Source organism: Gorilla gorilla, chromosome 20, assembly GCF_029281585.2.
Source record: "Gorilla gorilla gorilla isolate KB3781 chromosome 20, NHGRI_mGorGor1-v2.1_pri, whole genome shotgun sequence".
Lineage (NCBI taxonomy): Eukaryota > Metazoa > Chordata > Mammalia > Primates > Hominidae > Gorilla > Gorilla gorilla.
The window spans coordinates 17,122,233-17,179,586 of record NC_073244.2 but is presented as its reverse complement, the minus strand read 5'-3'; the positions used below and the strand labels follow the sequence as shown (position 1 = coordinate 17,179,586).

Genomic DNA, 57,354 nt, shown 5'->3' with positions numbered 1-57,354 from the left:
GGGATCTTGCTATGTTACCCAGGCTGGTCTCAAACTCCTGGGCTCAAGCGATCCTCCCACTTCGGCCTCCCAAAGCGCTGGAATTATAGGCATGAGCGACAGCGCCCGGCCGGTTCTTTTATGTGACCTGAATTGGGAGCAGAGTCCTCTATTTGCATCTCTGACCCCCAAAGATCTGAAGACCTGAAGCAGAACAGGGCTTTCCATCTCAGCTCTAGTGACATTGGGCCAGGCCATTCTGTGTGTTGGGGGCTGTCCTGGGCGTAGTAGAACAGTTAGCGTCATCCCTGGCCTCCACCCACCAAATGCCAGCAGCTCCCCCTCAGCCTTAACAACAGGAAATGTCTCCAGCTGTTGCCAGTGTCCCTTCGGGGAGGAAGTCACACACACAAAGCCTCTCGCCTGCGTTGAAGCCTCAGGCAGGGAGCAGTTTGCAAGTCAGGTGTCAGCGCCAGGGTTGGCTAAGCGCTGCTGTCACCTTGGTGGTCATTCCTTTCCCGCACACGGGACAGGATGCCTCCACTGGCCGGTTCGCTGGGGCAACTGTGGGCACCGGGGCCCAGCCCACGCATGGCTGAGTGTCCTGGGGTGGGGGGATGGGCACGTCTCCCTCTCGTCCTGCAAACTGCAGCTCTGAGTGCCCTGGAGAGAAAGCAGGCATGGGGCAGGGGTGCCACTGTGACAAGGGTTCTGGGATCCCAGGCTTATCTGTACCCCTGACCCAGGGCCCATGCCCCCCCCCAACCCTGGGGTTGGCGCTCCCTCCCCACAGGAATGACCTGGCTTTGTTCCCGGAGGGGGCCAAGGAGCCATTGCCCTGCCCTGTCACTCCACATCCCCTCCACCCCAGCAACCTGGACCTCAGTTTCCCCAAGGAAGAGACGGTCCCATCAGGGGGCCTGTGCCGGGGCTCAGGGAGGCCCTGTGCCCACCGCCCACATCCCCATCCTCGTCCCCCCCAGGCAGGTCCAGGGTCCCCTCTATGGGGAGAGCGAGTGGGAGAGGAACGCGGCCTGGTGGGGGCCCAGCAGGCGGGTTCCGGGAGGTGCCTGATCTCCGGGGCTGGGAGAGGCCCCACTCCACATGCCTGGCCCCTGACTCACACTGCCCAGCACTGGCTGGATGCCCAGGACAGCCTGAGGCCGGTGGCCTCCAGCCCCGCCCCCGTCCCACCCCCGCCCCCGTTTGTTCTCCCTCTGAGAGCTGTGCCTTCAGCCACCGGCTCTTTCCTGAATGATGGAGGCTGGCCAGAGGCTTGCTGATGGCTCAGCCCAGTCCTGTTGAGGTGGGAGTAAGGTTTCAGGCACCAGGACACAGGGTTCCACACTAGTCCCTGTAGCACTGAGGCTCAGCCCCAGGACCATCCATTTTACAGATGGGGAAACTGAGGCACACAGGACAAGGACCACCCTGGAGTCTGAACTTCAGCAGTGAAGCCCCCAAGCCCTCCCTAGGGGCAGCGTGTGTATATCAGTAGCCCCTGGAGGATTATGCTGGCTTCTCAGATGGGAGCAGCCCCTTTGAGGAGTCCACCCTGTGTCCGAAGCCACCCAGGTGAGAAGAGGCCAAGCCAGGGTGGGCACCCACACCTGCACCTGCTCGAGCTCCAGAGGGCAGCAGTGGGGCAGCCTGAAGCTCTAGCCACTTAGTCATTATTGGCAAGAGGTGTGCAGGTCATGAATTCACACCATGGCCAGCCCCCTGCTCATAACTGGTGTTTCTGGGGACGGGAGCCCAGGGGCTATGGAGTCTCGAGGTTGAACCCTTCCTCGGGTCCTAGTGCTCACTGGGCGGCTTCTCCTGAGGACTAGACTTGGGTACCTTTCCCCAGGACTCCTCAGGCCCTGGCGGGGATAAAGTGCATCCTCAGGCCAGTAGTGGGGGCCACCTAGAGGGGCAGGCAGCTGGGAGCAGCTTGGGATGGCTGAGCATTTTTTTTTTTTTTTTTTTTTTTTTTTTTTAGAGACAGGGTCTCACTCTGTTGCCTAGGCTGGAGTGCAGTGGCGCGATCACAGCCTCACTGCAGCCTCGAATTCATCAGCTCAAACAGTCCTTCTGCCTCAGCCTCCTGAGTAGCTGGGGTCAAGTCTTTCATGCAACCCTCCTCCGGCCTGGCATTCAGTGCCCCTTCCCTGATAGTTCTGGACTAAGAGGTGGTCAAAGTTCTTCCCAGTTTACGGTTAAAAGAAACAGATCGCAGCCGGGCGCAGTGGCTCACCCCTGTAATCCCAGCACATTGGCAGGCTGAGGCAAGCAGATCACGAGGTCAGGAGTTCGAGACCAGCCTGGCCAAGATGGTGAAACCCCCGTCTCTACTAAAAATACAAAAATTAGCTGGGCACGGTGGTGGGCACCTGTAATCCCAGCTACTTGGGAGGCTGAGGCAGGAGAATCGCTTGAACCCGTGAGGCGGAGGTTGCAGTGAGCCGAGATCACGCCACTGCACTCTAGCCTGGGTGACAGAGCAAGACTCTGTCTCAAAAAAAAAAAAAAAAAAAAGAAAGAAAGAAAAGAAACAGATCGCAATGGGGCTTGCCTGTGCATGGGAAGTAAGTTTTCAAGGCTGGATTTGAACCCATGGTTGTCGGATCTGAAGTCTCAGTCTCCCTTCTAGGCTGGACAGGATGGGAGAGGCCAGGAAGACCAGTTTTGTGTCATTGGCATGACAGTGCTTGGGTTCCAGAGGGGACCCCCCTGAGGTCTGGGACTACAGCCTCCAGGCAACTCATCTAGGAATGTGGGCCACCCTGGTCCACTCTCATGGTGGCCCCACAACCTCCAGTGGCCTCCCTCTTTTTTTTTTTTTTTTTTTGAGATGGAGTCTTGCTCTGTCACCCAGGCTGGAGTGCAATGGTGCGATTGCGGCTCACTGCAACTTCTGCTTCCCGGGTTCAAGTGATTCTCTTCCCTCAGCCTCCTAAGTAGCTGGGACTACAGGCACCTGCCATCATGCCCCGCTAATTTTTGTATTTTTTTTTTTTTTTTTTTTTTGAGACGGAGTCTCACAGTCTCACCTGGGCTGGAGTGCAGTGGCACCATCTCGGCTCACTGCAAGCTGTGCCTCCCGGGTTTATGCCATTCTCCTGCCTCAGCCTCCTGAGTAGCTGGGACTACAGGCTCCTGCCACCATGCCCGGCTAATTTTTTGTATTTTTAATAGAGACGGGGTTTCACCGTATTAGCCAGGATGGTCTCGATCTCCTGACCTTGTGATCTGCCGCCTCAGCCTCCCAAAGTGCTGGGATTACAGGCATGAGCCACCACGCCCGGCTAATTTTTATATTTTTAGTAAAGACGGGATTTCGCCATGTTGGCCAGACTGGTCTGGAACTCCTGACCTCAGGTGATCCACCCACCTTGGCCTCCCAAAGTGCTGGGATTACAGCCACTGCACCTGGCTGGCCTCCCATATTTACTTAGAAATGTGGACTGGGCCAGGTGCCATGGCTCACGCCTGTAATCCCAGCACTTTGGGAGGCCAAGGCAGGAAGATTGCTTGAACCGAGGAGCTCAAGACCAGCCTGGACAACACAGTGAGACTCCTGTCTCTACAAAAAAAACTAAAAAATTAGCTAGGCATGGTGGCGTGCACTCGTAGTCCTGGCTACTTGGGAGGCTGAGGTGGGAGGATTGCCTCAACCCTGGGAGGTCAAGGCTGCAGTGAGCTAGGATTGCACCACTGCGCTCCAGCCTGGGTGACAAAGCAAGACCCTGTCTCAAAAAAAAAAAAAAGGAGGGGGGGGAGAAAGAAAGAAGGAAGGAAGGAAGGAAGGGGAAGGGAAGGGAAGGAAGGAAGGAAGGGGAAGGGAAGGGAAGGAAGGAAGGAAGGGGAAGGGAAGGGAAGGAAGGAAGGAAGGGGAAGGGAAGGGAAGGAAGGAAGGAAGGGGAAGGGAAGGAAGGAAGGAAGGAAGGGGAAGGGAAGGGAAGGAAGGAAGGAAGAAAGGAAGGAAGGAAAAGGAGAAAGAGGAGAGGGAGAGGAGAAGCTGGTGTGGTGGCTCACGCCTGTAATCCCAACGCTTCTGGAGGCCGAGGCGGGGCAGATTGCTTGAGGTCAGGAGTTCAAGACCAGCTCGGCCAACATGGTGAAACCCTATCTTTACTAAAAACACAAAAACTAGCCAGGCGTGGTGGTGCGTGCCTGTAATCCCAGCTACTCAGGAGGCTAAGAGAATCGTTTGAACCCAGGAGGTGGAGGTTGCCTTGAGCTGAGATTGCACCACTGCACTCCAGCCTGGGCGACAGAGCGAGACTCCGTCTCAAAAAAAAAAGAGAGAGAAAGGAAGAAAGAAGGAAGGGAGGGAGGGAGGGAGGAAGGAAGGAGAGAGAGAAAGGAAATGAAGGAAGAAAGAAAGAAAAGAAAAGAGAAATGAGTACTGTAAGCCTGTGGCCGGACAGACCCTCCTTCATGGAGCCACACCCCAGTGGAGGCCACTGTGTCAGTTTTTCTGCAGATGGGTGGCAGAGCCAGGGCTTTAATCCGAGCTGAGTGTGTTCAGAGCTTGTGCTCTTAATCCTGACCCACAAATGAACGCTGTGGGGTGGTGGGGGGTGACACTCTGTGGCTCTGTGGGAGGCCCAGGGAGGAGGTGTCATTTGTCCCAGACTTGAGCCCCCAGGGGATAAAGGTGTGGAGACTGTGAGCCAGGCAGGGGAAACAGCAAGGCTGGCATGGAGGAGACCAAGGGGGATGGCAGGAGGGCAGGGGTCCTTGATCACGCCAGGCCTGCAGTCCACAGGGCAATGTGGGGAGGATTTTCCGATTCCAAGACAAGCCCCAGCTCTGGGAGAAGGGAACCTGACATGGCCCCTTGACACAGTGGCCCCGCCTGTCTAGGTGGCTGATGTCACTATTTACTCCCAAGCTCCCCGCTCCCCATCCCAGGAACAGCCCCAGAGCAGCCCAGCCCAGGGGAGGGACGGCTCCGGATGGAGCAGAAAGTTGCCAGGAAACCCCAGCGGCCATGCTCAGTGGGGTGATGGGGACCAGGGACTCCCACTCAGAACCCTCCGTGGCTTTTTTATTCCTTCATCATCACGGAAAATCACTGCCTGCAAGGGAGGAGGGTGCTGACCCCAGACTGGGGAGCGGGGAGGGGATTAGGCCAGGGCCAGCTGCAGGGCAGGGCAGCCTGCACCCCTCTCCCCACCTCCCTCCGGCAGCCGCGGCCCAGCCCAGAGGCTCCAGGCTGACTCACTGCAGACAGCTGTGGTCTGGGATGCCTCGGGCTGCTGGAAGGGGAACGGCCTGGGGACAGGAGAAGGGGAGGGACAGCAGGGGACACTAGTCGTGGGTGTCAGACTTGCTGGGAGTGGGACAAATTCCTCCCACCTTCCACCCTGTCCTGGCCAGAGCTGTTGAGCCTGCGGAGACAGGACAGGACCACCAGCCTGCAGGGGTGGCGTTCCCCAAGCTGCAGGCTGCCCCCAGCCCTGCAGGACAAGTGGGTGGGTGGGTGCTGAGCCTATAGACCAGGGAGCCAGCAGCGCATTTTACCAGGGCCCCGTCGTGAGCCAGAGAACTGGAACTGGCGAGGATCAGAATCCAGCCACAGTGACCCGAGCCTCCTATTTCCCTCTGTAAAATGGGTGGCTGTCACCCTCCCTCCCTTTGGCGACCATCGGGGCAGAACGATGGATTGTCAGGAAACTCTGAATGTCTGCATGTCTGTGTCACCCTCAAAGCCCTGATACAAGCTCCCAATGCAGCAGCCAAGGCCGAATACCAGAACCTTCCATCACCTCTGGCCTCTCCTCTGGGCCATGCCCCACCCTTGCTGTGCTCCCAGTCCCCATCCCTGCCTGGGGATGCACCCCGGTCCTGCCCACCCTCCCGTCTCAGTCTCAGCATCCTTGAGCCGCCACCTCCCAGGCCCTCCCGTTTTCCTGGCCATCTGAGCCCGCTTATCCTGTTTGCCACTTGGTTGAGCACCAATTTCGTCAATCAAGCAATTATCGAGCGCCTGTGTGCAGGCTCCGGGACGCTTCCTGTGTGGGCTGCTCAGTTTTCCCTCCCAGGGGCGTTTTGGAAGCGTCCCAAAACAAAAGGCGGAAGGCAGGAAGGAAGTGCCACCCCGTGGACGCGGGAAAGATGACAGGCCCTGCCTTTGTCTCCGAGCGCCTGCGCAGCCCCATCCTGCCCCACTTCCAGAGCCCCTAGGGAGGGGGAGATTAGCTTTGTCTCCATTGTCAGGTGGGGAAACTGAGGCTCTGAGGTGCCTGTCACCCAGCGAGTCAGTGGCAGAGCCAGGTTATGAACCCAGACGGCCTGGTCAGTCTGCTCTTTTTGGATTTTTGTTGTGTTTTGTTTTGTTTTTTTGAGACAGAGTTTCCCAGGCTGTAGTGCAATGGTGCAATCTCGGCTCACCGCAACCTCTTCCTCCCAGGTTCAAGCAATTCTCCTACCTCAGCCTCCCGCGTAGCTGGGATTACAGGCATGCGCCGCCACACCCAGCTAATTTTGTATTTTTAGTAGAGATGGGGTTTCTCCATGTTGGTCAGGCTGGTCTCAAACCCCCAACCTCAGGTGATCCGCCCACCTTGGCCTCCCAAAGTGCTGGACTCAAGAGATCCTCCCACCTCAGCCTCCAAGTATCTGGGACTACAGGTGTGCGCCATCGCATCCAGCTGGTAATTTTAAAACTTTTGTTGTTGTTGTTGTCTGTTTTTTTGACGCAGTGTCTCGCTCTGTCAGGCTGGAGTGCAGTGGTGTGATCTTGGCTCAGTGCAACCTCAGCCTCCCGAGTTCAAGCGATTCTCCTGCCTCAGCCTCCCAAGTAGCTGGGATTACAGGCATGCGCCACCACACCCAACTAATTTTTGTATTTTTAGTAGAGGCGGGGTTTTGCCATTTTGGCTAGGCTGGTCTTGAACTCCTGACCTCAGGTGATCCGCCTGCCTTGGCCTCCCAGAGTGCTGGGATTATAGGCATGAGCCACTGCGCCCAGAAATTTAAAAACGTTTTTTAGAGATGGGGTCTTGCTATGTTGCCCAGACTGCTCTTGAACTCCTGGGCTCAAGCAATCCTCCTGCCTCAGCTTCCCAAGGTGCTGGGATTACAGGCATGAGCCACGTTTGTGGACCTAACCACCCCAGTGTCGTGTCACCCCTGGGCCAACCCTGTCCCTCCTTCGATCCACCCAGTAAAGCACCATTGCCTGGGCTTCATCAGCCTGTCCCTGTTGGGTTCAGCCCGTGGGAGGCACTGGTGGGAGATAGAGCCTGGAGCGGGGGACAGGCTGGGCTCTTCCCCGCCTCGCTCTGCTGGGGACCACGTCTGCAGCACTTCTTTCCCTCCTATGAGTTTCTGGCTCTCACCAGCTCCCAGGCTCCAGAAACCACGTCTTCCTCTCCTGGTTTTGTGGTGGTGGCGCTTTCTGCTGTTGCTTATTTCTGGGTTACCTCACTGTCCCCCTGTTTAATCTTGAACATTTTTTATGGTGCAATCTCGGCTCACTGCAACCTCCGCCTCCCAGGTTCAAGCGATTCTCCTGCTTCAGCCTCCCAAGTAGCTGGGATTACAGTCACCTGCCAGCATGCCCGGCTAATTTTTTTGTATTTTTAGTAGACAGGGTTTCACTATGTTGGGCAGGCTGCTCTCGAACTCCTGACCTTGTGATCCGCCCACCTCAGCCTCCCAAAGTGTTGGGATTACAGGCGTAAGCCACCGCACCCTGCTTTTTTTTTTTTTATTGACATGGTGTCTCGCTCTGCTGCCCAGCCTGGAGTGCAATGGCGCCGTCATAGCTCACTGCAGCCTCAAAATCTTATCCTTTTTAGTAGAGACATGGTTTCACCATGTTGGCCAGGCTAGTCTCAAACTCCTGACCTCAAGTGATCTGCCTTCCTTGGCCTCCATTTTTAGAATAGATACAAAAAATTGCTACATTTTAGAAGAATATTCTAGAAGAATATTAAACAGAGTATGGGGACAGAAAAGCAACTGGCAGGAAGGAAGTTTTCTTCAGGGCGAGTTTCTCTAACGAAGTAACATTTGGCTTGGTGCGGTGGCTCACACCTGTAATCCTAGCATTTTGGGAGGCCGAGGCGGTAGACGACTTGAGGTCAAGAGTTCGAGAATAGCCTGGCCAACATGGCAAAACCCCATCTCTACTGAAAATGTAAAAATTAGCCGGGTACGCGCCTGTGATCCCAGCAACACAGGAGGCTGAGGCAGGAGAATTGCTTGAACCCGGGAGGTGGAGGTTGCAGTGAGCCAAGATTGTGCCACTGTACTCCAGCCTGGGCAATAAAGCAAGACCTTGTCTCAAAAAAATAAATAAAATAAAATGATGTCAGGTCCTTAAGGACAGACAGGGAGATTTTCATTTCTTTTTTGTTTTTTTTTTGAGACGGAGTCTCGCTCTGTCACCCAGGCTGGAGTGCAGTGGCGCGATCTCAGCTCACTGCAAGCTCTGCCTCCCGGGTTCATGCCATTCTCCTGCCTCAGCCTCCCAAGTAGCTGGGACTACAGGCGCCCGCCACCATGCCTGGCTAATTTTTTGTATTTTTAGTAGAGACTGGGTTTCGCCACGTTGGCCAGGATGGTCTTGATCTCCTGAGCTCGTGATCTGCCTGCCTTGGCCTCCCAAAAAGTGCTGGGATTACAGGCATGAGCCACCGTACCAAGCCTTCATTTCTTTTTTTTTTTTTGTAGATGGAGTCTTGCTCTGTTGCCCAGGCTAGAGTGCAGTGGTGCGATCTCGGCTCACTGCAACCTCCAACTCCCAGGTTCACGCTATTCTCCTGCCTCAGCCTCCCAAGCAGCTGGGACTACAGGCGCCCGCCACCACGCCTGGCTAATTTTTTGTATTTTTAGTAGAGATGGGGTTTCACTGTGTTAGCCAGGATGGTCTCGATCTCCTGACCTCATGATCCGCCCGCCTCGGCCTCCCAAACTGCTAGGATTACAGGCGTGAGCCACCGCACCCGGCTTTCATTTCTTATATCCCCTGTAGTGTCCCACAAGCCTACGGCAGAGCGTGGTTCGCACTTAGCACTCAACAAATATTTGTCGAGTGAATGAATAGACGAGCAGGGGACTTGACAAAATCTCCAACTCAGAGAAGCGACAGCAGAGAACACAATCACCAGCTCAGCCATCACAGCACCTGCCAGGCACTGTGGCAGCCCACGGAGATTGCATCTTGCCCGGAGTTCTGGGAGTCTTCCCCTTCTGGGTCCTTCTCCTGGGGAGTCCAATCCACAAACAGATGACAGAAGGGAGCGAGGCCAGGCGCGGTGGCTCACACCTGTAATCCCAGCACTTTGGGAGACTGAGGCGGGCAGATTACCTGAGGTCAGAAGTTCAAGACCAGCCTGACCAACATGGTGAAACCCCGTCTCTACCAAAAATACAAAAATTAGCCAGGCTAGGCCAGGCGTGGTGGCTCACACCTCTAATCCCAGCACTTTGGGAGGCCGAGACAGGTGGATCACAAGGTCAGGAGATCAAGACCATCCTGGCTAACACGGTGAAACCCTGTCTCTACTAAAAATACAAAAAATTAGCCGGGCGTGGTGGCGGGTGCCTGTAGTCCCAGTTACTCAGGAGGCTGAGGCAGGAGAATGGCATGAACCCGGGAGACGGAGCTTGCAGTAGGCAGAGATCGCGCCACTGCACTCCAGCCTGGGCGACAGAGCAAGACTCCATCTAAAAAAACAAAAAAATTAGTGTTGGCCGTGCGCGGTGGCTCACGCCTGTAATCTCAGCACTTTGGGAGGCCGAAGCGGGTGGATCACAAGGTCAGGAGATCGAGACCATCCTGGCTAACATGGTGAAACCCCCGTCTGTACTAAAAGTACAAAAAAAAATTAGCCGGGCGTGGTGGCGGGCGCCTGTGGCCCCCAACTACTCAGGAGGCTGAGACAGGAGAATGGCATTAACCTGGGAGGTGGAGCTTGCAGTGAGCCGAGATCACACCACTGCACTCCAGCCTGGGTGACAGAGCAAGACTCTGTCTCAAAAAAAAAAAAAAAAAAATTGGCCAGGTGTGGTGGCACTCACCTGTAATCCTAGCTACTAGGGAGGCTAAGGCAGGAGAATTGCTTGAACCTGGGAGGCAGAGCTTGCAGTAAGCCGAGATCATGCCACTGCACTCCAGCCAGGGGTGACAGAGCCAGGCTCCATCTCAGGAAAAAAAAAAGAAAACAAAAAGAAGCGCGCGAACAGAAGAACGTGCATCGAGTTTAGACAAATTGGTTCATTTAAGAAATTTAATTGATCACAGTAAGACATTCAGGCTACAAAAACCTTCTATACAGTGGTTTAAAAAGTGACACCCATCTCCCAGAAGCCACTCATACATACACCGGGGACATCATTCTCCCAAAAAGCGTTGCACACAGTCCAGTTCGTGCAAATAATCATCTTTGTACATAAAGAAGAGGCATTTCAGAGGCAATAACCCCCTACACAGGGCCCCGAGAATAGTCACTGAACAAATACAGCAACCAGGGTTTGCAAAAATAAATAGATTTTATATATATGTGTATATATATATATATATAAGTGATAACAGTTTCAACCAATATACAAAGTGCAAACATAACAAACCCCACTATCTGTACAGGGACGCATTTACGTGCTCCAAAACCAGAAAGGCTTATCACGGTTCCCTGCAGTGGGGGGACACAGTGTTTTGTCCCTGGGGACAATCGCCAATCCCTTGTGATATCTTCACGCGGGAGTCTGACGGAGGCTGTCACTGTCTCTCCGGACATCAGTGCAACAGTAACACTTACGGCAATTTCAGAAAGAACCTGAAGTCCCGTCAAACGATCCAGACTGGAGGATTTATTTTTTTTTTTATAGTTGTATTTCTGAAACAGGGTCTTCATCTGTTGCCCAGGCTGGAGTGCAGTGGCTCGATCATGGCTCACTGCAACCTCCACCTCCTGGGCTCAGGCGATCCTCCTGCCTCAGCCTCCCAAGTAGCTGGGATCACAGGCACGTGCCACCATACCCAGCTGATTTTTAACTTTTTGATTTTTGTAGAGATGGGATCTCGCTTTGTTGCTCAGGCCTGGTCTCCAACTCCTGAACTCAAGTGATCCAGCTCAGCCTCCCAAAGTGCTGGGATTACAGGCGTGAGGCACCTGTGTCTGGCCAAATTCATTTTTTAAGAGATGGGGTCTTACTATGTTGCCCAGGCTGGAAAGCAGTGGCATAATCATAGCTCACGACAGCCTCAAATGCCTGAGCTCAAACCATCCTCCCACCTCAGCCTCGCCATGCCTGGCCAGAGGCCATGGGCTGCTGATGCACCGTGCATGGTTTTTTTTTTTTTTTTTTTGAGACGAGTTTCGCTCTTGTCATTGTCACCCAGGCTGGAGCTCAATAGCACAATCTCAGCTCACTGTAACCTCTGCCTCCTGGGTTCCTTAAGCGATTCTCCTGCCTCAGCCTCCCGAGTAGCTGGGATTACAGGCGCATGCCACCACACCCGGCTAACTTTTGTATTTTTAGTAAAGACAGAGTTTCACCATGTTGGCCAGGCTGGTCTCGAACTCCGGACCTCAGGTGATCCGCCCGCCTCGGCCTCCCAAAGTGCTGGGATTACAGGCGTGAGCCACTGCGCCCGGCCTCACCGTGCATGTTTTAAACGCATACCCATCAACGACAAGATCGGGGAAGTGAATGGCTTGGAGGCATTTGCATAGAAGTGGAAGCACTAGGTGGGCGGACATAAAGAAGACAATGGCAGTTCTCGATATTCACGATCACGGCTTTGAAGTCCCGGTCAACCTGCCCCTCTCTGTCCCTGGCATTCATTGACACAGGCTTTCCCTGGCCTGGGATCCCATTCCAACACACACGACAGAAAACAGTGCAAAATAATAACACAAATGCCGAATGTACACAGTGTACAACTCTGAACTGAGAAAGTGCAAGGAGACCACGGGAATGGAAGTGGGTAGGGGTCGGGAGGACGGGCACCAGGCTGGCGTCCTGACAGCCACACCTGGGTGCAGGCCACGTGTCCTCATGGCCAAGGTAACCGGGTGTCTCAGGCACTTAATAAATATTAAGGGTGACCGGTGACTCAGGCTCTGCCTCTGGGAAGTGGCATCATTTGGTGAATGAGTTTGGTCTCGGTGCCACCACGGATTCAGCCAGATCATTTCTGACGCCATGAATCCCTTTCCTGGCTTAAGGAAGGTACAAACCCACCTCGAAAGACACTGGGTGGGTCATGATTCGGGGGTGACAGGGCAAAGGCTAACCTGGCTGTCTAGCAAGGCTTGCATAGAAGAGGTAAACACGTTGACTCCTGAGTTTAGGGGTTCGGCTTAGAGATTGGTGGATGAGGCAGGGCCGGGGGGTCCCGTTGGTGCCATCTGCTGTTGTGTGTTGAAAGCCACTTGCTTCTCTGGGCCTGACATCCCCTGCCCTTTCATCTTCCATGTTTGAGGATTGTGTCACAGTGGAGAGAAACTCAAAACTTCCTGGAGAGAAATGGAGGTGTCATCCTGGTCCCCCCGGGCCTGTTTCTCTTCTCCTTAACAAGGAAAGGAAGAAACCAAAATCCCAACCCAAGCCATTGCATGGGCGCTGTCCGAAGCCTGTTCTGCCTCCCAGATGAATAAATATATAAAACAAAGCTCTGGCAGGCAATGCTTTGGTCTTCTCTGTCTTTGAATAAAACAAGGCCGGCGAGGTCTCAGGAAGGGTTCTGGGCAGGGACGGGACTCCAGGCAGATGTTCACGCCACGTCATCCTCCAGACTGACCATCTGTCTCTGCCAACAAATGGTAAACAGCGGAAACTATCAGTCCAGCATTCAGGAAACACGGCCGGAGACCACCTACTTCTCACCTCCTGGGCCTGGCAGCCTCCCCCAGCCTGATCCTCAAGCATGTTCCCCCATGAGCCGCCAGAGGGAGACGGTGAGTACCTGATTCAGTCACTTCCCACCGCTCTCAGGGCAAAAGCCAAAGTCCTCCCCAGTGGCCCACAAGGCTCAGCACAACCTGCCCGGTAGCCTCCTGCCTTTTTACCCCTCTCTCTGTTTGCTCCAGCTACAATGGCCTCAAACCCAACAGGCACGGTCCAGCCTCAGGGCCTTCGCACAGGCTGTTCTCCTAGTTCAGAGAAGCCTACCTACCCTAAACCCCTTGTCTAAAGATCAAGGCGGGCGCAGTGGCTCACGCCTGCAATCCCAGCATGTGGGGAGGCCAAGGCGGGTGGATCACTTGAGGTCAGGAGTTCGAGACCAGTCTGGGCAACATGGCGAAACCTCGTCTCTACTAAAAATACAAAAATTACCCGGGCATAGTGTTGTAATCCCAGCTACTCAAGGAGGCTGAGGCTGAGGCATAAGAATTGCTTGAACCCAGGAGGCAGAAGTTGCAATGAGCCAAGATCACAGCACTGCACTCCAACCTGGGTGACAGAGAGAGACTCTGTCTCAAAATAAAAAATAAAAGCAAAAAAATAAAACATCTCCTCTCCCTTCCTCCCTCCTGGCCCTCTGGAAACCCTTCTTTGAATTTTTTTTTTCTTTTTTAAGAGACAAGGGCTTGCTCTGTCACCCAGGCTGGAGTGCAGTGGCGCAATCACAACTCACTGCAGTCTCGATCTCCTACCTTAGCCTCAAGCAATCCTCCTGCCTTAGCCTCCCTAGTAGCTGGAACTAGGCGCTCATCACCACACTGGGCTAAATTTTTATTTTTTGCAGAGATGGGGTCTTGCTGTGCTGCCCAGGCTGGTCTTGAACTCTGAGCTCAGGTGATTCTCCTTCCTCAACCTCCCCAAGTTCTGGGATCACATGTGTGAACCACCATGCCGGGCCTCTGAACTCCTTTTTTTTTTTTTTTTGAGATGGAGTTTTGCTCTTGCCTCCCGGGCTGGAATGCGGTGGCGCGATCTCGGCTCACTGCAACCTCTGCCTCCTAGGTTCAAGCGCTTTTTCTACCTCGGCCTCCCGAGTAGCTGGGATTACAGGCGCCCACTACCACGCCTGGCTAATTTTTTGTATTTTTAATAGAGACGGGGTTTTGTCATGATGGCCAAGCTGGTCTCAAACTCCTGACTTCAGGTGATCCGCCAGCCTCGGCCTCCCAAAGTCCTGGGATTACAGGCAGGAGCCACCGCGCCCGGCCTCTGAACTCCTTTTGACTTTCTTTGCCCCGTCACCATCTGATGGAGCTCTCTATCTGCTTATCCAACATTCCTCTACACCACCAAGGCCATTGTCCGCTGACATTCTGAATGAGCACACAGAAGCATTCACCTACTACTGTCCTCGATCTGGAGGGCTGGGGAAGCCTCAGCCTGGTCCCTTGAGGATCATATGCCTCCAGCTGGGAGGGGGCCGCCATGGGCTCTGGCCTTCTAGAGAGGGTCACTCACCGAGGGGTAGCTGTAGCCGTCCTGGTTGCGGCAAATGTGGACCTCATCCTCTGTGGTCTTCTGATAGACGGGGTTGTCAAAGTTGATGCTGTTGATGTTCTTAAGCCGCCAGTTCTTCCACAGGAGGAAGGCCCCCAGGCAGAGGAAGACGAGGAGCACTGTAGGGAGAGGCACGCTGTGTCACACAGCTGCCCCCGAGACCAGAGACCCAGCTCCGTGGCTGGAGTGAAAACACGGGCATCGTACCATAACCTGGACTCTTGGTCTTTTATGTTTGTTTAGAGATCGCCTTGCGGCCTGGGCCTGGTGGCTCACGCCTGTAATCCCAGCACTTTGGGAGGCTGAGGCGGGCGGATCATGAGGTCAAGAGATCGAGACCAGCCTGGCCAACATGATGAAACCCAGTCAGTCTCTACTAAAAATACAAAAATTAGCTGGGCATGGTGGCGGGCGCCTGTAGTCCCAGCTACTCAGGAGGCTGAGGCAGGAGAATTGCTTGAACCCGGGAGGCAGAGGTTGCAGTGAGCCGAGGTTGAGCCACTGTACTCCAGCCTGGGCGACAGAGTGAGACTCCATCTCAAAAAACAAACAAACAAAAAAAAAAAAAAAGAAAAAACAAACAAACAGAAAAGAGGCAAATCTATGCATAAGAATTTTTTTCTTTCTTTTTTTTTTTTGAGACGGGGTCTTGCTCTGTCACCAGGCTGGAGTGCAGTGACATGATCTCAGTTCACTGCAACCTCGACCTCCCAGGTTCAAGCGATCCTCCTGCCTCAGGCCCTCAAGTAGCTGGTACCACAGGCACGTGCCACCTGCCCAGCTAATTTTTGTACCTTTTCTAGAAACAGGGTTTCGCCATGTTGCCCAGGTTGGTCTCGAACTCCTGAGCCCAAGCAGTCCACCCACCTCAGCCTCCCAAAGTGCTGGGATTACAGGCATAAGCCACCGCACCCAGCCTCATAAGTATAAGAAATATCTAACCTGAAGCCCACTGGGTGAGCCACGCCCCAGAAGTAGCTGACTTCTTCTAGATTTCTGTCCAGGATTAGCCACACACAGGGCTGTGACTTTTTAAGAAATAGGAAGTGGGGTACAGTGGCTTGCACCAGCTACTCAGGAGGCTGAGGTGGGAGGATCGCTTGAGCCCAGACATTGAGGCTGCAGCGAGGCATGATGGCGCCACTGCACTCCAGCCTGGGTGACAGAGCAAGACTCTGTCTCTCAAAAAAATTAAATTTCTCTTTTCTTAAAATTTAAGAAAAAAAGAAAAAAGAGATGTGATGGTAACCGAGTTAGGATGAGCATGGGTGAGGCAGGGAGAGCGCGCCTCTCCACACAGCCCCCTGCAAGGGAACCAATTCCCCAGAAGGCACTCAAATCTCGGCGAGGCTATTCCACAGGACCCAGCTCCACATCCTCCATCTGACCCCTTAGCTGTCTGATCTTGTCACTGGCAGCCCCAAGCCGGGAGAGGCCGTGGGGGTGATAAAGGACACCAGTGGGGCTGTTCCCCGTCCAGGAGAAAAGGTGAACAGGCCCAACCAGCCAGGCACATTGCAGGAGGCTGTGACCTGGGGGACGCTGGGGGACCGGCCCGCGCTTACCGATGGGGAGGACGATGGACAGAGCCCTCACGCCACTGGGCTTCTCATTTCCTCTGCCAGCAACGTCGCCCAGAGCTGCAGGAGAGAAGCAAGAGTGAGGCCCAGGTCTAAAGGAAGGCCACCAAGAAATGGAGCAGGCAGAGAACAGTGGTCACGGCAGGAAAAGCGCCCGGCACATCTCCCTGGACACTTGGAGAACTTCCCAAGTCTGCTAGAGGCCACACGGGCTTATTTGTGAGTTATCGAGGTTGCGGGACTCAATTCTGGTTTAAGAAGGTTCTTTTTGGGGGGGATAGAAACAGAGGTCTGGCTATGTTGCCCAGGCTTGTCTTGAACTCCTGGCCTCAAGAGATCCTCCTGCCTCAGCCTTCCAAAGTGCGGGGATTACAGAAATGAGCCACCGAGCCCAGCCTAAGAAGGTTCTTGAGCCTCACATTGATGAGTCTTTAGGGGAGGGCTGCAGAGGCTTTCATTCTAGGTGGTTGACAAGGTCGCAGGTGAAATTCTTGTCAACCTACTTCTGCATTTTATTAAAATGAGCATATTTTGGTCTGGGCGCGGTGGCTCACACCTGTAATCCCAACACTTTGGGAGGCTGAGGCGGGCAGATCACCTAAGGTCAGGAGTTCGAGACCAGCCTGATCAACATAGTGAAACCCTGTCTCTACTAAAAATACAAAATTAGCTGGGTGTGGTGGCATGCACCTGTAATCCCAGCTACTTGGGAGGCTGAGGGAGGAGAATCACTTGAACCCGGGAAATGGAGCTGTAGTGAGTCAAGATCGCGCCACTGCACGCCAGCCTGGGCAACAGAGTGAAACTCCCTCTCAAAAAAAAAAAAAAAGGCCAGGCCCAGTGGCTCAAACCTGTAATCCCAGCACTTTGGGAGGCTGAGGTGGGCAGGTTGCCTGAGGTCAGGAGTTCAAGACCAGCCTGGCCAACACTGTGAAACCCTGTCTCTACTAAAAATACAAAAATTAGCCAGGTGTGGCGGTGGGCACCTGTAATCCCAGCTACTCAGGAGGCTGAGGCAGGAGAATCGCCTGAACCTGGGAGGCAGAGGTTGCAGGGAGCTGAGATTGCACCACTGCACTCTAGCTGGGGCAACAGAGCAAGACTTCGTCTCAAAAAAAAAAAAAAAAAGAAAAGAAAAAGAGGGTATTTTGAAGGGGACAGGGGAGCCACCTTCGGACCCCACAATGCCCAGCATGCTCAGTCCTGAGGTTGAATGGCACAGAAGCTGATTGTCCTGCATCAACTGTCCCAGGCATTATGGGATGGGGTTAACCTTGGTACAGAACCATACAAGTGGACCTGGGCCATTCAACATAAGGGCCCTGGGCAAGGCAACATTTCAAGTCCACTAGAGCCAGGCATGGTGGCTCATGCCTGTAATCGCAGCACATTAGTAGACCAAGGCAGGAGGATCACTTGAGGCCAGGAATTTGAGACCAGTCTAGGCAATATAGCCAGATCCCCCTCGTCTCTACATAAATGAATGAATGAATGAATGGCTTCTTTGCCAAGTTTGAGGAGTCCTGGATGGGCCGGTCTGTGAAGCGATTAATTCTAGCAGTGCCCCACCTCCCCCAAGCAAGAAGGTTTCTCAGCCTCTCCCAGGCAGTTTCCATTTTATCCTGCTTGTAACTGAACAAAGGTTTCAGCTACTCTGGAAAAAAAAAAAAAGAAAAAAAAAAAAAAAAAAAAAGAATGGTCTGAAATTTGCCGATGTGCCATTTTTTTTTTTTGCTTGTTTGCTAAAAGTCTAGGAGCACTATTTCCCAGCAGCTCAAAGCAGTTTGGGCGCCCTCTGGTGGACAAACGAATGACATCCTGACCCACGCCTGGGTCTCATCACATCCAGGGAGGACAGTGAGGCCAAGTCAGACACTCACCACCCCAGCCCCCAAACTAAAGGGGAAGCCAAAAAGCTTAGGAATCTGATAATATTCCTTTTCTTTGCGGAGGGGAATGGAGTTTCACTCTTGTCCTCCAGGCTGGAGTGCAATGGCGCAATCTCAGCTCACTGCAACCTCCGCCTCCTGGATTCAAGCGATTCTCGTGCTTCAGCCTCCTGAGTAGCTGGGATTACAGGCACCCGCCATCACGCCTGGCTAATTTTTGTATTTTTAGTAGAGACGGGGTTTCACCATGTTGGCCAGGCTGGTCTCAAACTCCTGACCTCAGGTGATCCCCCCACCTCAGCTTCCCAAAGTGCTGGGATTACAGGAGTGAGCCACTGTGCCCTGCCCAGGAATCCAATAATATTCTAATGCATTATTTTTATTTTTAGAGATGGGGGTCTCGCTATGTTGCCCAGGCTGGACTTCAACTCTTGGGCTCAAGCAAGTCTCCCGCCTCAGCCTCTGGGAGTAGCTAGGACTGCAGGCGTGCACCTCCACACCAGCCTTTAATATGTTATTTTTTAAAATTTAAATTAATGAAAAACCACCCAATGAACAAAATATCAAAATTTTCAAGGATAGGCTGTGATCTTACACCTGCAAGATTCGGCCTCACTGGTCCACTGGCTCCAATAAAACTTTATTTACAAAAGTAAGTAGCCAGGCCTTGGCTGTAGTGTGATGATTTGAAAAAAAAAAAAAAAAAACAATTTTTTTGGAGATAGAGTTTTGCTCTGTCACTCAGGCTGGAGTCCAGTGGCATGATCTTGGCTCACTGCAACTTCTGCCTCCCAGGTTCAAGCAATTCTCCACCCTCAGCATCCCAAGTAGCTGGGATTACAGGCACCCACCACTATGCCCAGGTAATTTTTGTATTTTTTTAGTAGACAGGGGGTTTCACCATGTTGGCCAGGCTAGTCTCGAACTCCTGACCTCAAGTGATCTGCCCACCTTTGCCTCCCAAGGTGTTGCGAATACAGGCATGAGCCACCAGGCCTGGCCAAAAAATTTTTTAAATTGCATTAATCTCAGCACTTTGGGAGGCCAAGCTGGGCAGATCGCTTGAGCCCTGGAGTTAGAGAGAAGTCTGGGCCACAAGGTGAAACCCTGTCTCTACAAAAAAATTCAAAAATTAGCTGGGTGTGGTGGCTCATACCTGTAGTCCCAGCTACCTGGGAGACTGAAGCAGGAAGATCACCTGAGCCCAGGGAGGTTGAGGCTGCAGTGAGCCATGACGGCACTCTATCACTCCAGTCTGGGGTACACAGTGAGACTGTGTCCCAAAAAAATAAAAATAAAAAAGTTTTGACTGGGCATGGTGGCTCACGCCTGCAATCCCCAGCACTTTGGGAGGCTGCCGATCCTCGGGCAGATCACGAGGTCAGGAGTTCGAGACCAGCCTGCCCAACATAGTGAAACCCCATCTCTACTAAAAATACAAAAATATTAGCTGGGTATGGTGGTGGGTGCCTGTAATCCCAGCTACTCGGGAAGCTGAAGCAGGAGAATCGCTTGGACCTGGGAGGCGGAGGTTGCAGTGAGCCAAGATGGCGACACTGCACTCCAGCCCGGGTGACAGTGAGAGACTCCGTTTCAAAGAAAAAAAAATTTTTTTTAAATATATTGCATTGCCATGTTGAATAGTTGGGTTTTAAAAGAAAAAAAATTAGTTTATTTATTATTTATTTTGTAGTAGAGATAGGGTCTTGCTATGTTGCCCAGGCTGGACTTGAACTCCTGGGCTCAAGCCATTCTCCCACCTTGGCCTCCCAAAGTGCTGAGATTACACAGGTGTGAGCCACCAAAGAATAAATTGTAGGCCAGGTGCGGTGGCTCATGCCTATAATCCCAGCACTTTGGCGGGGCCAAGGCAGGCAGATGACTTGAGGTCAGAAGTTTGAGACCAGCCTGGCCAACACTGTGAAACCCCATCTCTACTAAAAATGCAAAAATTAGCCAGGCATGGTGGCGGATGCCTGTAATCCCAGCTACTCTACATGGGAGGCTGAGGCAGAAGAATCGCTTGAACCTGGGAAGCGGAGGTTACAGTGAGCCGAGACTGCGTCACTGCAGTACAGCATGGGCGAGAGCGAGACTCTGTCTCAAAAAAAAGCCCATGCGTGGTGGCTCACACCTGTAATCCCAGCACTTTGGGAGGCTCAGGCGGGTGGATCACCTGAGGTTGGGAGTTCACGACCAGCCTGACCAACAGAGAAGCCCCTTCTGTACTAAAAATACAAAATTAGCCGGGCGTGGTGGCGCATGCCTGTAATCCCAGCTACTCGGGAGGCTGAGGCAGGAGAATCACTTGAACCCAGGAGCCAGAGGTTGTGGTGAGCCTAGATCGTGCCACTGCACTCCAGCCTGGGCAACAAGAGCAAAACTCCGTCTCAAAAAAAAAAAAAATTGTAAAATTGTGTTAAAACGTTACTGGATTCCTTAGCCTTTTGGAGCCTCTGTAAAAAGCTGAGTACTGAGGAATCCCTCCCTCTCCTTGCCTTAGTCCTGGCCTTTTTGGGCAGATGCCTGAAGCTGAGGCAACGAATGTGCCTTGATAAAATTTTGGGACCCAGACGGTGTGTGGCTGACTTTGGGAACCAGGAGCCTGAAGGACCTGGCCCCTCATATGATTTGGCCCATTTAATCCTTGCAAAGAGGGCAAGGACTGTTATTAGACCCACTTTACAGATAGGGAAACTGAGGGCCCAGAGACACATGGCCCAAGTGAGAGAAGGTCAGCAAGGGAGTGAGGACGACACCTGGACTCCATCTCGTGACCAAAATGTTTGTGGCCACTGAAGGGACCCGTCTCCAGGTGAAGAGGGGCCCAGGGAGGGCCCAGTCTTTACCTTGGTGAGACGTTGTCACTATCTCCACCGTGGTGAGCCCAGGGGTGGCCCCAGGCAGCCGGGAGGTGTCGGGAACAGGCCGGGTGGTTGTGTGCTGTGTCCTTACGGCTGTGGAGCTGACCTTTAGCCTGACGGTGGATGTCTCCTGGGTGGCCACTGCAGCCTCAGCCTCTGAAAGAATAAATAAACGTCTTCTGAGTGCCACGTGCCTGCAGGCCCTTCTCATAGGTGTGCGCCTAATGACGAAAGTCTCAAATGACCTTGGGAGGCCAAGGCAGGAGGGTCTCTTGAGTGAGTCCAGGAGTTTAAGACTAGCCTGGTCAACATGGCAAAATCCCATCTCTATATACAAAAAAAAAAAAAATTAGCCAGGTGTGGTGGTGCATGCCTGTACTCCCAGCTACTCAGGAGGCTGAGGGGGGAGGATCGCTTGAGCCCAGGAGGTAGAGGCTGCAGCAAGCTATGATCCCATCACTGGGATAACAGACAGACAGGATGGCCTGGATGACAGAGTAAGACCCTGTCTCAAAAAAAAGAAACCAAAAAATAATTATTAATAAAATTTTTAAAAAGTCCAAAATCAGGCCGGGCGAGGTGGCTCACACCGGGCGAGGTGGCTCATACCTTTAATCCCAGCACTTTGGGAGGCCAAGGCAGGTGAATCGCCTGAGGTTAGGAGTTCAAGACCAGCCTGGCTAACATGGTGAAACCCCGTCTCTACTAAAAATACAAAAAAATTAGCCGAGTGTGGTGGCGGGCCCCTGTAGTCTCAGCTACTTGGGAGGCTGAGGCTGGAGAATGGCGTGAGCCTGGGAAGTGGAGCTTGCAGTGAGCTGAGATCATGGCACTGCACTCCAGCCTGGGCGACAGAGCAAGACTCCGTCTCAAAAAAAAAAAAAAAAAAAGAAATAACTAAAAAAGGCCAGACACGGCCAGGCGCGGTGGCTCAAGTCTGTAATCCCAGAACTTTGGGAGGCCGAGGCGGGTGGATCACCTGAGGTCAGGAGTTTGAGACCAGCCTGACCAACATGGAGAAACCCCGTCTCTACTAAAAGTACAAAATTACCCAGGCGTGGTGGCACATGCCTGTAATCCCAGCTGCTCAGGAGGCTGAGGCAGGAGAATTGCTTGAACCCAGGAGGCAGAGGTTGCAGTGAGCCGAGATCACACCATTGCACTCCAGCCTGGGCAACAAGAGCGAAACTCCATCTCAAAAAAAAAAAAAAAAAGGCCAGGTGCAGTGGCTCACGCCCGTAATCCCAACACTTTGGGAGCCCAAGGCAGGCGGATCACGAGGTCAGGAGATCGAGACCATCCTGGCTAACATAGTGAAACCCCATCTCTACTAAAAAATACAAAAAATTAGCTGGGCGTAGTGGGACGTGCCTATAGTCCCAGCTACTGGGAAGGCTGAGGCAGAAGAAGCGCTTGAACCCAGGAGGCGGAGGTTGCAGTGAGCCAAGATCATGCCACTGCACTCCAGCCTGGGCAACAGAGCAAGACTCTGTCTCAAAAAAAAAAAAAAAAAAAAAGAGTACTGAAAATAAACACTATGAATATCTAGTTTGTGATCATACTGTTTCTTTTTCTTTTTTCTTTTTTTGTTTTTTTCAGACAGGGTTTCACTTTCTCCCCCAGGCTGGAGTGAAGTGGTGTGATTATAGCTCTCTGTAGCCTTGACCTCCTGGGCTCAAGCAGTCCTCACACCTCAGCCTCCCGAGTAGCTGGGACCACAGGTGTGAGCCACCACGTCTGGGTCATATTGTTATTTGTTGTTGTTCAAAAGGGAGATTCAATTCGCTTGAGTTGAGGCTCAACTGGCCTCAACTGAGACTTTCTCAGAGGATGAGAAAAGTCAACAAAGGGGGATGGGCGCGGTGGCTCATGCCTGTAATCGTGGCACTTCGGGAGGCAGAGGTGGGAGGATCACCTGAGGTCAGGAGTTCAAGACCAGCCTGGCCACCATGGAGAAACCCTGTCTGTACTAAAAATACAAAAATTAGCCAGGCGTGGTGGCGCATGCTTGTAATCCCAGCTACTTGGGAGGCTGAGGCAGGAGAATTGCTTGAACCCAGTGGGAGAGGTAGCAGTGAGCCAAGATGGCACCACCGCATTCCAGCCTGGGTGACAGCAAATCTCAAAAAAAAAAATAAAGAAAGAAAAAGAAAAGTCAACAAAGGGGACCATTTCCTCCCTCAGGGCTCCTGTCAGAAATCAGATCACCTCTTCAGGGGGCCAGGAAAGAGGAAACCCCTCTTTCCATCATCAAAGAGGAACTGGGTAAATGTCAAGCCCGGTGCTGATGTGTCCATCCAAGAAAAGTATGGTTATCCCGACTCATGAGTCCTTACAACGACCTTGAGGTACCCATTTGACAGATGAGCAGAGAGAGGCTCAGGAGGGGGCAGTTGGAGGACACAGGACGCAGAAACAAGGCGTGTGCCGCACCTGTGAGGCAGCTCCTCATGTCCCTGGCCAGCAGCATGCCGTCCGGGCAGGCGCAGGTAAACTTGGGCGAGTGGGGGTTGATCTGCGGGGCGGGGAGGCACAGATACTGGCAGCCGCCATTGCTCAGGATGGTCCTCTCACACCAGTTCACTCCTGGGGCAGAAGAAGCGGAGTCAGGGCAGGAACGAGATCATCAGCTAGACCAGAAGATTCCAGAAATTTCCAGAACATTCCAGAGTTTCCACAAGGAGGTTTCAAGGCGGGGGGGTGGGGCTGACCCACCCTTACCTCTTGGCTGGGTGAGGTTGTGGAAGAGGACCATATCCTCTGGGGACAGCAGGTTTTCGGCCAACAAGTTGACATCGGAACCTGTGAGGCGGTTGGCACTGAAAATGGCTTCGTTGATGATATCTGTCCAAAATACTTTGTCCTAAACAGGCAGCAAGGAAGATGACAAATCCCGTTAAACACTGGGATGAGACACAGGCCACCCTCTCTCCACAACTAGTTTTTTTGTTTGTTTGTTTGTTTGTTTGTTTGTTTCAGACAGAGTTTCACTCTTGTTGCCCAGGCTGGAGTACAGTGGCCCAATCTCGGCTCACTGCAACGTCCACCTCCTGGGTTCAAACGATTCTCTTGCTTCAGCCTCCCGAGTAGCTGGGATTACAGGCGTGTGCCAACATACCTGACTAATTTTTTCTATTTTTAGTAGAGATGGGCTTTCACCATGTTGGCCAGGCTGGATTTGAACTCCTGACCTCAGGCCATCCACCTACCTCGGTCTCCCAAAGTGCTGGGATTACAGGTGTGAGCCACCATGCCTGACCCACAGCTAGTTTTTTTTTTTTTGGTTTTTTTTTTTTGAGACGAAGTCTCACTCTGTCGTCCAGGCTGGAGTGCAGTGGCACGATCTCAGCTCACTGCAATCTTAGCCTCCCAGGTTCAAGCGATTCTCCTGCTTCAGCCTCTCAAGTAGCTGGGACTACAGGCATGTGCCACCATGCCTGGCTAATTTTTGTATTTTTTAGTAGAGATGGGGTTTCACCATGTTGGCCTGGCTGGTCTCGAACTGCTGACCTCATGATCCACCTCCCTCTGACCTCCCAAAGTGCTGGGATTACAGGCATGAACCACCACACCTGGCCCACAACTAGTTTTTAATTGTGGTGAAATACACATAACATAAAATGTACCATCTCGACTATTTGTGAATGCACAGTTCGGTGGCCTTAAGCAGATTCATGCTGTTGTGCAAGTATCACCATCACCACCATCCATTTCCAGAACTTTTTTTTTGTTGTTTTTTGAGACAGAGTCCCACTCTGTCGCCCAGGCTGGAGTGCAGTGGCATGATCTTGGCTCACTGCAGCCTCCACCTCCTGGGGTCAGGCAATTCTCATGCCTTGGTCTCGAGAACCCAGGATTACAGGTGCCTGCCACCACACCTGGCTACTTTTTGTTTTTTTTTTGTTTTTTTTTTTTTTTTTTTTGAGACAGAGTCTCAACTCTGTCACCCAGGCTGGAGTGCAGTGGCGCGATCTCGGCTCACTGCAAGCTCCGCCTCCCAGGTTCACGCCATTCTCCCGCCTCAGCCTCCCGAGTAGCTGGGACTACAGGCGCCTGCCACCACGCCCAGCTAATTTTGTTTTTGTATTTTTAGTAGAGACGGGGTTTCACTGTGTTAGCCAGGATGGTCTCGATCTCCTGACCTCGTGATCCGCCCGCCTCGGCCTCCCAAAGTGCTGGGATTACAGGCGTGAACCACCGCGCCTGGCCTACTTTTTGTATTTTTTGTAGAGACAGAGTTTTGTCATGTTGGCCAGGCTGGTCTCGGTCTCACACTCCTGGACTCAAGCGATCCTCCTGCCTCAGCCTCCCAAAGTTCTGGGATTATAGGCATAAACTGCCATATCCAGTTTAAATCTCTTTTCTTTATAAATTACCTGGCCTCAGCTATTTCCTTTACTGCAATGCAAATGGACGAACACACTTGGGGGGACTCCACTTTTGGCTGTTGGTAATCATGCCAGGAACGTGGGCTTATAAAATAGTGCCATTTCCTTAGAGCAGGGTTTCCCCACGATGGCTCTATCTAGGGCCTGCTACTTCCCTGTTCTGGGTGTTCAGCAGCGTCACCAGCCTCTACCCACTAAATGCCAGCAGTCTTCCCCATTGACTTGTGACAACCAAAAAATCTCTAGAAATTGCCAAATGTCCCCTGAGAGCCAAGATCACATGTGACAGAGGATCACTGCCTTTCACGACTCTCAGTAAAAAGAATACAAACCGCCGGGCACGGTGGCTCACGCCTGTAATCCCAGCACTTTGGGAGGCAGAGGTGGGCGAATGACCTGAGGTCAGGAGTTCGAGACCAGCCTGGCCAACATGGAGAAACCCCATCTCTACTAAAAATACAAAATCAGCCGGGCGTGGTGGCACATGCTTGTAATCCCAGCTACTAAGGAGGCTGAGGCAGGAAAATCGTTTGAACCCAGGAGGCAGAGGTTGTGGTGAGGCGATATCGTGCCATTGCACTCCATCCTGGGCAACAAAGGTGAAATTCTGTCTCGAAAAAACGAAAAAAAAAGAAAACAAACCAGCTGCAGTGGCTCATGCCTGTAATCCCAGCACTTTGGGAGACTGAAGTGGGAGGATCACTTGAGGCCGGGAGTTCAAGACAACCCTGGTCAACATACTGAGACCACATCTCTAAAAAAAAAATACAAAAATCAGCCAGGTATGATGGCACACATGCCTGTAATCTCAACTACTCAGGAGGCTGAGGCAGGAGAATCGCTTGAACCTGGGAGGCAGAGGTTGCAGTGAGCCAAGATTGTACCACTGCACTCCAGCCAGGGTGACAGAACGAGACTGTCTCAAAAAAAAAAAAAAAATACAAAAATGTGCTGGGCATGGTGGTGTGCACCTGTAGTTCCAGCTACTTGGGAGGCTGAGGTGGGAGGATCACTTGAGCCCAGGAGGTTAAGGCTGCAGTGAGCTATGATCCTGCACTCCTGCCTGGGGACAGAGTGAGATCCTGTCTCTTAAAAAAAAAAAAAAAGAAGAAGAAGAAGAAGGAAAGAAAACAGAAATAGCTGGGCGCGGTGGCTCAAGTCTGTAATCCCAGCACTTTGGGAGGCCGAGGCAGGCAGATCACCTGAGGTCGGGAGTTTGAGACCAGCCTGACCAACATGGAGAAACTCTGTCTCTACTAAAAATACAAAATTAGCCGGGCATGGTGGTGGTGCATGTCTGTAATCCCAGCTACTGGGGAGCCTGAGACAGGAGAATTGCTTGAACCTGGGAGGTGGAGGTTGTGGTGAGCCGAGATCATGCCATGGCACTCCAGCCTGGGAAACAAGAGCAAAACTCCGTCTCAAAAAAAAAAAAAAAAAGAAAAGAAAATAGAAATAACTCAGGTCTGAGACCTCCTCCTAGTCACGACAAGTTTTCTGCGTTCATCTTGGCTTGAGTGATCTACACAGTCTGTGTCTATCCGCCACCTAAGTGCTTGCATCTCGTATGTAAGCCACACCTCAAAGACGGCCAAGGAGAAGGGGTGGGCCAGCCTCTTTTCGTCCTCCAAGACGGTCTTCCGGTTGCCCCCGTTGACATCGATGCTTGAGATGGAGTGAAGTTTGGAGTCAACCCAGTAGAGGCGGCCACTGAGGAGATCTAGAACACACAAGCGGATAAGGAGAGGTCACGTGCTGATGCCAGTCCCAGAGGGGCCTGAGGGCCTGGCCACGCTGCTCCGGGCAGGAAGACCCCCCGCCAGGGACCTGGCAGAGAAGCACCTGGAGAGGCAGCTCCAACCACATGTGAGCCTGAACCCCTCCCCTGTGACGCCGTCTCCAATGGGCAGGTAGGGGAGTTGCAGGTCAGAAAAACTTCAAGGAGGCTGGGTACGGTGGCCCACGTCTGTAATCCCAGCAGTTTGGAAGGCTGAGGCGGGAGGATCGCTTGCACCCTGGAGTTTGAGACCAGCCAGGCCAACATAACAAGACTTTGTCTCTTCCCAAAAATAAAATAAAATTAGTCTGCCGTGGTGGCACGTGTCTGTAATCTCAGCTACTCAGGAGGGTGAGGCAGGAGGATCACTTGAGCCTGGGAGGTGGAGGCTGCAGTGAACTACGATTGCACCAGTGCACTCCAGCCTGGGTGACAGACCAAGACCTCATCTCAAAAAAAGAAAAAACAAAGAAAAGAAAGAGGGAAACCTTCAGGGAGCAGCTTGGGCTTGTCTCAGAGCCACCTGGCAACCCCCGTCTGTCCTCCAGCCTGTGCCCGGGCCTGGCTGGGACGGCTGTCCTGCGAACATACCTAGGGTGATGCCATTGGGCCACTGAATGTTTTCAGTCACCAGCGAGTAGATGTCCACACCATTCAGGCCCCCTTTCTTGATCTTGGCGGGAGTTCCCCAGTCAGTCCAGTACATGAAGCTGGTGGGAGGACAGAGAATAGCTGTGAGGCTGGAGGGCGGGGGAGGATCCCAGCCAATGCGTGCAACGAATTCTGGAAGAAAGAGCCAGGCTCAGGCTTGGGAAATAGTCCTGCTGGAAACCCCAAACTCCAAATGTGGTTTGTTTGGGGTTTTTTTTTTTTTTTTTTTTTTGAGACAGAGTCTGTCTCTGTCGCCCAGGCTGGAGTGCAGTGGCACGATCTCGGCTTGCTGCAACCTCCACCTTCCAGGCTCAAGCGATTCTCCTGCCTCAGCCTCTGGAGTAGCTGGGATTACAGGCGCCCACCACCACACCTGGCTACATTTTTGTATTTTTAGTAGAGACGGGGTTTCACCATGCTGGCCAGGCCTGGGAGGCTGAAATCAAGAGGATTGCTTGAGCCCAGGAAGTTGAGGCTACAGTGAGCTATGATCACACCACTGCACTCCAGCCTGGGTGGCAGACTGAGACGCCATCTCGAAAGAAAAAGGAAGAAACACAAGAACACAAGCCACGCGCAATGGTTCGCGCGTGTAATCCCAGCACTTTGGGAGACCAAGGCAAGAGGATTGCTTGAGGCTAGGAGGTCAAGACCAGCCTGGGCAACATAGTGAGACCTCATCTCTACTAAAAATAAAATAAATTAGCTGAGCACAGTGGTGTGCACCTGTAGTTCCAGCTACTTGGGAGGCTGAAGTGGGAGAATCAACTGAGCCCAAGAGTGTGAGGCTGCAGTGAACTCTGATTGCGCCACTGCACTCCAGCCTCAGTGACAGAGCGACACCCTGTCTCAAAACAAACAAATATGAGACCAGAACACACACACACAACACACACATTTGTATCTGAGTGGAGACAGTCTGGGAGTCTCTTTCCCTCTGGCCTGGCAGTTATGTGGCCAAACACACTGGGCCACATGTACCCCACCCATTGTTCTGTGGCAACAGCGAGCATTGTCTTGTTTAAAAGAGATCCAGGGTTGGGTTGGGCACAGTGGCTCATGCCTGTAATCCCCGCTCTTTGGGAGGCTGAGGCAGGCAGATTACTTGAGGCTAAGAGTTCGAGACCAGCCTAGCCAACATGGTGAAACCCAGTCTCTACTAAAAATACAAAAAATTAGTCGGGCCTGGTGGTGCATGCTTGTAATCCCAATTAGTTGGGAGGCTGAGGCAGGAGAATCACTTGAACCTGGGAGGCAGAGGCTGCAGTGAGCCGAGATCACGCCACTGCAATCTAGCCTGGGCGACAGAGCGAGACTCCGTCTCAAAAAATAAAAAATAAAAAGGGGGCAGGGCGCAGTGGCTCACGCTTGTAATCCCAGCACTTAGGGAGGCCGAGGCGGGTGGATCACAGGGTCAGGAGATTGAGACCATCCTGGCTAACACGGTGAAACTCCGTCTCTACTAAAAATGCAAAAAATTAGCCGGGTGTGGTGGCGGGCGCCTGTAGTCCCAGCTACTCGGGAGGCTGAGGAAGGAGAATGGCGTGAACCTGTGAGGCGGAGCTTGCAGTGAGCCGTGATCACGCCACTGCACTCCAGCCTGGGCGACAGAGCGAGACTCCGTCTCAAATAAATAAATAAATAAATAAAAATAAAAAGGGACGCTGGCCATAGCGGGCCCACCTTCACCCGCAGGCAGGTTCTGTTCCATCTGAATGATGCTCTCTTCCCTGCTTTTCCCTTCCAGACACCAAGTGTGCCTTCTCCAGTGTTCTCTGCCGGAAACCCAACATTCACCTCCTGATTGTAGCTGCAAGGACAGTGTGCGTCCCGGGTTGTCAGCACCACACTGAAACTGTGAAATGCCACCTCTCATGTGCTTAGGTAGCAGATGTCGCCTGACAGGTACAGAGTACACCGGGCAGGCGGCAGGGGCGATGCTTCCTGCCAGGGGACACAGGTCAGAGTGTCTTGACCCAGGAGCTGCTGAGTCAGCCACGGGCTTGGAAGATACCATCCTGGTGTCTAACCACTAACTAGTTTTTTTTTTTTTTTTTTTGAGACGGAGTCTCGCTCTGTCACCCAGGCTGGAGTGCAGTGGGGCTGTCTTGGCTCACTGCAACCTCCACCTCCCGGGTTCAAGTGATTCTCCTGCCTCAGCCTCCTGAGCAGCTGGGATTACAGGTGCTTGCCACCACACCCGGCTAATTTTTGTATTTTTAGTAGAGACGAGGTTTCACCATGTTGGTCAGGCTGGTCTTGATGATCCACCCGCCTTGGCCTCCCAAAGTGCTGGGATTACAGGTGCTTTGAGCCACCAAGCCCAGCCCACTAACCAGTTCCTGAAGCCCCTTCCTGCTCCCTCCATTCCCTCTGCAACCCTCAGCGTGGTGGATACGCACCCATGAACAGGATCCACCACGATGGCCCTTGGCTTGGAGCCGTTCTCCCTGAATAACGTTTTCCTCTTCACACCCTTGGTATCCGCAACGGAGACGGTGCCCAGGACAGAGTCGGTCCAGTAGATGTTGCTGTGGATCCAGTCCACAGCCAGCCCGTCGGGGGCCTGGATGTCCCTGCTGATGACGGTGTCGTAGGAAGAGACGCCATGGGCTCTGTCAAGCTGGGTGCTGAGGCAGGAGGAGAGAAGGGCATCAGCGCCAGGAGCCCTCATCTCACCTGCAGGCCAAGGCTGCGGGCAGGGGCGACGCTCACCTGCAGATCATTCTCTGGGACAGGTCAGACCAGTAGATTCTATTGCTGGCCACCTCCGTGTCCAGAGCGACCACGTTCCTCAGGTTGGGGATGAGGCTGGTGTACTCGCTCCGGTCCAGCGTCATCTTCCTGACCTCGTGCCGGTTGGTGAAGAAGAGGTAGGCAATGGAGCCTGGGGACCCGGGGAGTGAGGTCAGGGGGTCAGAGGGGACCCATCGATGGAACCAAGAGTGCCTCCCCATCCCCTTGTGTCACCCTGCAGGGTGCAGCTGAGCCAGAGGAGGCACCCAGAAAAAGAGGGTGGAAAAGACCTCCCAACGGGAACAGGCACAGTGGCGCCCACCTGTAATCCCAGCACTTTGGGAGGCTGAGGGAGGAGGATCACTTGAGGCTAGGAGCGTAAGGCTAGCCTGGGCAAGACAATAAGAACTTATTGCCACAAAAAAAAAAAAAAAAAAAAAAAACCAGGTGGCTCAAGCCTGTAATCCCAGCACTTTGGGAGGCTGAGGCGGGAGAATCAGTTTATGTCAGGAGTTCGAGACCAGCCTCACCAACATGGTGAAATCCCGTCTCTACTAAACATACAAAAACTAGCCAGGTTTGGTAGCAGGAACCTGTAATCCCAGCTACTCAGAAGGGTGAGGCAGGAGAATTGCTGGAACCTGGGAGGTGGAGGTTTCAGTAAGCCAAGATCGCATCACCGCACTCCAGCCTGGGTGACAGAATGAGACTCTGTCTCAAAAAAAAAAAAAAAAAAAAATTAACCAGGCATGGTGGCACATGCCAGTACTCCCAGCTACTCCAGAGGCTTAGGCGGGACGATCACATGAACCCAGGAGGTCAAGGCTGCAGCGAGCTATGATGGAGGCTGCACTGCACTACAGGCTGGAAGATAGAGCAGCACCCTGTCTCTAAAAAATAATAATAGCCAGGTGTGGTGTCTGTAATCCCAGCACTTTGGGAGGCCAAGGCAGGAGGATCACTTGGGTTCAGGAGTTCAAGACTAGCCTGGCCAACATGGTGAAACCCTGTTTTTACTAAAAATATGAAAATTAGCGGCTGGGTGCAGTGGCTCACGCCTGTAATCCAAGCACTTTGGAAGGCCAAGGCGGGCGGATCACGAGGTCAGGAGATCGAGACCATCCTGGCTAACACAGTGAAACCCCGTCTCTACTAAAAATACGAAAAAATTGGCCTGGTGCAGTGGCGGGCTCCTGTAGTCCCAGCTACTGGGGAGGCTGAGGCAGGAGAATGGCGTGAACCCGGGAGGTGGAGCTTGCAGTGAGCCGAGATCCTGCCACTGCACTCCAGCCTGGGCAACAGAGCGAGACTCCGTCTCGAAAAAAAAAAAAAAGAAAAAAGAAAATTAGCCAGGCATAGTGGCATGCACCTGAGGTCCCGGCTACTCCGGAGGCTGAGGTGGGAGCATCAACCAATCCTCCTGCCCTCAAGCAATCCCCCCGCCTCAGCCTTCTGAGTAGCTGGGACCACAGGTGTGTGGCACCATGCCCAGCTAATTTTTTTTCTTTAACCCCTTGAAGTCACTCCCCAGGTTGTCCCTGAAAGGAAAGCCGGTTCCTGTTCCACCAGTAGGGCTGAGGGTTCCGTTAACTGGATATTCCCAAAAACTAGGACATATGCAGGCATCCCCCTGGCAAGCCCAAATCCTAACAGGGCGGCAGACTCCCCTGCCAGAGCCCTCAGCAGCAAACAGCCTCCGGTCAGGGGATATGAGTCTGTGCAAAGTTCAGATGATGAAACTCCCCACCACTGCTGCCTGCAAGGGGTGAGGCCGCCCCCACCCGCCGCCTTCCCGTGCTCACCCACAGCCTTGCAGGCCTTCGTGTGGGGGTCCAGCTGGAAGCCTTCCTCACACTGGCACTTGTAGCCACCCTCCAGGTTCACGCAGAGCTGGCTGCAGGTGTCGGGATCCTGACACTCATCGATATCTGGAAGAGAGAGAAAGAGGCTTGGTGGGGAGGCTCTTCCCCAATGGCTAGAGACGGAGCGATGGGGCCCAGGCCAAAACCCACACCTTCGAAGGCAGCCAGGAGACAGCCCAGCCTCTCGGGAGATGTAATCAAGGAAACAGCCAGGTGTCATCCCCAGTCATCACCTGACCTCATCATTCACCACGGGAACCCAACCAAGAGTGTGAAGCTGTGTCAGCTGAAATTTCTTTTTTTTTTTTCTTTTCTTTTTTTTTTGGATGGAGTTTCACTCTTGTTGCCCAGGCTGGAGTGCAATGGCACGATCTTGGCTCACCACAACCTCCACCTCCCAGGTTCAAGTGATTCTCCTGCCTCAGCCTCCTGAGTAGCTGGGATTACAGGCATGCACCACCAAGCCCGGCTAATTTTGTATTTTGTTTTTTTTTAATTGATCATTCTTGGGTGTTTCTCGCAGAGGGGGATTTGGCAGGGTCATAGGACAGTAGTGGAGGGAAGGTCAGCAGACAAACAAGTGAACAAAGGTCTCTGGTTTTCCTAGGCAGAGTGATTGTGTCCCTGGGTACTTGAGATTAGGGAGTGGTGATGACTCTTAACAAGCATGCTGCCTTCAAGCATCTGTTTAACAAAGCACATCTTGCACCGCCCTTAATCCATTTAACCCTGAGTGGACACAGCACATGTTTCAGAGAGCACAGGGTTGGGGGTAAGGTCATAGATCAACAGGATCCCAAGGCAGAAGAATTTTTCTTAGTACAGAACAAAATGAAAAGTCTCCCATGTCTACTTCTTTCTACACAGACACAGCAACCTTCCGATTTCTCAATCTTTTCCCCACCTTGCCCCCTTTTCTATTCCACAAAACCGCCATTGTCATCATGGCCCGTTCTCAATGAGCTGTTAGGTACACCTCCTAGACGGGGTGGTGGCCGGGCAGAGGGGCTCCTCACTTCCCAGTGGGGGCGGCCGGGCAGAGGCGCCCCTCACCTCCCGGACGGGGCGGCTGGCCGGGCAGGGGGCTGACCCCCCCACCTCCCTCCCAGACGGGGCGGCTGGCCGGGCGGGGGGCTGACCCCCCACCTAATTTTGTATTTTTAGTAGAGACGGGGTTTCTCCATGTTGGTCAGGCTGGTCTGGAACTCCCAACCTCAGGTGATCTGCCCGCCTCGGCGTCCCAAGGTGTTGGGATTACAGGGATTATGCACCCGGCCTGAAATTTCTTAATTACTAATCCCCAGAGGCAAGAAACTCTGGCCAGCCAATGATAGTTTTCCATGCAGGTGGAATCTCATGAAACCCTCCTAACTGCTTTCAAGCCCGCTTAACAGATGGGGAAACTGAGGCATGAGGGGTTTGGTTGCCATGTCAGGAAGCGCAGAGGGGGCCCAGGGCTCAGTCCCACCCGGGAATCACCTTCGCATCTTCGCTGGGCCACCAGCTGGAAGCCGTCGGGGCACAGGCACTCGTAGCCGATCTTAAGGTCGTTGCAGACGTGGGAACAGCCGCCGTTGTTGTCCAAGCATTCGTTGGTCCCTGCGTAGGGCCAGGGGATGCAGACTGGTCACTCTCGGGCCCCCACCCATCCCTTTGCCGCCAACCTTGGCTCACTACAACCTCCACCTCCCGGGTTCAAGTGATTCTCCTGCCTCAGCCTCCCAAGTATCTGGGACTACAGGCATGCGCCACCATGCCCAGCTAATTTTTTTGTATTTTTAGGAGAGACGGAGTTTCACTCTTGTTGCCCAGGCTGGAGTGTAATGGCACAATCTCAGCTCAATGCGACCTCTGCCTCCTGGGTTCAAGCGATTCTCCTGCCTCAGCCTCCCGAGTAGCTGGGATTACAGGCACCCACAACCATGACAGGCTAATTTTTTGTATTTTTACTAGAGATGGGGTTTCACCATGTCGGCCGGGCTGGTCTTGAACTCCTGACCTCAGGTGATGCGCCCGCCTCGGTCTCCCAAAGTTTTGGGATTACAGGCGTGTGCCACCGCACTTGGCTCAGTGAAATAAGCCAGTCAAAAAAGGAAAATGCTGTCTGATTCCACTCACAGGAGGTCCCTAGAACCATCACATTCATAGGGACAGAAAGTATAATGGTGGGTGCCAGGAGTTGGGGAGGGGATGGAGAGTGAGTGTTTCATGGGGACAGAGCTTCAGTTTGGGAAGATAAAAGAGTTCTAGGGCCGGGCGCAGTGGCTCATGCCTGTATTCCCAGCACTTTGGGAGGCTGAGGTGGAAGGATCACTTGAGGTCAGGAGTTCGAGACCAGCCCGGCCAACATGATGAAACCCAGTCAGTCTCTACTGAAAATACAAAAATTAGCTGGGCGTGGTAGGACGGGCACCTGTAATCCCAGCTACTGAGGGGGCTGAGGCAGGAGAATTGCTTGAACCTGGTAGGTGGAGGTTGCAGTGAACCGAGATCGCACCACTGCACTCCAGCCCGTGCGACGAGTGAGACTCTGTCTCAAAAAGAATAAAAAAAAAAAAAAAAGAGTTTGGAGATGGTGGTTGTGATGTTGTACAACAGTGTGAATTTGCTAATGGCACAGAACTGTGCACTTAATAAGGTTTGAGAAGGTAAATTTTATGTTACATGTTTTTTACTGCAGTTTATGTATATATATAAAACAAGTTATATATATACATAAAACAAGTTATATATAGATATATAGATATAAAACAACAAAAGTCCGGGCGCTGTAGCTCATGCCTGTAATCCCAGAACTTTGGGAGACCAAGGCAGGTAGATAGCTTGAGCCCAGGAGTTCAAGACCAGCATGGGCAAACATTTTTTTGTTTGAGACGGACTCTCACTCTGTCGCTCAGGCTGGAGTGCAGTGGTGCAACCTCGGCTCACTACAACCTCCACCTCCTGCATTCAAGCGATTCTCCTGCCTCAGCCTCCTGAGCAGCTGGGACTACAGACGCGCGCCTCCATGCCTGGCTAATTTTTTGTATTTTTAGTAGAGACGGGGTTTCACTGTGTTGGCCAGGATGGTCTCGATCTCCTGACCTCGTGATCCTCCCGCCTTGACCTCCCAAAGTGCTGGGATTACAGCCGTGAACCATCCTGCCAGGCCTAAAAATGGCTTTTACATATTTAAATACTTGAGAAGAAAAATAAAAATAAAAAGGGAAATCATTTTCATGACACAAAACAGTTATATGAAATTCCAATTTTTGTGTCCATAAATAACATTTTCTGGGCCCACAGCCACGTGTATTGGTTTGCGTTCTGTGCGTGGTTGTGTTCACCCAACAGCCATGTTGAGAAACTGCACCAGAGACCGTATGGCCCACAGTGTCCGAAATACTTACTTTTTTTTAGAGATAGGGTCTCTTGCTCTGTTGCCCAGATTGAAGTGTGGTGGTGTGATCACAGCTCACTACAGTCTCCAACTCCTGGGCCCAAGCGATCCTCCTTCCTCAGCCTCCTGATTAGCTGAGACTACAGGAGTGTACCACCGTGCCCAAGCCCACTCTGGTATATGACAGAGAAAACTTGCCACTGCCTTCTCTATACTGTTCAGTTATCCTAATATGGTCTTTCAGTATCCACCACAGAGGGTTGGGAAAAAAAAAAAAAACCCTCACCAGGACGAGGTGGCTCACACCTGTAATCCCAGCACTTCAGGAGGCAGGCAGATCACTCGAGGTCAGGAGTTCGAGGCCAGCCTGGCCAACATGGTGTAACCCCATCTCTACTAAAAATACAAAAATTAGCCCAGCAAGGTGGCATTCAGCTGTAATCCCAGCTACTCAGGAGGCTGAGGCAGAAGAATCGCTTGAACCTGGGAGCTGGAGGTTGCAGTGAGCCAAGATCATGCCACTGCACTCCAGCCTGGGCGACAGAGCAAGACTCTGTTTCAAAATAACAACAACAACAAACCTCAAGATAGAAGCAGGCATCTAAGGAAAAGAATTCATGTATTTCAGAATTCGCTTCTTTTTTTTTTTTTTTTTTTTTTGAGACAGAGTCTCACTCTGTCACCCAGGCTGGAGTGCAATGGTGTGATCCCGGCTCACTGCAACCTCCGCCTCCCGGGTTCAAGCAATTCTCCTGCCTCAGCCTCCTGAGTAGCTGGGATCACAGGTGCCTGCCACCACACCCGGCTAATTTTTTGTAGTTTTAGTAGAGATGGGGTTTCACCGTATTAGCCAGGATGGTCTCAATCTCCTGCCCTCGTGATCTGCCTGCCTCGGCTTCCCAAAGTGCTGGGATTACAGGCGTGAGCCCTCGCGCCCAGCATCGCTTAATTTTTTAATTTTTTTTCATGGGGTGGGTCACGCCTGTAATCCCAGCACTTTGGGAGGCCGAGGTGGGTGGATCATGAGGTCAGGAGTTCAACACCAGCCTGGCCAACATAGTGAAACCCCATCTCTACTAAACATACAAAAAATTACCCGGGCTTGGTGGTGGGCGCCTGTAATCCCAGCTACTCGGGAGGCTGAGGCAGGAGAATCACTTGAACCTGGGAGGCGGAGGTTGCAGTGAGCCGAGATCGCGCCATTGCGCTCCAGCCTGGGCGACCCTGCGAGACTGTCTCAAAATGAAAAAAGGAGCCCTTTGCACAGGGTGGGCAGAGTGGAGTTCCCAAAACCCTACAGCACTCATGTCTCAGTCCCTTTCCTGGCTCCCCACAAACTCTGCAAGCCACCTGCACCGAGACTCACCGCACTCCTTGATGGGTTCATCTGACCAGTCCCGGCAGTCTCTAGCCATGTTGCAGACTTTGTCCAGGGTGATGCATTCGCCGCTGTGACACTTGAACTTGTTGGGTCCCTCGCAGAGTGTCACTGTGAGAGCCAGAGAGACAAAGGAGGAAGGTCAGGTGTGTCTGAGCCGCAGTTTGCTTGGCACTCATTCATATAATAGTTTATTCACATAAGAACGCATGCAAATGGATTCATTAAGAAAACGCGTCGGGCACGGTGGTTTGTGCCTGTAATCCCAGCACTTTGGGAGGCCAAGGCAGGCAGATCGCTTGAGCCGAGGAGTTCGAGACCAGCCTGGGCAATATGGCAAAACCGCATCTCTACTAAAAATACAAAAAAATTAGGCCTGGCACGGTGGCTCACACCTGTAATCCCAGCACTTTGGGAGGCCGAGGCGGGCGGATCACCTGAGACCAGGAGTTCAAGACCAGCCTGGCCAACATGGAGAAACCCTGTCTCTAATAAAAATACAAAAAATTAGCCAGGCGTGGTGGTATACGCCTTTAATCTCAGCTACTCGGGAGGCTGAGGCAGGAGAATCACTGGACATCAGAGGCAGAGGCTGCTGTGAGCTGTGATTGCGCCACAGCACTCCAGCCTGGGTGTCAGAGCGAGACTCCGTCTCAAAACAAAAGGAAGTGAGGCTCTGGGAAGTCGAGTCACTTGCCCACAGACGCACAGCTGGTGCAGAGCTGACCAGGGAAGCGCCCTCTGGCTTCACAAATCATTTGCAAGCAGCAAGGCACAGAGAATGGGGGATGGAAAACCAGATGACCAGCGCTCACCATTAACGCAGCCAACTTCATCACTCATGTCCTTGCAGTCATATTCCCGGTCACACTGCCGGCTGCCATGGATGCAGTTTCCATCAGAGCACTGGAATTCGTCAGGGCGACAGGTGGCCACAGCTGGAAAACAGGACAGAGTGTGTTGATTTTCTCAAGAAGAGACAACCAGAGAAAAAGAAGCAGGGCCTTTTGCCGGGTGCAGCGGCTCATGCCTGGAATCCCAGCACTTTGGGAGGCCAAGGCAGGAGGATTGCTTGAGCCCAGGAGTTCAAGACCAGCCTGTGTCTGTACAAAAAAATTGGCCAGGCTTGGTGGTACAGCCTGTGGTTCCAACTGCTTGAGAGGCTGAAGTGAGAGGATCGCTTGAGCCAAGGAGATCAAGGCCGCAGTGAGCCATAATCGTGCCACTTTACTTCAACCTGGGTGACAGCAAAACCCTGTCTCAAAAAAACAAAAAAAGGCTGGGTGCCGCAGTGCACGCCTGTAATCCCAGCACTTTGGGAGGCCGAGGCGGGTGGATCACCTGAGGTCAAGAGTTCATGACCAGCCTGACTAACATGGTGAAACCCCATCTCTACTAAATGGAAAAAAAAATAGCCGGAGGTGGTGGCACATGCCTGTAATCCGAGCTACTTGGGAGGCTGAGGCAGGATAACGGCTTGAACCCAGGAAGTAGAGGTTGCAGTGAGCTGATCGCGCCACTGCACTCCAGCCTAGTGACAGAGCGAGACTCTGTCTCAAAAAAAACAAAAACAAAAAACAAACAACAAAAAACAACCAGCACCTTCCAAACAGTGATTTCCCAATAAGCTAACAGGAACAGCTAACAGGCCAGCCTGGGGCCTCATGGTGGCCATATGGATGCAGGAAATTTAGAGATGAAAAAAATCACAGAGTGAGACTCCATCTCAAAAACAAAAAAAAAGAAAGAAAAGAAAAAAAAAGAAACAAACATGAAATGGGAATACTTTCTTGGCATGTTGTTCGAAATCCACTTCAGCACCTAAATCACTGCATGTCCCACACCTGGGGGAGCCCAGGGACAGGTGATAGGATGCCTCGCTCCCACCCCGGCCCCGCCCCCGGCCCGGCCCATACCGCAGTTTTCCTCGTCAGATTTGTCCTTGCAGTCGGGGCCACCATCACAGCGCCAGCTGGAGTGGATGCACTCGCCACTTAGGCAGTGGAACTCGAAGGCCGAGCAGGGGCTACTGTCCCCTTGGAACACGTAAAGACCCCTACAGTGCTGCGGCCACTCATCCGAGCCATCTTCGCAGTCGGGGTCGTTGTCGCAGGCCCACAGCTGGGGGATGCAGGTGGAGCTGTTGCACTGGAAGCTGGCGGGGCCACAGGTGAGCACCGGGCAGGAGGCCTCGTCTGAGCCGTCCAAGCAGTCCCGGTCTGAGTCACAGACGAACTGCCGAGAGATGCACTTCCCATCGTGGCAGCGAAACTCGTCCTGGGAGCACGTCCTGGGGGCTGCAGGGATGGATGGGCCGAGACCACCATCACCGTGAAGTCTCCCAACACCAGCCCATTCTATAGCCGGGGACGCTGCCGCAGTGAGGCCAGGCCCCTGGAAAGGCGGGCTGGGGAGCAGTCAGGGGCCATGGACTCTGAACCACTGCCCGCTCGGTGCCTCAGTTTCCTCATCTGTACACATTTCCCAGCACTGCTATGAGCACTGGTGCGTTAATAGATGTAAAGCTGTTAAACTGAGACCTGCAAGATGGTAGCACAATTTATAGAATTGCTGTCCTTATTTTGGGTTGAGTATCCCTTCTCTAAAATGCTTGGGACCAGAAGTGTTTTGGATTTTGAATTTTTTTGGATTGTGGAATATTTTCAGAGTTGGAATATTTTTCTGATTTTGGAATGTTTCAAATTTGGAATATCCTTAATGTTGTGGGTGAGCATTGACTATCTGGACCAGTGGTGTGGGGGTAAGAATTTATCAAGACAGTTGTAGGTGCAGCCGGCCTCAGTGGCTCATGGCCGTAATCCCAGCGCTTTGGGAGGCTGAGGTGGGAGGATCACTTGAGGTCAGGAGTTCAAGACCACCTTGGCCAACATGGTGAAACCCCGTCTCTACTAAAAATACAAAAATTAGCCTGCGTGCTGGTGCACGCCTGTAATCCCAGCTACTCGGGAAGCTGAGGCAGGAGAATCGCTTGAACCCAGTAGGTAGAGGTTGCAGTGAGCTGAGATTGCACCACTGAACTCCAGCCTGGGCAACAGAGTGAGACTCCATCTCAAAAAAGAAAGAAAGAAATTTAAAAAAAGGTAGTTGTAAGTACAGAAAGACAGATTTATGCCAGAAAGTAGGTAGGAAAATACCTTGCAAGAAAGCAACGAGCAGGTCAGCAAGAGAGGAGCTGACTGCCAGAAGACAAAGGCTTGCTGGGAATTTTTTTTTTTTTTTTTTTTGAGACGAAGTCTCACTCTTGTCCCCCAGGCTGGAGTGCGATGGCACGATCTCAGCTCACTGCAACTTCCACCTCCCGGGTTCAAGTGATTCTCCTGCCTCAGCCTTCCAAGTAGCTGGGATTACAGGCACCTGCCACCACGCCTGGCTAATTTTTTTGTATTTTTAATAGAGACGGGGTTTCACCATGTTGGCCAGGCTGGTCTCAAACTCCTGACCTCAGGTGATCCGCCCGCCTCAGTCTCCCAAAATGCTGGGATTACAGGTGTGAGCCACTGCACCTGGCTGCTTGCTGGAGATTTTATAGAATGGTGCTTGTGCTGTGCGCTGAAGAGGGCTTTGTGCAGTACTTATAATGCCAAGGTTGCAGTGAGCTAACTTGCAATTTTCTATCAGCCGAGGTGTCTGATGATAGCTGGGCGCAGGAAGATAAGGAGTTATTTACACAGGAGGGCTGTGTGTTCTGGACCATGGAGAAAGGCAGAGTTACATAGTTTGTCGGCCTTCTTCTTCTTCTTTTTTTTTGAGACAGAATTTCGCTCTTGTCCCCCAGGCTGGAGTGCAATGGCGTGATATTGGCTCACTGCAACCTCCGCCTCCCAGGTTCAAGTGATTCTCCTGTCTCAGCCTCCCGAGTAGCTGGGATTACAGGCAGACGCCACCACACCTGGCTAGTTTTTGTATTTTTAGTAGAGATGGGGTTTCACTGTGTTGGCCAGGCTGCTCTCGAACTCCTGACCTCAAGTGATCCACCCGCCTCAGCCTCTCAAAAGACTGGGATTACAGGGGTGAGCCACCATGCCCAACCCTATCTGCCTTCTTTTATTGCTTTCCTTTTGTTCGGCCAGCCTGGTTTTTTTCCTAATTAGGACTCCATACTCAGTGGTAAAAATCCGAAATCCAGAATGCTCCAATAAGCATTTCCTTCTAAAGGTCAGTGCTCAAGACGTTTCAGAATTTCGGATGCTCAAGACTTTGAATTTCGGGGTTTTGGATTTGGATGTGCCACTCGTATTAAGACAGCCAAGAAGACACCCAGCTTCAAAGTCCATTTCCCTTCGGGATTCTTGGCCTTGCTCCTTGGCAGAACTTTCTGGCTTTTTCCCCTTCATGTTACGTGGGTCATTGAGGCTTGGCTAGCAAGTGTCACTATGTGTTCAGCCTCACGGGGCGGGGATCACAGGATCACGGGGATCACGACCAGCGGGAATCACAGCGGCTTGCCAGTGTGTGTGCCAGGTGGCTAGCCCTCAGCAGGGACGGCCTCCCTGACTGTGCGTGACAAACCCGAAGAGGTAGCACCATCCCCACTTTGTAATGCCTCCTGGTCAAGGGGGAATTTGAAGGGCGGAAGAGGCTTGGTATGAGCCCCCAAGAGATGGAGCCCAGGTCGGGGCAGCTGCCTTGCAGCTCGAGCAGGACCCCGTAGAGACAAAGTCAGACCACTCCCCAGGACTCAGATAGGCTCAATAGCAAAGGCAGGGCCACACTTACGACAGCCTTGCTCGTCTGAGCCGTTGTCGCAGTCCACTTGGCCATCGCACCTCCAGAACTGAGGAATGCAGCGGTTGACACGGCCCCCACAGCTGAAGTCCTCGGATTTGCAGGTGACAGACACTACAGAAGAGGCAGGATTGAACTGTCACTCAAAGGAAAGACCCACTGAGGCCGAGCACAGTGGCTCATGCCTGTAATCCCAGCACTTTGGGAGGCCAAGGCGGGTGGATCACCTGAGGTCAGGGGTTCAAGACCAGCCTGGCCAATATAGTGAAACCCTGTCTCTACTAAAAATACAAAAATTAGTTGGGTGTGGTGGCAGGCGCCTGTAGTCCCAGCTACTCGGGAGGCAGAGGCAGGAGAATCACTTTAACCTCGGAGGAGGAGGTTGCGGTGAGCCGAGATCCTGCAATTGCACTCCAGCCTGGGCGGCAGAGTGAGAATCCGTCACACACACACACACAAAAAAGACCCACTGGCCTTGCCAATCCTGTCTTTGCAAAGGAAAACCCCAGAACTTTGAAGAGAATGTCAATCCCACTTTTTTTTTTTTTTGAGACAGAGTCTTGCTCTGTTGCCCAGGCTGGAGTGCAGTGGCGTGATCTCAGCTCACTGCAACCTCCGCCTCCCGGGTTCACGCCATTCTCCTGCCTCAGCCTCCTGAGTAGCTGGGACTACAGGTGCCCGCCACCACGCCTGGCTAATTTTTTGTATTTTTTTAGTAGAGACGGGGTTTCACCGTGTTAGCCAGGATGGTCTCGATCTCCTGACCTCGTGATCCGCCTGCCTCGGCCTCTGAAAGTGCTGGGATTACAGGTGTGAGCCACCGCGCCCGACCTAATCCCACTTTTTTTTTTTTTTAGCAGAGATAGAAGTTTCATCATGTTGAGCAGGCTGGTCTCAAACTCATGGCCTCAAGTGATCCGCCTACCTCAGCCTCTCAAAGTGCTGGGATTCTAGGCATGAGCCACTATGCCTGGTCTCCCATTTTTAAAAAATATATATATACATACATATGGGGTGGGCTCAGTGGCTCACGCCTGTAATCCCAACACTTTGGGAGGCCAAAGCTGGCGGATCACGAGGTCAGGAGATTGAGACCATCCTGGCTAACATGGTGAAACCCCGTCTCTACTAAAAATACAAAAAATTAGCTGGGCGTGGTAGTGGGCGCCTGTAGTCCCAGCTACTCGGGAGGCTGAGGCAGGAGAATGGCATGAACCCAGGAGGCACAGCTTGCAGTGAGCTGAGATCGCGCCACTGCACTCCAGCCTGGGCAACAGAGCAAGACTCCGTCTCAAAAAAAAAAAAAAGAAAAGAAAAGAAAAGAAAAAGAAAAAAAAACAAATATTTATTTATTATTTATTTTTTAGAGATGAGGTCTAGCTATGTCACCCAGGTGGCCCTCAAACTCCTGGGCTTTATAAAGCAATCTTTCTGCCTTTCTGCCTCAGCCTCCCAAGTAGCTGGGACTACAGACACAAGCCATTGTGCCCGGCCAAGCCTACCCCTTTATGGGTCAAAACAGAGGGCATTTAAATGGAGCTTGTTAAAAATTGGACATTAGGCTGAGTGCGGTGGCTCACACCTGTAATCCCAATACTTTGGGAGTTCGAGGCAAGAGAATTGCTTGAGCCCAAGAGGTCAAGGCTGCAGTGAAGTATGATTGTGCCACTGGACTCCAGCCTGGGTAACAGAATTAGACTCCATCTCTTAAAAAAAAAAAAAAAATAGGCCAGGCATGGTGGCTCATGCCTGTAATCCCAGCACTTTGGGAGGCAGAGGCAGGTGGATCACGAGGTCAGGAGATCGAGACCATCCCGGCTAACATGGTGAAACCCCATCTCTACTAAAGATACAAAAAATTAGCCAGATGTGGTGGCGGGTGCCTGTAGTCCCAGCTACTCGGGAGGCTGAGGCAGGAGGATGGCGTGAACCTGGGAGGCGGAGGTTGCAGTGAGCTGAGATCACGCCACTGCACTCCAGCCTGGGTGACAGAACGAGACTCCGTCTCAAAAAAAAAAAAAAAAAAAAAGACATTAGGTTATGCAAAGTTTTGGAACAAGATAGAGGTGGTGGCCACACAGCATTGCAGATGTGTTAATGCCACTGAGCTGGTTAATTTCATGTTATGTGAAATTCACATCAATTGAAAAAACAATAGAGCCATTTAATGGCTTTAAGGAAAGCTCCAATAATTCATTCTCTCCCCACCTCCTAATTCATGATTGAATACATCAAAATCCACTGGCCACTTTTCCAGCCGCCATCATCAAAAAGGGGTTAAGAATCGTGTCACAGGCCAGGCGTGGTGCCTGTAATCCCAGCACTTTGGGAGGCCGAGGCCAGCGGATCACTTGAGACCAGAAATTCAAGACCAGCCTGGCCAACATGGCGAGACCCTGTCTCTATTACAAAAAAAAAAAAAAAAAATCCATATCATGCCCAAAGAGGACTCACAGCACGTCTCCTGGGACTCATCAGAGCCATCCTGGCACTCAGCGCTGCCATCACAGACCCACTTGTAGGAGATGCATTTCCCGTCTTGGCACTGGAACTCGTTTCTTTCACATCTGTCGCCCACTGAGAGAGAGGAAAAGGAGAAAGGGTCTGCTCAATGCCAGAATCAGAAACTGACCACGTTTCCTGTGTCTGTTTCCTGCCAACTAAAGAATTAGCCAGAAATGTCATCCGATCAGGAACAGTCTGATTCCCAGGGAATTAAGCAAGCACAACAAATGAAATTTTATGAACCCCAAAATTCAGTGGAGGACACAAAGAAGAAACCCAAGAGAGACACTTGTCAACAAAGGCTAATGTTGTTGATTCCAAAATATGGACTCTCTGGGGTATGGGAAAAAAAATATTAGAACTTCCATGCACATTAATAAAGAAAGGAAGAGTATTTAGCATATTAAAAACCTGTACTACGGCTGGGCGCGGTGGCTCATGCCTATAATCCCAGCACTTTGGGAGGCCGAGGTGGGCAGATCACCTGAGGTCAGGAGTTCGAGACCAGCCTGGCCAACATGGTGAAACCCCGTCTCTACTAAAAATACAAAATTAGCTGGGCGTGGTGGCACATGCCTGTAATCCCAGCTACTCAGGTGGCTGAGGCAAGAGAATCACTTGAACCTGGGAGGCGGAGGTTGTGGTGAGCCGAGATCATGCCATTGCACTCCAGCCTGGGCAACAAGAACAAAACTCCGTCTCAAAAAAAAACCTGTACTGCCCAGGCACGTTGGCTCATGACTGTAATCCTAGCACTTTGGGAGGCAGAGGTGGGTGGACTGCTTGAGCCCAGGAGTATGAGATCAGCCTGGACAACATAGTGAGACGCTTTATCTATTATACAAACAAAACCTGTGTTGTTCTATCCACCTGACCATTAAAAAAACAAAAACAAAAAACATGTACTGTAAAGAGTCATGAAGAAAACTCACAGACACAGCATAATCATTAAGGTGGAAGAAAACTTGAGTTTTCTTCAGTAGGTAGGGAAGAAATACTTAGATAAAGAATTATGAGAAATTATAAATGTAGAGGTCAGAGAACACAAATTTAGCAGTGAAGATAATCATGTATCTGAAGATCAGATCAAAATAAATGGGAGAGAAACATTAACAAAAGATATAATAAGAGAAAACTTTCCCTTAGAAAACCAAGACTTAGATTATTACATTAAAATGAGAACAAAATAACTGTTTGGAAAATTTCCCAAAATATATTTACACCTTGGAAAAGAGATCAAAGTCTTATTGAATGTATTTAGTTTTCTTCTATTTTCTTTTTTTTTTTGAGACAGGGTCTCACTTTAGAGCGATCAGTGGAGCGATCATGGCCCACTGCAGCCTCAAACTCTGAGGCTCAAGCAATCTTCCCATCTCAACCCCCTAAGTAGTTGGGACTAAAAGCACTCACCACCATGCCAGGCTAATTTTTCTACTTTTTGTAGAGATGGGGTCTTACTATGTTACCTAGGCTGGTCTTGAACTCTTGGGCTCAAGCAATCCTCCCACCTCAGCCTCCCAAAGTGTTGTGATTATAGGCATATGCCACCACACTTGGCCTGCATTTAGTTTTATATATTAAATTTGGATTTAGAATACATTTTTTTTTCTTTTTTTGAGACATAGCTTCGCTCTGTTACCCAAACTGGAGTGCAGTGGCAGGATCATGGCTTACTGCAACCTGGATTGAACCTCGTGGGCTCAAGTGATCCTCCTCCTGCCTCAGCCCCCCAAATAAATGGGACTACAGGCACATGCCACCATGCCCAGCTAATGTTGGAATTTTTTGTAGAGACAAGGTCTCACTATGTTGCCTAGGCTGGTCTCAAACTCCTAAAGTGATCCTCCCTCCTCAGCCTCCCAATATGCTGGGTTACAGGCATGAGCCACCACACTGGGCCCTCTAATGCCTTTATATGAAAGATTCTGGTTCTGTGAACTAGAATCAAAGCAACTTTTATAAATCAAAGTATAAACTTTGATTCCCTATGTAAACTAAGGCAATAAAAGCAATAACAAATTATTATTATTATTATTATTTTCAGACAGAGTCTCACTCTGTCACCTAGGCTGGAGTGCAGTGGTGCAATCTTGGCTCACTGCAACCTCTGCTTCCCAGGTTCAAGCAATTCTCCTGCCTCAGCCTCCCAAGTAGCTGGGGATCACCAGCAACTGCCACCATGCCTGGGTAATTTCTTGTATTTTAGTAGAGATGGAGTTTCACTATATTGGCCAGGCTGGCCTTGAACTCCTGACCAAAGTGCTGGGATTATAGGCTGGAGCCACCGTGCCCGGCTGCAATAACAAATTATGATTGCTTATCTCAGCATGCACTATGCACTTATTATTACTATAATAAGGTAACAATACCAAGAAGAAAAAAAAATCTGCCTTTTTTAAAATTTTATTTTATTTTATTTTTGACACAGAGTCTCACTCTGTCGCCCAGGCTGGAGTGCAATGGCACAATCTCAACTCACTGCAAACCTCCACCTCTGGGTTCAAGTGATTCTCCTGCCTTAGCTTCCTGAGTAGCTTGGGAATACAGGCGCGTGCCACCACACCCGGCTAATTTTTGTATTTTTTGTAGAGACGGGGTTTCACCATGCTGCCCAGCCTGGTCTCAAACTCCTGACCTCAAGTGATCTGCCTGCCTCAGCCTCTCAGCGCTGGGATTACAGGTGTGAGCCACCGTGCCCAGCCAAGTCTGACTTTTTATCTTTGTGAAGATGTAACAGATGCTGTCCAGGAAAATCACATACAAGGGTTTGTTTTTTGTTTTTGAGACAGAGTCTCATTCTGTTGCCCAGACTGGAGTGCAATGGTATGATCTTGACTCACTGTAACCTCTGCCTCCCAGGTTCAAGCGATTCTCCTGCCTTAACCCTTCCAAGTAGCTGGGATTACAGGCACGCGCCACCGTGCCTAGCTACATAAGTACATCAATAAGTTCTGATCGATGGTTGAAACTTTGGGAGGCCGAGGTGGGCGGATCACCAAATCAGGAGATCGAGACCATCCTGGCTAACATGGTGAAACCCCATCTCTACTAAAAAAATTAGCTGGGCATGTTGGCGGGCGCCTGTAATCCCAGCTACTCAGGAGGCTGAGGCAGGAGAATCGCTTGAACCTGGGAGGCAGAGGCTGCAGTGAACTGAGATCACGCCACCATACTCCAGCCTGGGCGACAGAGACTCTGTCTCAAAAAAAAAAAAAAAAGAAAGAAAAAGAAAATGTGACCACATGACCAGGTGCAGTGGCTCACGCCTGTAATCCCAAAACTTTGGGAGGCAGAGACAGGATTGTTTGAGCCCAGGAGTTCCAGACTGGCCTAGGCAACATACCAAGACCCCATCTCTACAAAATAAAAAAAAGAATAATTTTTAAAAAAGAATATATGACTGCATCTTCTGTGATAATCCTTTCAGAAGGCAGAGCCTAATTCGTCTCCCCTGGAGTGGCACTGGACTTTTAATGACTTGCTTCTGATAGGAAAATGTAGAGATGACAGGGAGTGGCTTCTGAGCCTAGTTCGTGGCCATGCTCATTGTTGGATCGACTGCTCCAGGGGAGCCAGCTGCATGTCATGAGTCCACTCAAGCAGCTGGAGGGAGAGCTCCACGCAGCAGGGAACTGAGGCCTCCAGCCAAGAGCCACTGAGTGCGCCATCTTGGAAGTGGATCCTTCAACCCCAGCCAAGCCTTCCTATGCCTGCAGCTTCTGAAAATATGTTTTTCTCTCCTGCCAATATTTTGATTGCAACTTCATGAGAGACCCTGAGCTGGAACCATCTAGCTGTGCTGCTTCCAAATTCCTGACACGCAAAAACTGAGAAATCATAAATGTGTTGTTTTAAGCCACTACGTTTTGGGCTAATTTGATATGTAGCAAGAAATGAGTCATTTCCTCCTTTAAGCACAGTTGAAACTGAGTTGTAGGTAATTAACATACAACCTAACTTTAAAAGATGTATCTATGTCTTTTTTTCTTTCTCTTTTGGACACAGGCTCTCACTCTGTCACCCAGGTTGGAGTGCAGTGGCATGACTGAGGCTCACGGCAGCCTCCACCTCCCAGGTTCATGCGATCCTCCTGCCTAAGCCTAACTGAACAGCTGTGACTAGAGGGGTGCACCATCACACTCAGCTAACTTTTTATTTATTTTTTGCAGAGACAGGGTTCTCACTATGTTGCCCAGGCTGGTCTCAGACTCCTGGGCTCAAGCGATCCACCCACCCATCTCGGCCTCCCAAAGTGCTAGGATTACAGGCATCAGCCACCGCATCCAGCCCCCTTTATCCATTTCAACTTTGATGGTTGACCCAGCACATTCATGTGGATTCCCTGAAAGTTAGAGTAGTAAGGGGGTTAGATAGACAATCCTAGGCTTCAGTGGCTTTCCAGGCCATTTAACTAGAACAACTTGGGTAACTGACTTAATCCTTCTGGGACTCAGTTTCCTGATCTGTAAAATGGGGGAGAATGGCAGTCTCTACTTCCTAGAGGGTGTTTTGAGAATTAAAGAACAGAACAGGCTGGGCGCGGTGACTCACGTCTGTAATCTCAGCACTTTGGGAGGCCAAAGTGGGCGGATCACCTGAGTTCAGGAGTTCGAGACCAGCCTGGCCAACATGGTGAAACCCCGTCTCTACTAAAAACACAAAAATTAGCCGGGCGTGGTGGCGGGCGCCTGTAATCCCAGCTGCTCAGGTGGCTGAGGCAGGAGAATCACTTGAACCCGAATGCCTGTAATTGCAGCTACTCGGGAGGCTGAAACATGAGAATCATTTGAACCCAGGAGGCAGGGGCTGCAGTGAGCCCAGATTGTGCCACTGCACTCCAGCCTGGGCAACAGAGCGAGACTCTGTCAAAAAAAAAAAAAAAAAGAAAAGAAAAGAAAAAAGGGAAGGAAGAGAGAAGAAAATGAGTCGAGCTTTGGAATCTGCTGTGGTCACAAACTCTGATAATTCTCTTGCCCAACTACAGATCTGTCAATATTGTACACACCCCGCTTTGACAATATCGTACACACCCCACTGACTCACAGCTCAATTTCAACTGTGCTTAAAGGAGGAAATGACTCATTTCTTGTGCTGACACACCAGGTGGGCAAAAAGCAATTGAGATTCCAGGAGGCTTGAGATAAATAAAAAGGAAAGTTGGGCCAGAGGCGTTGGCAATCAAGATCTTAAGGGAGGAGCCTCTGATCACCGCACTAGGTGACCATAGCTTTGGTGACCACTAATCCAGTGCTCTCACCTCCCTACCTCTGTACGAGGGCCCAGCTTACAAACTAAATGTGCCACTAGGTAGACCGGGAATGTCAGTAACACCTGAAGGTCCTTTAAGGAGGGATAAAGAACAATAAAAGCCTTTCCCTGAAGAAAAACAAAACCTTTCCCTGGACCTCAAGCTCTCCCCTGACTATTATTCTCCAAATATTTGCTGGCCACAGGTGGCTCAAGACTGCACCCATGGGGAGGACCCCACGATGACCTATTTCTGTGATCTACCACCTGGGCAACTCTCCAGACAATGTTTCAAAAGTGGATTTCCCCAGCACTTTGGGAGGCTGAGGAGGGAGGACTGCTTGAGCCCAGGAGTTTGAGACCAACCGAGGCAACAAAACGACACCCCCATCTCTACAAAAAATACAAAACTTAGCCAAGCATAGTGGCACACACCTGTAATCCCAGCTACTTGGGAGGCTGAGTGGGGAGGATGGCTTAAGCCTGGGAGGTCAAGGATGCAGTGATCTGTGCTCCAGCCTGGGCGGGAGACCCTGTCTCAAAAAATAAAAACAAACAAACAAACAAACAAACAAAAAATTTAAACTTAGCTGGGAGTGGCCAGGTTTGGCGGCTCACGCCTATAACCCCAGCGCTTTCGGAGGCTGAGGCGGGTGGATCACCTGAGGTTGGGAGTTCGAGAACAGCCTGAACCAATGTGGAGAAACCCCATCTCTGCGAAAAATACAAAATTAGCTGGGCATGGTAGTGCATGCCTGTAATCCCAGCTACTCAGGAGGCTGAGGCAGGAGAATCGCTTGAACCAGGAGGCGGAGGTTGCAGTGAGCCGAGATCGCGCCATTGCACTCCAGCCTGGGCAACAAGAGCAAAACTCCATCTCAATAAATAAATAAATAAATAAATAAATAAACAAACAAACAAACTGAGGTGGGAGTGGTAACACGTGCGTGTAGTCCCAGCTACTCAGGAGGCTGAGAGAGGAAGATCAGTTGAGCGCAGAAGCTGGAGGCTGCAGTGAGCTATAACTGCACACTTCAGCCTGAGCGACAGGGCAAGACCCTGCCTCCAAAAAATAAAGGCGGATTTTACTGCAACAGGTGCAGCCAGACAGCAGTTGCCTGCAAAATGAGCTCCCTTGGCCTAGCTAGTGGGGACAGGGCTCAGGAACCGAACAGTGCTGAGTGAGAGCACGTCAGGGAGCTGTCCTCACAGTTGCTGCCCTTCCCGAGCAAGGGGACAAAACCAGTCCTGTTCCAAACATCAACGGCCCAACGAAACCGCACCTCTTTCTTATTCTTTCAAGCAAGGTTGGCGTTTTTCATATTAGACCATTTGAATTTCAGGAAAAGCAAATTAGGCCAAGCGCAGTGGCTCACGCCTGTAATCTCAGCACTTTGGGAGGCCAAGGCAGGCGGCTCACCTGAGGTCAGGAGTTCGAGACCAGCCTGGCCAACATGGCGAAACCCTGTCTCTACTAAAAGTACAAAATTAGCCAGGCATGGTAGCGGGTGCCCGGATCCTAGCTACCCAGGAGGCTGAGACACGAGAATCCCTTGAACCCCAGAGGCAGAAGTTGCAATGAGCTGAGATTGCCTGGGTGACAGAGCGAGACTCCATCTCAAAAAAAAAAAAAAAAAAGGAAGTAAACTAGAGCATGGATCCCCAGATTTTCTCACGCTAGGGATGCCTAAGAAGCACTGAGCTCTTCTCAAAAAAACAAAAACACAAAAAGGCCGGGCGCGGCGGCTCACGCCTGTACTCCCAGCACTTTGGGAAACTGAGGCGGGCGGATCACGAGGTCAGGAGTTCGAGGCCAGCCTGACCAATATGGTGAAATCCCATCTCTACTGAAAAATACAAAAATTAGCTGGGTGTGGTGGCGGGCGCCTGTAGTTCCAGCTACTCAGGAGGCTGAGGCCGAAGAATCGCTTGAACCTGGGAGGCAGAGGTTGCAGTGAGCTGAGACTGTGCCACTGCACTCCAGCCTGGGCAACTCGAACAAAAATAAACAAACAAAAAAAACACCTCTATAAATTCTAGTCCTCTAGCCCTCTGATCTCTCAAGTCACGAGTAACAAGTCAGGAACAAGGTTATCGAAACAAAAAAAGAGAATACACATTTCTGCTTTTTCCCCCAGCACACAAATGAGGTGGTGAATGCTTTCGATGTTTTCTTTCCCTGTGCTACTGAAAACAGTTGTACAAGGAAATCAAAACTGTAGCTAGAATCATTTCCTTGAAGGGGAAACAAACAAACGAAAATCCCCTGGCTTAAGGGAACAGAGCCAGCTGAAAATGAATGAGAAATCAATTGATGGGCTGGCACGGTGGGTCACGCCTGCAATCCTTGGACTTTGAGAGGCTGAGGCGGGTGGATCACGAGGTCAGGAGTTTGAGACTAGCCTGGCCAACGTGGTGAAACCCCATCTCTACCACAAATACAAAAATTAGCCAGATGTGGTGGCAGGCGCCTATAATTCCAGCTACTCAGGAGGCTGAGGCAGGAGAATTGCTGGAACCCAGGAGGCGGGGGTTGCAGTGAGGCAAGATTATGCCATTGCACTCCAGCCTGGGTGACAGAGCGAGACTCCAACTCAAAAAAAAAAAATAGAAATCAATTGATCAGTGCTTCTTTCCAAATAAGGTGGGTATTTTCCCCAGAGTGATCTCAGCAATTGATTTTGCTTCCGGAAGAGAGAGCCTGACTCACTGTTTGCTGCTGGTCGGTTACATCTGCAGTCTCTTAGCAACAAAAGGCTATTTGCTTGACAGTTGGGACAGAGTGTGGAAGGCAAAAGGGACATCAAAAAGCCCATCAAAATAATAATAATAATAATAATAATAATAATAATAATAATAATAAAGCCCATCAAAGCACCCATCAAAGCAAGGAGCAACCGACCCATCTAGAATTGGATCTTATCAGGGAGAAAGTCTACAGATAAGAGCAGGAATGAGGAACAGAATTCCCTACAGGTTTTCTGTCTCAACAAAGGTCTCCCTGTTTTTTCCCAGTGTTCCCTGGAAGATAGGTATTTCCGGAAATGACAAGGGAATCACCCTGGGGCTCGTTAAAGCAGCCAACTCCCTTACTCAAGTTTGGGTGAGTCATTGACATGTTTGGAGCTGGGCTCACCGCTGTTGCCTGATTTTGGTCTAAGTGAAGGCTTGTGGTTCAGATTCCAACAACTTCCCTTTGTAAAGGAAATGGACAAGAAACTCCCCCCTGGATATGCGTTGAAGCCAGCTAGAACGTGAAGTGGTGCAGCTAGAAAGTGCTAGAAACACACACCAGCTCTCAGAAGTCTGGAGGAAAACATCAGGGGTGTAGTCTCCTTGACAACAGAGGAAACATCACATTCTCAGCCATCCCCGGAGAGAGAAGCTAAAGTGATGAACAAACAAGTCCTTGCTTAAGACTTCCTTAACATTTTCTCTTAAGGAAGAGGTTGATTGGTGAGTGAGACACACATTAATCCAGTGCCTCTCTTTCTTTTGTAAAACTGAGTGGCAGAATGTTTGCAATCATCATCATCCCTGGTGGGGCGCGGTGGCTCACTCCTGTAATCCCAACAGTTTGGGAGGCTGAGGTAGGAGGATCGCTTGAGGCCAGGAGTTCAAGACCAGCCTGAGCAACCAAGCGAGACCTCATCTCTACAAAAAGTTAAAAAATAAATAAGTAAATAAAAATAAAAGAACAATCATCAGTATTTCATTACACCCTCCCTCCCTCTCTGGCCTCCCAGAGGAAACTGGTGTGTTAGTTACAGCGTGAATTTCAAGGCAGTTCAAAGCTCTCCATCCAGTCAAAGCCAACCCCCTTGCCAATTAAAAAAAAAGTTTCGTGCAATCCTTGTGTTCATCAGGCAATCCCAATCCTTTTCTAGGCTAGGCTGGTTCTCAGGAGGGAAAGGGCCATGTAGCTATTGTCTAGGGCGAGGCTGTCTCTCTGCAACTAATTTAAAGCCACCTAAAAAGCTCTAACTCAGGATCATGCACTAACCAGCCTCTTGTGGAAATCTAAAATCTAATCCATTTCACCCAGAGGAAAAATCGCCGCTTGGACAGCTGAACCGAAGCCATTCACAGCCTCTGAAGAAGCGAGGCCACCCCAGGGGGTCGGTCCCGGCGGGTAGCTGCCCCACCGTGGCTGAAGATCTCGGCTGCAGACCAAGGAGGGGCGGGGAGATGCTGAGGCAACGTTTCAACCTCGTAAGGAACCGAGGCCTTGAGGGTGGCCGGGGGCCCCTCTGTGAACTTGATCGGGGCTGATGGGGCGAGGGCGCCCCCCAGGACAAGGTGGGGACGGAGGTGTCGCCACAGAGCACAGCGGAAACCGGGGACTTCGCCAGGAGGGCCCAGGATAACGGAGGGCAACTCGTGTATGTCGCGGAGGCGGCTCCGGGGACCCGGGACTTGTCGTCGCCTTTGTGACAGGAACCGCGGAGGAACGCCAGGCCTCCCCTGCATCCGCCTCGCCCCGGACAAGGTGAGGCTCAGACTTCCGCGCCAGCCCCGCCCCGCTCGTACACAAGCCCCGTCCTCCCGATGCCCGCCTCCGCCTCCACCGCCTCACATTGGACGAGGGGAGTGGCTCGAGGGTCGCCTGTTCGGACTGCACCCAATGGAATTCGGGGGGCGGGCCAAAGGGGCGGGGGCAGGGGCGGGAGGGGGTGGCCCCCGTCCCGGAGCACGCGGCGGAATCCGGGGACTGCACCCAACTCAGGATGGCAGTGGCGCCCTGGGGTCGCGCAAAGCGGATCGGGACCCCTGAGCCCGCGGTGACCTCCAGGCTGGACATCCGGGTCTCCAGTCGCCCTCGCCCCCAGAAGGACTTAAGGCGGGGGTGGGAGTGATCCCTTGTTTTAGGACTGGAGGTCCCCACACCCAGCTCCGAGTTAGAAGAGAGGGTCCCGGCCGGGCGCGGTGGCTGACGCCTGTAATCCCAGCACTTTGGGAGGCCGAGGCATGTTGATCACCTGAGGTCGGGGTTCGAGACCAGCCTGGCCAAAATGGTGAAACCCCGTCTCTACTAAAAATACAAAAATTAGGCGGGCGTGGTGGTTGGGCGCCTGTAATTCCAGCTATTCGGGAGGCTGAGAGAGGAGACTCGCTTAAACCCGGGAGGCGGAGGTTGCAGTGAGCTGAGATCGTGCCACTGCACTCCATCCTGGGCGACAGAGCTAGACTCCGTCTCAAAGAAGATGCGGTCCCTCACCCGGTGGAGACTTGGGGGACAGCCGTGCCCCGTTTCCCTTAAATCCCTCAGACTCCTCCCGACCCTCGCGCTCCCCTCAGCGCCCCCCTCCAGCGCCCCCTCCAGCCGTTTGGGAAGGACCCCGTGCCATTACCCCACAAGTCTCCCAGGGATGGAGTGATTATTTGTACCCAAAAAAATAAATTCCCAAGGGCCCCCCCGGGGGCTCCCTCTCAACCTATTCTGGCGCCTGGAGCAAGCCTTACCTGCAGTCCCCGCCGCGGCGAGGAGCAAGGCGACGGTCCAGCGCAGTTTCCAGCCCCAGGGCCCCATGCTCGCAGCCTCTGCCAGGCAGTGTCCCGACCCGGATCACGACCTGCTGTGTCCTAGCTGGAAACCCTGGCTTCCCGCGATTGCACTCGGGGCCCACGTCATTTACAGCATTTCAATGTGAGGTTTCTAGCAGGGGGAGGAGTTTGCAGTGGGGTGATTTTCAAATGTCTTCACCTCACTGCAAGAGGAGGAGTTTCGAACGGCCGATGTGACATCGGCTTTTTAACCCGTGAAGCTCTGATTCCCACTCCAGTCCTTCGAAAGTGTCGCCAGGGCAGGCGACTTGATTTATTGTATTTGGGTCTCCGGTGAAGAGCTGACCCCCCCTCAAAATTGGAAACGCATCTTCTGAAAGATCCTCCTGAAATTTCTCAATGTTTAACTGTTAACATTTTGTTGTTGTTGTCCACAGAAGGATAACAACATCCTTTCAAGATCCTCCAATAGCCTAATGCCATTCTCCTCTCTGCCTCAAAAGGAAAACACTAAAAATGTTGGGAACTTCCGCCACTTTCTATATTTGCCTTTTCCTTTCTAGGAATTGTGTATAGATTTTTAGCTTCCTTTCGTTGTATATTGTTTTTACACGGTTATTCCAAATCACTTAATAAACACTGATCAATCAGGAATTTAAATAAAATCTTCACAAAAGTACAGCCAAAAGAAATATTTTTTGTTTTGTGGGATCCCGCCTTTGGCTGAGTATAAACATCTGAAAAATCAATTGTACGGATACCTGGAGTCTGGACGTAAATATTGATTTCTCCCCTTAGGAGAAGGAGTTGAACAAACAGAAGGGCGGTTTCCTCTCCCTCAAAGCAAAATCAAAACAAAACAGGGCTTTCACAGTTGAACTTGAACCCCTAAGCCACAGAGAGCTGGTGGAGACCAACTTTTAGAATTGAGTCTCTTTGGGGACTCATGGGGTTGCCAGAGGCCTCTTGCCAAAAAGGCACATGTGAGAAACTTGCCTGAACCCCACACAGGGCTGGGTAGTCTTGGCGGCTCCCCCAGGAATAAGCTGGATTTCTCTGGGATTTTGCAAACTGACTTTGGCAGGCAGTGCTAACCTCTCAGCAGGATTTTAGGGAAACCTAGGAGACGAGGCAGAAAAGGGACAAATTGAACTCTCGGACAAAAAAAAAGATTAATCAGGGAAAATAATTTTTAAATTATTTTTATTATCATTTTAAAAATAATTATTTATTATTTATTTATCATTATTTCCAGCTGTCACTCAGGCTGGAATGCAGTGGCGTGATCACAGCTCTCTGCAGCATCAACCCTGGGCTCAAGGAATCCTCCCACCTCAGCCTCCTGAATAGCTAGGACCACAGGGGTGCACCACCATGCCCAACTAATTTTTAATTTTTTTTTTTATAGATGGGGTCTCACTATGTTGCCCAGGCTGGTCCTGAACTCCTAGCTTCACGCAATCCTCTTCCTCTTGCATCATGATGCCTCTCAAATTGCTGGCATTACAGGTATGAGCCACTGTGCCCAACCCAGAAGAAGAAATTGATGATAAGAATTTTTGGCAGTTAAGACTCAGTTTCAGAATTCGGCCTTGGACAGATAAATTAGCTTTCCCAACCTGTAAAGGGGCCATCAAAATGCTTGAACCTACTTGGCAGGCTCAGTGTCAAGGTCAAATTGAAATAATTAGCGGGCTGGGCATGGTGGCTTACGCCTGTAATCCCAGCACTCTGGGAGGCTGAGGCGGGTGGATCACGAGGTCAGGAGATCAAGACCATCCTGGATAACACAGTGAAACCCCACCTCTACTAAAAAAATACAAAAAATTAGCCGGGCGTGGTGGCGGGCGCCTGTAGTCCCAGCTACTTGGGAGGCTGAGGCAGGAGAATGGCGTGAACCCGGGAGGCGGAGTTTGCAGTGAGACGAGATCGCGCCACTGCACTCCAGCCTGGGCGACAGAGTGAGACTCCGTCTCAAAAAAAAAAAAAAAAGAAGTAATTAGCAATCACCTAGAGAAGTTTACAAGGATAGGCAAGTTCTAGGAGCTGCTGCAACATTTATAAATGTGACCCCATTGAATCCCATTCCTTATGCCATTTGTGACATTAAACAAAAAAGTGAAGTCTGGGTGCGGTGGCTCATGCCTGTAATCCCAGCACTTTGGGAGGGTGAGGCGGGGGGATCACTTGAGCCTAGGAGTTCAGAACAAGCCAGGGCAACACAGTGGGACCCTGTCTCTACAAAAAATACAAAAATAAGCTGGACATGGTTGTGTGTGCCTGTAGTCCCAGCTACTCGGGAGGCTGAGGCGGGAGGATGGCTTGAGCCCAGGAGGTCAACGCTGCACTGAGCTGTGGTTGAGCCACTGCACTCCAGCCTGGGTGACAGAATGAAACCCTGTCTCAAAAAAAAAAAAAAAAAAAAAAATTTAAGATGGCCAGGCACAGTGGCTCATACC

The 57,354-nt window shown here is 51.5% G+C and overlaps 1 protein-coding gene across 2 annotated transcripts; it reads right to left on the bottom strand.

The window, feature by feature from the left end:
* Positions 1 to 10,197: 10,197 nt before the first annotated feature.
* Positions 10,198 to 55,095, bottom strand: LDLR (low density lipoprotein receptor). Of its 2 annotated transcripts, XM_019015905.4 has the most exons (18): positions 54,854 to 55,095; positions 44,093 to 44,215; positions 41,630 to 41,752; positions 38,809 to 39,189; positions 37,708 to 37,830; positions 36,881 to 37,003; positions 33,615 to 33,734; positions 32,076 to 32,201; positions 30,253 to 30,424; positions 29,940 to 30,167; positions 27,478 to 27,596; positions 26,690 to 26,829; positions 23,443 to 23,584; positions 23,155 to 23,307; positions 20,707 to 20,877; positions 15,954 to 16,028; positions 14,350 to 14,507; positions 10,198 to 12,736 (listed from the first exon to the last, which is right to left on the bottom strand). In XM_019015905.4, exons 1-18 carry the CDS (start codon positions 54,918 to 54,920, stop codon positions 12,701 to 12,703), a joined length of 2,580 nt encoding a protein of 859 aa, XP_018871450.1. In that variant the 5' UTR covers positions 54,921 to 55,095; the 3' UTR covers positions 10,198 to 12,700. The 2 variants fall into 2 exon arrangements, with proteins under 2 accessions (XP_018871450.1, XP_018871452.1); XM_019015907.4 differs by lacking the exon at positions 20,707 to 20,877 and having other exon boundaries at positions 54,854 to 55,046.
* Between the last annotated feature and the right edge of the window lie 2,259 nt (positions 55,096 to 57,354).

Bases quoted from the DNA above. Each gene is read 5' to 3' on its own strand.
- LDLR (XM_019015905.4), bottom strand. From the start codon at position 54,920: ATGGGGCCCTGGGGCTGGAAACTGCGCTGGACCGTCGCCTTGCTCCTC. The intron at 32,202-33,614 runs GTGATTCCCGGG...TCTCTCTTCCAG, and splicing joins GGCCCAGCGAAGATGCGAAG to ATATCGATGAGTGTCAGGAT. The intron at 14,508-15,953 runs GTAAGCGCGGGC...CTCTCCCTACAG, and splicing joins GTCCATCGTCCTCCCCATCG to TGCTCCTCGTCTTCCTCTGC.